The sequence below is a fragment of the Corvus moneduloides genome, unplaced genomic scaffold (assembly GCF_009650955.1).
Source record: "Corvus moneduloides isolate bCorMon1 unplaced genomic scaffold, bCorMon1.pri scaffold_9_arrow_ctg1, whole genome shotgun sequence".
Lineage (NCBI taxonomy): Eukaryota > Metazoa > Chordata > Aves > Passeriformes > Corvidae > Corvus > Corvus moneduloides.
In genome coordinates, this window is record NW_022436940.1 from 80,048 (window position 1) to 148,667 (window position 68,620).

A 68,620-nucleotide genomic window follows, 5' to 3' on the forward strand; every position below is an offset into this window, starting at 1 on the left:
GTCATCGGTTCCTCTGCACCCCTGGTGACACGGGCGGGGCAGAACGGGGTGACTGGGAGGTTTTGAGGGGGTTGGGGTGATCCTGGGCGGGCTGTGAGGGTGTTGGAGGGGGCTGTGGAGGGGGTTGAAATCTTTCTGTTATCTGAGTCTTGATGGGTCTGAGCAGGTCCACCCTCGCCGTGCCCCCAGACCCAGCAGCCCACGATCCACCCAGGACGCCCCGTACCCGCGGCTACAGCGCCCGACAGGCGTCAGCCGATCAGGGCGCGCGTCCCTGAAGCCCAGCAACCAGGCGGGCCTGAAATAACCCCCAAAAATCCTCAGTCAACCAGGGCACGCTGACTCATCAGTTGCCAGGAGAACCCTCAGCTCCCTCAGTGCCCACCTGGATCCCACCTTTCGCCCCCCTCGCCCCCGGCGGCCCCCGGGAGGGGAGCGTGGGCAGGGGGGAGGTGGGGGGCGCCCAGGCCGGGCTCTGCCGCGCTGTCCCGGCCGTGGCGGCTGCAGCGGGGGCCGAGTGCGGGCACGTCCCGGGCTTGTTCCAAACTCCGCCCCACCTGGCCCGGAGCAGCTCCAAGGATGGCGCAGCCACAACCTCTCCAGGCGACTTGTTCCCACCTGTCCTGTTGGGATCAGGGACAAGCCTCGAGATACTTCATGGTGTTGGTGTGTCAGAGACTGAAACATTGTGCTTAATGGCTTAAACTTTGCTCTGAAGGAGTTTTTGCCCATTATGGCAAAACTCTATGAAGATGCTGCGACCACCGAAGCCCACCCCTCCCTGAGGATGCCTCCTCAGGGGAACTTCGGACTGTGAGTTACACCGCCTAAGGGAACCTGAGATAACAGAAAGGTGACACTCTTGTTCAATTATCTCAGGCCTAGAGAGAAGTAAACAAGGCTGAGGGAGAAGAAAGCATCCCCCAGAAAGCCAAACCCAGCAACTGTCCTGAAAATCAGCTCTGGTTGCATTTGGGGTGGGGCAGCCATAGCTCACAGGCTTATCTACTGAGGCCAGGCTTGTACACACCCCCCCAGCCAAGAGGGGAGGTGGAGAATTTTGGGGGTGCGATGTAACCTCTGGTCAGAGGCAGTGAACACCCATCCTCTGTTACACAAAACGGCTCAGTTGTAAAACCCCTCACTCTGAGAAAGCCACACACACAGGACAGTTTTTAAGGCCTTGTACAAGAGCACTGCAATTTTCATAAAATCAGAAATCTCTTATACACTCTGAGTGTGTGTAGAGTTCTCCTCAACGCGGAGATGTCAGTATCGAGTTACTTCCCCTGGGGATTGAGAGGAAAGAGACTTCTGCACCCCACTATCATTTGTTGGTAAGTGATATTGGCTCCTAATCTATACTATTTCTTCACTAGCTGTAACATAGGTACCTTTATTATCATGCACTGTCTTATAAACCTACCAGTAGTGTTTCTTTTGTTTATCCTGTGTAGTAAGTAAGCCTGTCAAAGTCTCATGTCTGGTTTTTTCCTTTTGTCTATTCAATAAATAATTCAAGTTGTAATAGGCCTGATCGGTCATTTTTAAGAACTTGTGAGCGAGAGTGGGTTCTGTGGTGCTGGCTGCCTCAATAAAGCTGGTGCCTACTGCCAGAAGCCTGGGCAAAGGCAGAGACTTGTCTAAGCTCTCCTGTCTCATTTGTAACAGGCCCAATGGGATGCTGTTGGGATCCACAGAGTGGTGATATTTTTTTCTGTCACTCTCTTTCTTTCCACCCACCTCTTTTTCTATTTCTTTCTCTTTCTCCTTCTCTCTCATTTTCTGTTAAATAAAATCCATACTATTAGCTTTGTCACATGGTCTTCTTCAGAGAGAGGCATCTCTCTAAAACTTTTAATAATGGGATCACAACACAATGTCGAGATCCTTGCAGACCAACTCCAGCCAATGTTCATCTGCTGGAACACATGGCACCAACCCTTGGCATCTGCTCCACCCGCATCAGGGACCAGCCATGGGCTTGTATTGTGGTGCCTCAGCAGTGGAAATCAACAGAGATGTCAATCAGTTGACTGACATGAGATCTTGAGATTACTGTGACCAAGAGATGACCATGATATGTCCATAACTGTGACCATGAGGTGACCATGAGATGAGCACAACTGACACGATCGTGACCTGCGCTGTCGGTGGGAAGGAGGGAGGGGCTGGGGGGGAAAAGGTGTTTTTAAGGGCGTATTTTATTTCTCATTATCCTCCTCTGAAGGATATTTCTGTTAGCAATAAATTCACTTTGTAACTTTTAAGTTAAGACTGTTTTGCCCTTGAAGTGTTTTCTCCCGGTGCTTATCTCAACTCATGAAGCCTTTGTTCTCTTTTTTTCCGTCTCTCCTCTGCCCAGCTGTGGCAGGGGAGGGTGAGCGAGTGGCTCTTGTGGGTGCCTGGCGTCGGGCCAGTGTCAAACCCCAAGTGGACACCTAGAACTGGGGACACTAGGATGCAAGACCACCACAAGCAGGGGGACACCAGGAATGAGGGACATTGGTAACAGGGCTCACCAGGAATGGGGAACACCGAGAATGGGGAACTCTGGGAATGGAGAACGCTGGGAAAGAGAGACATCAGGAATGGGGAATAGCAGTATGGGAGACACTGAGAAAGGGGGCACTGGAAATGCAAGGCACAAGGACTGTGGTACACTGTAACTGGGGGTCATGGGAAGAGTCCCAGGAAGATCCAGGGGGGTCCCATGCATTCCCCAGGAGTTTCCCAGGGGGATCCAGGTAAATCCCCAGGGATTCCCCGTGGTGGTGCATTTGCCCCCTGCCTTTTCCAGGCTGCACCATGATCTGAGAAATGCTTGTTAGGCCTCAGCCTTGATGAACCTCACCCGGGCCAAGCTCCTCTTGAACTTCCAGGCAGTGCCGCTGTGTAGGGAGCTCCTGATTGCTTCATGAACACCCTTGGTAACTATTTTTCTTGCCTTAATTAGACAACATCCTTGTTCTCACACTTTGAATGAAAGCTGCGGATCGCAAGTGGGGCCAGGATGAAACCTTGTTGTGACTAAAGGCCACCCCAGGGTGCCAAAGGAGCCCCCTGGAGCTGTGCTGGGCTGCAGCAGCGGTGAGCAGCAAAGTCCCTGTGAGTGGGGCCCCTGTGAGCCAGGAACTCTCCCGTTGGCTGCACTCGGGGGATCCCTGAAGGACGACGGCTCCTGGGCTGCCGACGCCCCCACTCCTGGAGGCCTCAGCCTTTTCCCTTTGGTGAGAAGATGCCAAGGCATCTGCAGGGAGTATTTCAGTGCCTTGGAGGGGAATTTTTCACAGGTACCTTGCACTGACTCTTTGTATCTGTGTGCTTTCTTGTGTGCACATGCCATAGCAAATCTGGGAGAAATTATGCTGTCTTAGGTGTTAAAGTACCTTAGATATCTAACTAAGTTAGGCCTGTATGTAAGTTTATTTTAAGTTATATGTTAACAATTTAATAAAGGAATACAACTTGACATCAAATTGTTAAGGTATAAGTACTGTTCAATTTGAGAGCTGTCAAGCTTTTAGGCCATATTCCTTTTTATCCTTGCCCTTTCTATCCTTTGTCACACGCACCTAAACACACACACACACACACACACATACGGACAGTTAATTTCTGTTTTGATTGACTGGATTTTGTTGTTGTTGTTTTCTTTCTTTTCCCCTCGGTCTCCCTTAACTGTCTGTAGCAGTACAGCGAACCTTGCCAACGAGCCTTGTCATCTTGTCGCTTACATTAAATCTGCTTTTCAGCGATGCTCTGGCCGGTGATTTTTTGGCGACCCGCAGCCCTCGCCCCGCCGCGCTCCCGGTGCCGCTCACGCCCCGCCCGAGCCGCCGTGACGTCACTGCAGGCGCGGCCTTCCATTGGCCAGCAGGGCTGTCAATCGCGGCCCGAGGCCCCCTGGGGGCGGGGCCGGGGCGGCAGCGCTGGGTCTGGGGGCGCTCCTGGGGGGGGTGGCGGGGGGTGAGTGGGACCCCCGGTATAGGGACCCCCTGAGCTCGCTTTCCCGGTACCCGGACCCCTCTGGCCACTCCTCAACACCGGAAGACGCCTGCACCCCCTTATTTTGTACCAGTAACACCCTGCATCCCCTTTCCCGGCCACCCCGCCGCTCACAGACCCCATATTCCCCTTTTTCCTTCACCTTGGGAGCCCCTCGACCCCCATTCCTGCCTTTCTCATCCCCCATACCCCCTCTTTCCTCAATACCAGGGACCCTCTGGACCTACCTTCCAGTTATCCCTGCTCTCCCCATTTCCTTGACACTGGGAGCCCCTGCGCCCACCTTTCCTTGACCCTGGGATCCCCACATCCCCTTCCTGGCTTTCCCAGCTTTCCCTGATACTGAAATCTGCTGGAAAATAAACTTTCTAACACAATCTGAAGCATTAGAGAGCAGGCATTGTCTGTGCAGGACACATGGAGGGTATCTCCTTATTCAGTGTTTGAGGTGAGACTTTACAACCAGATATTTATGCATCATACGTATTCATTACAATGTATCTCCTAGCTAATACAGAAACATCACTTTCCTAGAACTCATTTGCATGCATCTGCCTCCTACTGGAAGTTGTTTTATGGTCCTGGAGGGTCATCTAAAGGAGTCTCTGGTGGTCATATTCACTAAATGCTTTGATATTAAAGGTGACCTTTCCTGGAACTTTTTCCTTGGGCATGCATTGTTGCTTCTTGTTATGTAACTTGCCAAAAACCCCACTGTAGTCTTTTATCTGTTTCTTCACTGGTTCCAGACACATTTATCATCCTGTGGTGCACACCTTTACATCCTTTTATCTTTTTTGCCAGTTAGTCTTGAAGTTCTATCCAGCAACTTCAGGGGAACTGAGAATTTCTATTCTCTGTTATTTATTACACCGTTTCCCTTTCCTTGATCCATGAGGCCCCCTGGGACCCCCCAACCTTTGTGTCCCCCCAGTTCTCCACACCCTGTGATTCCTGTCCAGTGTCAGAGCCCAGCCTGGGGTTTCCCCATACGTGGCCATGGGGTACATGGACAGGAACCCTTTTGAGTGAGCAGGGCATGGATGGAGCCAAAGGTGCCGTGGATGATGGAATATTGGGACACCCAGACCTGGATTGCCAAGGGGAACCAGTGTGTGGCTGCCGGCAACCTGGAGATGCTGTGGGCCTGAGATAACCACAGTGGGGGTGGGAGGGTGGAGCAAGGGTCTGGCGGAATCTGTGAGGCTGGGATGCGATCTGTGGGTCTCCATCAGACTCTGGAGCTCCATAGGGCTGGGATGGGGCTCCCTGGGGCTGGGATGCAACTCCGTGGGTCTCCATGGGTCTGATCCACCCCTCCAGGTCTCCACACAGTGCAGTGCAATTGCAGCAGGTTTGCAGCTGCAACCTCCTGTTCAATGGGAACATCCATGGAATCCGTGGGGAAGGCCATGATGGGTGAGTTTTCATCTTCAAGCTGGGATCCAGGAGTTTGGTGGTGGCTGACGGTGCTGCCTGGATCACCTGGGGGTGCTGGGAATCTGAAGGGGTTGTGGCTGACAACAGCATGAATTAGCTAGAGCACATCTATGTGGAATGACTTTAGAAATACATTGGATATTGGTACTGTACAGTACATTAGTACTGGGGTGCAAATGTGGGGGTGGAATTCCCAGGGGAATGTAGAATTTGGGAGGGCAGAATTCAGGAACACGGGAATTCCATGGGAATCCCATGGATGGATCTCACACTCATCCCATTCCTATGGGAATTCTGTGAATGGATTTCACCTCCATCCCATTCCCATTGAAATTCCATAGGTGGATCTCACCATTGTCCCATTCCCATCAGAATTTGATGGATGGATTTCTCCATTATCCCATTCCCAGAACCCCCGACATCCATGTGTACAGAAAAGTGGAACATGGGATCCTGGTGTTGTCCTGCCACATGTACGGATTCTGCCCCAGGACCATCAGGATCAGCTGGATGAAGAGGAAAGGAAATCCAGGAGCAGGAGAATGAGGGGGGTGGAATCATTCCCAACAGCAATGGCACCTTCCACACCTGGGCCAGGACGGAGGCACTGCCAAGGGAGCGGGAGCAGTACCAGTGCCAGGTGGAGCATCCCAGAATGCTGGAGCCTGGGATGTTCATCTGGGGTAAGGCCGGGAATGCAGAATCTGTTAATTGAGAATTTGGGAATGAGGAATTTGGGAATGCAAAGCAGCAGGGTGGGGGTTCCCCTTCCCCTTTTCACCATCTTGCGCTTCCCAGAGCTGGAATCATGCTGGAATCTCATCTTGGTGATGGTCGCTGTGTCCGTCATTGCTGTGTCATGATCCTCATTGGATTCAGCATCTGGAAGGTCCAATTTGGTAACATGTGGGATGTTGGTTGGGGATGAGCACCGATCCGCCCAACAGCATTCTGGGGATCCTGTGCTGTGCCTGCTGATCACGCTTTAATTCCATAGGGAAAAGGGAGAGGAATGGCTACAATGCAGTGGCCAGTGAGTACCAGTGGCAGATCCAACTCTGGATCCCCTCCATGCAGATGAATCCCAGTGTGTGATCCATGCTGGAATCTCATGGATCTTCTCATTCTGCAGAAACAGGCAGAGAAACCAATTGCTTGCTTGACTGCAGGTACACAGCAGCATCTGTGTGGGATTCCAGAAGGAATATAGGGTGGGATTCCAGACCAGGGCATGATTCCAGATTGGGATCAAGCAGAATTCTAGAGTGTATCTGGGCTGGATTCAAGAGGAGGATCAGTTGGGATGGATGGGGCGGCATCGAAGTGGGATTCCAGAACAGGATCGGGGGGATTCCAAAGCAGATTGGGTGGTATTGATGGAGCACAATTGGGGCGGAATGGATACAGTAGGATCTGGTGGGATTCCAGAGTAGTTCCTGCTCTCTATGGGCTCTTCCGCCAGATCCAGCCTGCAGGATGGGGACAGGGACAGGGTGACACCAACCCTCACTCTCATGCCGGCAGGAATCACCACTTGAATGATCCATGCTGCCAGATCCAACCCCTTTCGTCTCGCTGCAGAAAGCCACAAATTGCTGGCAGAGCTCATCCTGCTGCTCCCACCTGTTGGGGTCTCCTCTCCCTGCCGTGTAGCCCTGGGAGAGGGGCCCTGAGGGCACAGACACGGGGTTTCCCTGCCCCTGCTCAGCCTCGTTCCCATTGGTTGGTTTGTGTTCCCTGCGCGGGCAGAAGGACCCTTGGTCCCGTGACTGGAACAGTTCCTCGGCAGAGCTCCGGCCATGCGGCTGGAGAAATAAACATCTCTGAAACATCTAGCAAGAATCTGTCTGTCCGTGTATATTTCCTTTCCACAGGACTCCTGGTTTGGTATATGCATGTTGCAGTATCCCCACTGCAACAAATGGTGGAGATTTGTGAGCAGAACGATCCCCGATCCCTAAGCGACTGATTTGTGTGAATAAACCCTGGAAACTTTGGATTCCTCTTCTTGGTTTTGTTTTGCTATTCCATATCTAAACTATGGAGGAACCGTGGGAAGACTCTTGGCTCTCAGAGCCGCATATGGACATTTATCTTAAACTTAAAAAGATTCTTGAACAACAGTTTGTAAATTTTAGCTTGATTCAAGCTCAAAAAGAACTGAAACACTTCCTGGCATGGTTGTTTAAGAACTTTTTCTATGTTTCTTGGGATTTAATTCTTACCAAGGGCTTTTGGAAAACCGTTTGGACACAGTTAATATTGGAGTCAAAATATATGCCGATGGAAGAATATTTTCGTGAATATTATTTAGTTACCGAGACTGTTGAGCAGTGTCAGCTGTGTCCTGGCGAAGGGAAGCCTGGCGCAGGGACCGTGCGGCCCAGGCCACGTGCACCGAGCGCTCTGCGAGCAGCAGCGAGGCAGTTCCCGCGCGCGGGCGGAGCCACGCGAGCCGCAGCGTCCGCAGCAGAGCGAGGAGCGGCGGGACCCGGCGGTGCCCGCCCGGTCCTGTGCAGCGCGTGGTGGAGCGAGCCCCGTGAACGCCCGGCCGAGAGGGGCGGCACGCGGGCAGCGGCTGGCGGCGGTGGCGGTGGAACGGAGCCGTGCCCAGCCGAGACGCGCGCTGGAGCAGGGCACAGGGGGGTCGTCGCTCGGGGGCCCGGCCGAGACGTGGGTGCAGCGCCTGGCAGCGGCAGCGAAGCTGCGACCAGAGGAGGCGATGCACGGAGAACTGAGCGGCGCGGCCCGGCCCGGCCCACGCAGCCCCGAACGCGACCCCGGGAAGAGCGCGCAGGCACCAGCAGCCCTGACAATTCCAACACGGGAGCGACCGAAGGAGAGAGCAAAGACGCAGCGAGACAGAAAACAGCAGCCACTCGGAAAAAGGAAAAGATCATAGTAACTAAGACCTTAGGGATAGTAAAATGGTATAATGTTAAGCAAAATTATGGTTTTATAACAAGGTGTGACAACCAGCAAGACATATTCGTGCATAGAACTGCTATTAAAAAGAATAACCCTGAAAAATGCATCCCAAGCTTGGGAGATGGAGAGGTGGTGCAATTCAAAATTACACAAGGGAGAAAAGGGTTACAAGCATCGCAGGTCACTGGGCCTGATGGTGTTTCTGTAAAAGGCAGTATATATGCTAAAAACCGTAGTCATGTTAGACAATATCTCCATTGTAAGCCCCCCCTACAGTCTCCCTTTCCTAATCCCACCTTTCCCTTTTACCCTATGTCCTATTACCCCCAGTGTATTCCCAATCCATTTTTTCAACCATGGTTTCCCTCACAAAACCATGCTTTTGCCAATTGTTTCCCCAAAAATCCCTTTCCAATGCCGAGTGGGGGATGAAAAGGGGGAGGGAAGAAGTTAAACCCTCTCCTGCCTCAGTTTCCCCACAAAGCATGCTCAGAGAGTCCTGTCTCCCTTCTGTCAGCCCTAAGATGTTCCACAGAATCTGATTGGACATTTAAAGACTCAGGAGGGTGGCTTGTTTTGTTTTGAAACTGTTCTTGTTATGTTTATCCAGTTGTTTTCATTCTCCTTTTATTAAAATAAAACGGGTGAGGTGTTGGGGTCCCTCCCCCGCCGTGTAGCCCTGGGAGAGGGGCCCTGAGGGCACAGACACGGGGCTTCCCTGTCCCTGCTCAGCCTCGTTCCCCATTAGTTGGTTTGTGTTCCCTGCGCGGGCAGAAGGACCCTTGGTCCCGTGACTGGGACAGTTCCTCGGCAGAGCTCCGGCCATGCGGCTGGAGAAATAAACATCTCTGAAACATCTAGCAAGAATCTGTCTGTCCGTGTATATTTCCTTTCCACAGGACTCCTGGTTTGATATATGCATGTTGCAGTATCCCCACTGCAACACCCACCCACCACGCAGCAGCTCTTCCCAACAGCTTGACTTCCTGTTTTCCCATGTTTTAAACACAAGAATCACAATTATTCCAAATGTTTTAATTCTGGTGTGAAAACACCCTCGTTTGGGGCAATAAATCCCGGTTCCCTCCTGCAGTGCCCAGCAGTTCCTTTCTGAGAACCAGGAACAGAAAAGGGGACATGGGGGACTGGGATGAAGACGCTGGGGATAGGGAGGGGGACACTGGGAGAGGACTGGAGACACCAGGAACTCGGAGTGGGGACAGCAGGAGTGGGATGAAGATATGACACTGTCAGAAACTGAAATATAGTTTATGGCTTAAACATTTTAATGAAGACTTTCAAAACTGTATTACAAAAGCTGCAGAGAAGAGACTACCACACCCTGAATAAGGCTCTGAGAGGCCCTACACACTGCTCACTGATGAAGGTAAGATAAAATCGACTCAGGTCTGGGCTGGGGGAGAAGAATAAATGCAGAGGGATCAAGCTTAGCACCTTTGGGGTGGAGGCCACAGTCCCAGGGCTATCAACTGCCCGGCTCGCACAGACCCTTGCACCAAAGGGTGGCAGGGAGAGAGGCTCTGGATGTGTGTTGGAAAAGGCTCTGGTCAGAGGTGCAGTGACTGCCCATCCTCCACTGTGCAAAGGAACCCAGCTGAGGGGTCCTCACCCAGGGAGAAGCTGCATCCACATGAAGGACAGAGGGGGTGATATGGCCCATCAAAGACCCCCCCCAGACCCTGCACCAGAGATGATGCAACACACCCTCAGTGTTGCAAGGGACAGTGTGTCAAGCTAGCCCCTGCAAGGGAAGCACGTGGGCGTTCCCACCTGCCCAAAGTGTGTATTAGTCCACGGGATTCTGCACTCTTTGGTGTGCGGCGGCATGGCATGGACCCTCACCACCAGCAGACCAGATGGAGGGGAGCAACGAGACAAAGCTGGGACCCTTGGATGGGTGATATGCTTCTACCTAACCCCTGTCACTCTCTCCCTGTCCCCCTAGTGCCCATGCACACTTCTATTTCTTTCAATTTTTTTCTTTTTCTTTTTTCTTTCTTTTTGTCTTTCTTTCTTACTTTCAGTTTGCCTCTTTTACTACTAAATAAAACATACCAATTTTTTGGCACCAACATCTAATCCCGTTTGGTTTTAATCTCATTTTTGGGTATATTTTGAACCTTCAAAGTTTTTTCTGCTTTATACATGGAGACTTAATTTTCTTTGCTCTTCTGGGTTTAAACTGGATCATAACAGACACACACACCCAGACCCATCCTTTGGGATTTATTTCCCACTCGGTGTCCCGTGTCCAGGAGCAGACATGGGGGACATGGGGACCAAGGATCACGGGGACATGGTGGGGCTTGGATAGAGGTAATCTGCACGTGTGGGATACAGGGATGGATACAGGGGACATGAGGAATGGAGATCCAGGGAATGGGGGGACCTAGGGGACATGGTGGGGACACAGGGACCAAGGCGACACAGGGAGTTGGGATCCAGAGGACATGGGGATAAGGGATTCACAGGACATTGTGACTGGGGACACCAGGAGCTGGATGGGGACACAAACACCAGGAATAGGGACACTGGGGCCGATTCCCCTTTATTACCGGCCGGACGCAGCCCCCTTCTCACTGCCCATCCTGGGGGCCTCCGCCAAGGAGGAGGCGGCTGTAGGCCCCACAGCATTCCTGCAGCTCTGCTGGCGTTCCTGTCTCCACCACGGCTCCGCGCTCCAGCACCACGAGGCGATCGGCCGCATCCAGCACCCGTGGCCGGTGGGACACGACCAGCACGGTCTGGGCCAGCCCAGTGCGCAGCCAGTGCTGTGCCTGGGACTGAAGAACTCTCATCCCATCCCATCCAACTCAGTCCTACCCAGTCCCACCTGGTCCCACCCAATCCCAACCATCCAATCCCACCCCACTGTCCCATTCCTCTCAGTCCCACCCTATCCCCATCATCCTATCTCCCACCTCCCATGCCCATTGTGCCATCCTGTCCACACTATCCCCATCCTGACTGTTCCATCCCACCCCACTCCCACCACCCCAACCCTTCCCATTGCATTCCATGTCTCTGTCCTCATCCCAGCATTCCCATCCCCTCCATTCCTACTCCATCCCATCCCACCCTATCACATCTCTTTGTTTTCATCCCTTCATTCTACTTTCCTGCCCTCCTACACCCCTGGTCTCCATCCCATCCTCATCATTCCCATCCTACCATCCTGTCCCATTTCCCCACCTTGTTGACCCATGCCACCCAATCCAATACCTGTCTTCATCACATCATTCCCATTCCACCCCATTATCCCTTATTCGCACCACCCCGTCTCTCCAGTCCCCATCCCACCATCCCATTCCAGCCATCCCACCTCTCCACAGCCATACCATCACACCCCATTTTCACCAATTGCACCCCTATCCCGACCAACCCCCTCCATCCCACCCCACTCACCGCCCCCTCATCTCCATCATCCAGTGCCTCGTCGAGGATGAGGACGGCCGGACGCCGGAGCAGAGCCCGGGCCAGGGCTACGCGGCGCCGCTCCCCTGCCGCCAGCTGCCCCCCATGCTCCCCCACCTCTGTGGGAGCAATCCCTTGGGATCAGTGGGATCCAGCCCCGGGGTTCCCCCTCTTCTCCTCACCCCCTGTGCTCCTCCACCTCTGGGGGGGATCCTGGGATCAGTGGGATCCCAGCCTGAGAGGGGTCCCCCCATTTTCATGTACCCCCCACACTCCCTCACCACTGTGGGAGCAATCCCATGGCATCAGTGGGATCTGACCTCAGGGATCCCCCCACACCCCACCATCTGCCACCCACCATGCTCTCCCATCTTTGCCAGAGGATCCTGGGATCCCCCAGGCTCTCACCGGTGTCCCAGCCCCGCTCCAGCCCCTGGATGAAGTCCATGGCTCCGGCAGCAGTGGCAGCCTCCCGCAGCTCTGACTCTTCACAGTGCTCCAGCCCCAGCACGACGTTCTCACGGATCGTTCCGGAAAACAGGACGGGATCCTGCTCCACCAGCACCACCTGCCCCAGCCCTGAGCTCTGTGATGCCGTCTTGGCTCCTGGTGTCCCTATCCCTTCCACAGCCCCATCCTACCTTGGTGTCCCCATAGTCTCCATCCCTGATCCCATTGTCCCCATCTGTGTCCCCAGTGTCCCCATCCCTGACTTCCCATTTTCCCCATCCCCATCTCTGTCATCCCCACCCCGCTTCCCAGTGTTCCCATCCCATTTCCTGTTGTGCCCATCCTACTTCAGTGTCCCCCTCCCTCTTCCCAGTGTCCCCATTCCTGCTCCTGATGGCCCCACCCATGCTTCCCAGGTCCCAATTCCATTTCAGTGTCCCCATCCCTGTCCCCATTCCATTCCCAGTGTTCTCAGTGTCTCTGCTGTCCCTACCTTCCGGTGCAGGTACTGGTGTTCATATTCTGGCAGCGGGATCCCATCCAGCAGCACCCTCCCACTCCCAGGATCCCACAGCCGCTCCAGCAGTGCCACAGCCGTGCTCTTCCCGCTTCCATTGGGCCCCGCCAGCGCTGTCACCTCCCCGGAACGCACCTCAAAGGTTACATCCTGTGGGATAGGGACAGGTGATGCCAGAATTTCCACCCCCTGGAATCCCACCCTCCCTGGGATGTGCTCAAAGTACACATCCTGTGGCATGGACAGGATGATGCTGGAATTCCCACTCTTGGGAATGCCCAATCTTCCACTGGATCTGCCTCAAAGAATGTGTCCTGTGGAATGACATCAGAATTCCCACCCCTGGGAAACCTCACCTCCCCCCCAGACCCACCTTCAGCACAGGGTGCTCTGGATTCCCAGGATATGCAAAGGAAACCTTCTGAAAACTGACGTGGCCCTGAAGCTCAGGGGGCTCCCTCGTCCCCCCGACATCCCCTGTGGGTTTCCGATCCAGGTATTCCCAGATCTTCTGTCCGGCAGCTGCTTTGTTCAGGAGTTCACTGAAGCCGTAGAGCAGCACCTAGGGACAACGAAGGGGGTGGCACCAGAATGGACAAAAGCATGGATGGATGGACAGATGTGGATTCCATGGGATCACCTTGATATGGCTGCCAACTGTGTCCTGGTACAGCAGGAAGGTGACGAGGACCCCAGGAGTGATGTATCCGTCACGGAGCTGCTGGTGGCTCCGCAAGAGCACCAGGACCCGGATGGCCAGCTGGAGCATCTGTGGGTGGGAACAGGGATACTGGTGCCCCCATCCCACTCCTGGTGTCCCCATTCCGCTCCTGGTGTCTTTATTTCTCTTCCTGGTGTCCCCGTCCCAATCTTGATGTCCCCATTCCTGATTCCAATGTTCCCAACCTTTGTCCCAGTGTCCCCATCCTGCTTCTAATGTCACCATTCCCATTCCTGGCATGCCCATTCCTGATCCCAGTGTCCCTGTTCTGGTGTCCCCATGCCTGGTGTCCCCATTCTGCTCTCAGTGCCCCCATCTCAGCTGCTGGTTTCCCATTCCTGGTCCCAGTGTCGCCATTCCTAGTATCCCCATTCCCAGTGTCCTCATCCCTGATCCTGGTGTCCCCATTCCCTGGTGTCCTCATTCCCATTCCCGGTCCCCCCATACCCTCTTGACAAGGGTGAAGAGTGCCAGCTCCAGCTCCATCTGCTCCTTCAGCCTCAGCTCCTTGGCCAGGTTCCATCTGTGCTGCTCCTCCTCTTCCTCTTCCGCCGAAAACATACGGATTGTCTCGATGGCGGCAACAGATTCCTGCACCCCCGAGGCTGTCCGGGCGGATGCTTCCAGCATGGATCGCTGAAGTGCCTGTGGCAGCATTGGGGCATCTCCAACTTTCCCAGGTCACCTTCTTGGCCCACCATCCACATCCCGTCCCGAGCATTCCCATCCCACCACACCCACTGAATCCCCACTATTGCATTCCCACCATCCTACGCCCCTCTCTCCCATCCCCACCATTCCCATCCATCCTTTCAGTCCTAATCCCACCATTCCCATCCCCACTCATTCCCATCCCCACCATTCTCATTCTCAGTATTCCATTCCTCTGGTCCTCATCCCCACTCCCATCTCCCTGGTCCCCATCCAACCACCCCATCCCAACCCCTGTCCTTGTTTTATCACACCATCCCATCCCATCCCATCCCATCCTGTCTCTTCCCCACCATCTCGCCTTATCCCATCCTTCTCTTCCCATCCACACCATTCCAATCTCCACCATTCCATTCTATCCCCATGCCAGCATTCCCACCATCCCATTCCCCTGGCCTCCATCCCAACTCCAGCATTCCCACCCACTTATCCCATCTCTGTGTCTCCTTCCCACTGTTTCCCTCCTGTATTCCTGACCTGTTCCCGGGCACTCTGGATGCGGTGGGTGGCGATTTCAAGGGGCAGCTGCAGCAGCGCCAGCAGCGCCAGCCCCGGTGCCAGCCCCACCATGAACGACCCCACCACCAGCGCCATTCCCAGGCTTCGGAACAGCAGGTTGGCTCCACTCGGTGCTGCCATGCACACCCGTGGCACTTCCATGGAAAACTGAGCCACGAGCTCAGCTGCAGGGCAGGAAAAGAGACTGGGACCATGGTGGATGGGGACAGGATGGGAATGATGTGATGGGGACCAGGGGGATGGGATGATGGCAATGGGTATGGGGATGGTCAGGATAAAGTGGGATGGGACAGTGGAGATGGGATGGTGGGAATGGAGATGGTGGGATGGGATGACGGCGATGGTGAGATGCAGGTGGGAAGATGCAATGGGAGAGAGCCATCGGAATGAAAATAATGGGGATGGGACAGTGGATAGAATGGGAAAGTGGGATTGGGACAGGATGGGACATTGGGGTAGAACGAAGCCAGGAAGATGGGATGGGATGGGATGGGATTGGGATGAGGATGGGGATGGGGATGGCATAACAAACAGATGGGATAAGATGGGATGGGGGTAGGATGGTCGGGACAGGATGGAATGCTGGGATGGGGACTGGGGTGGCGGGATAGTTGGGATGGGATGGGACAGGTGGGCTGGGGCTGGGCCATGCCCCACTACCTGCCGGGGTTCCCTGGAAGAAGTCCAGGTCTTGGCGCACCAAGTGAGAGAAGAGCCGGAGGCTCAGGCTCTGATGGAGACGCGCTTCCAACAGCGTGAAGAGCCCCCCACGGCACCCGGAAAACAGCACACTGGGGGGACATGGAGACATGGTGACATCAGGGATGCTGGGGACATGGAGACAGGCCCCGGGAATGCTGTGACCCACCTGGCAGCTCTGGCAGCCACCACCATCCCGACAGCTCCAGCGGTGAGTCCATCCCCACTCCCGATGGCATCCAGCACCTTCCCAGTGACGTATGGTCCCAACGTCTCCCCTGGGTGTCACCAAGGCCATGTCACCATAGGTGTGACCACTGACACAGAGGGACCCTGATTTGGGAGGGGCAGGACCCAATCTGAGGAATCAGAATCTAATTTTGGGGAGGCAAGACACAATTTGGGCAGGAGAAAATTTAGAGAGATCAGGACCCAATTTTGGGGTTTTAGTGCCAAATTTAGGGGTTTGAGACCCAGTTTAGGCGGTCAGTACCAATTTTTGGGGGTTCAGCACACAATTTTAGGGGTCAGAACCTAAGAATGGGAAATCAGGGCCCGATGCCTTGGGGGTCAACATCCATTTTTGGGCATCAGATCCTATGTTTGAGGGTGAGCACCCAATTTTGGGGGATCAACAGTCGAGTTTGCAAGGTCAGAACCCAATTTGCAGGGTCAGCACCCAACTGAAGGGGTCAACTCCCAATTTAGGGGGGTCACCACTCAATTTTAGGGTGGTCATCACCTATTTAGGGGCTCAGCACAAAATTTTTAGGGGCCAGCACCCAATTTGGGGGGATTCTCAATTTGGGGCTGCAGAACCTAAATTTGGGGTGTTAGCACCTCTCACCACATGTCACCCACCAATGGCTGCCAGCACGAGGCAGAGGAAGGCAGCTCCAAGGACGTTCTGCTCCTCCCAGGTCAACTGCAGAACGCGCCAGACGGTGCCACGAGCCTTGGGAACGTCGCCGAGGGTCTCAGGGACACCGCCGGGGGCCGGGGGCGTGGCCCAGGCCAGCAGGGCCACTGCGGCGGCCGCGTGGGTGACCCCGAGCCAGGCGGGCGCGGCGGCCGCCAACAGCCCCGGGCCAGCCCCGGGCGGCCCCAGGAGGTGCCGGAATGTTCCGAAGGCCGCGGGGGTGGCGGCGACGGTGACGGCGGCCGCGGTGGCTCCGCAGGGACGGCGCGGGGGCAGCAGCCGCGTGGCCGCGGCCAGGACGGGCAGGCGCAGGGCGGCCTCGAGCCACGCGCCCGCCACGCCCAGCGGCGCCAGCAGCGGCACCAGCGGCACCAGCAGCACCAGCGCCACGGCGTCGGCCACCAGCAGAAGGCCGGGCAGGAGAGCTGCGGACGGCAGCGCCATGGCGGGACCAGTGCAGACCAGTGCTCCCTGGGTGGCCCTCGGGGAAGGATCACCAGCCTGTGAACTCACCAGTTAAAACCAGTTAGGACTGGGGTGCTCCCCTGTCCACGCCAGTGGTCCCAGCCTAGACTACGGTGCTACCAGTCTAGCCCCCTGAGCTCAGCAGTCCACACCAGTGCTCCCAGTCCAGACGGGGCGCTCCCCAGTCCAGACGGGGCGCTCGCCAGTCCACCCCAGTGCTCCCAGTGGAGACTGGGTTGCTCCCCAGTCCACACCAGTGCTCCCAGTCCATCCCTCTCAGCTCCCCAGCCCACATCAGTGTTTCCAGTCCAGCTTGGGCACTCACCAGACCACACCAGTGCTCCCAGCTCAGCCCCCCAGTAGCTCCCAGAAAGGTCCGTTGAGGTTTCGCTTTCGAGCCCCGCCCGTTCCGCTCTGGCCCCGCCTCCTCCACCCTCTCCCCGCCCAGACCCCGCCCCTTCCCGCCCCCTCCCCGCCCAGACCCCGCCCCTTCCCCGCCCCCTCCCGGCACCGCCTCCTCCTGCTCACAACCTGCTCCTGCTCCCTCTGCCCGGCAACCGATGATGTCACCTCCACGCTGACCAATCAGAGACGCCGATCCAAGCGTGGGCGTGTCAAGGCTGGGATTCCAGGGGATTCCCGCCGGCCCCGCCCCGCCCCCTTTTGGCTTTCCGGGAAATCGCGGCGGCAGCCGGGAAGAGACCGGGCCGGAGCGGGGCGGTGTCAGTCATAGCAGCACCCTCCGGGACCCAAAAGGACCAGACTGGGACACGCTGGAAGCAGGACCGGGACCTACACGGACCGTCTGGGACCCACTGGAACCAACCGGGATCCCACCAGAACCCAGTGGGAGCAGAACCAGGACCCAGTAGGACCCACCGGTCCCCTACACCCGATGTTGTCTCCCCCCACACGCCGGCTCGTGGCCCTGCTGGGCCCCGAGCGCGGGCGCTGGATGCTGGTGGGGGGGCTGATGTCGGCCTCGGCGCTCGGTACGGGGGGACCCCGACCTGGTGGGGGGCAGGACCCCTTTGAGGGGCTTCGGGATCCGATTGGGTGAAGGGTGGGGACATGACTGGCGGGAGGGGGGGGCAGGACCCGATGGGGGGTTGTAAGGCCAATATGAGGGGTCAGGACCCAATCTGGGGGAGACAGGACCCGATTTGAGGAAGGTCAGAAACTAATATGTGGGTCAGGACCAAATTTGGGGAATCAGGATCCAATTTTGGGACTCCACACACAGTTCTGGGAGTGGTCAGGATCCAATTTTCGGGCCTTAGCCCCCAGTTCTGGGGTCACCACGCAGTTTTGGGGCGTTTCGAGACCCCTACCCTGATGCCGTGTCCCCACAGGTGAGGTGGCTGCCCCGTACTTCACGGGCCGTGTCACCGACCGGGTGACACAGGAGGACGCAATGGCAGTCGTGTGGCCCCTGGTGCTGGTGGGGCTCGGCAGGTGGGTGACACCGGAGTCACGGGGACACCCCGAGGTGCCAGTGACCCCGTGCCCCCGTGACCCTGCTGTCCCCGCAGTGCCATCACCGAGCTGGTCTGTGACAGCATGGCAGCTGTGGCGCTGACGCGGGCGCGGGACCGGCTCCAGCGCGGTGCAGTGGCCGCGGTGCTGCGTGGGGACTTGCCCGGTCCGGGGGGCAGCCTGGGGGACACGCCAGGCGCGGTGGCCGAGCGGGTGACAGGGGACGCCAAGGCGGCGCACTCGGCGCTGGGTGACGCGCTGGTGCCGGGGCTGTGGTCGCTGACACGGGCTGTGTCACTGCTGGCCACAGTGGCCTGGCTGTCCCCGGTGCTGGGCCTGCTCACCCTCCTGGCACTGCCCCTCTTCCTGCTGCTGCCACGCATCGTTGGGCGCATCGAACAGGTACTGAGGGGACATGGGGTGTGAGGGGCCCTTGTCACCTCCCCATGTGCCTTGTCACCTCCCTGTCCCCACTGTCACCTCCCTGTCCCCTTGTCATCTTCCTGGGCCCCTTATCACTTACCTGCACCCTGAGTTCTCTCCAAGTCCTTTCTGTCCCCTCCCTGTGCCTGTTGTCACTTCCCCATGCCCACTGTCACCTCCTCCTGTCCCCTGTCCCCTCCCTGTCCCCCCACCCCCCATCCCCATGGTGACCATGAGGTGATTTCCCTGTCCTCTCATGGCCCCATGGTGACCCTGTGCTGACCCCCTGTCCCCTCTGTGACCCCACGGTGACCCTGTGGTGACCCCCTGTCCCCATCCATCCTTGTGGTGGCCCCTCTGTGTCCCCATGGTGACCTCCTTGTTTCCGCTGTGACCCCGAGGTGACCCCCTGTCCCCTGTGTCCCCAGGACCTGGCACGGCAGGTGCGGGCAGCACAAGCCAGCACCACTGCAGTGGCCCTGGAGTCACTGAGGGCCATGAAGACTGTCCGGGCCTTTGGGCACGAGGCCGGTGTCACCGCGCGCGTCCGGCAGCGCCTCGCCCAGGAACACCAGTTGGAGCAGATGGAGGCGCTGGCCTATGCAGCTGGGCGCTGGGCCAGTGGAGTATGGGGACATGGGGACCTTGGGGGCACAGGGGGATAAGGAACGGTGGTGTGGGAATGGGGGATATGTTGGCACATGGCTGGGGGCAAGGGCACATGGTGGCAGAGGGCTGGGAGACATGGGAATGTGGTGGCATTGGAATAGGGGACATGGGGACATGGCAGCAGGAGGCCACATTGGATGTGGTGGCAAGGGGATGAAGACATGGGAACAGGGGACATGGGGATACAGAGATGGTGGCACAGGGATGGGAGACGTGGTGACAGGGGCTGGGGGACACAGGGACACAGTGGAAACGGGCCAGGGGACACAGGGAGACAGTGGCATCGGGGTGGCAGGACATGGGGACCAGCAGTGTGGGAACAGGGGACATGAAAACATGGTGGCCTGGGGCTGAGGGGCGTGAGATGGGTGGCCTGGGAAGGGGACATGGTGGCATGGGGCTGGGGGACACAGTGATATAGGACTGGGCTGACACCCTGTGTCCCTGTGTCCCCAGTTCCCTGCACTGGCCCTGAAGCTGGCGCTGCTCCTCTTGGGGGGATACTTGGTGGCCGCAGGGACTGTCACCCGTGGGGAGCTGGTTACTGTCCTCATGTGCCAGCTGTACTTCACGACGGCTGTGGAGGTGATGAGTGTGTCTCCTACATGTCCCCAGTGTGTCCTCTCCTGCCCCCAGCCCCATTTCCCGAGTCACTGTGTCCTATGTCCTCCCACCATGTCCCTATGGCCCCACATCCTCCCAGTGATATCCCCATGTCCTCTTGGCCATGTTCCCATCCCTGTGTCCTGTGTCCCCAGCCCCTCCTTGTTGTGTGCCTTCCATGTCCCCAAGTTCCCTCACTTATGTCCCAGTGTGCACCTGCCATGTGCCCACCAGGTCCCTACATCCCCATCCATGTCCCCAGCCTGTCCCAGCCATGTTTCCCCCCAGTCTCCAACATCATGTTGCTGTGTCCCCTCCATGTCCCTAAGTCCCATCCGCACCTGGCTGTGCCTCTCCCTGTCCCCATGTTCCCCCATGCTCCCCTTTGTCCCCAGGCTCTGCCATGTCCCCAATGTCCCCCCATGTCCCGCCATGTCCCACTGTCTTCTTTTTCCCCAATGTCTCTTGCATCCCCCAAGTCCTCCCATGTCTCCAGGCCATGCCATAGCTGCTACGTGTCACCTCATGTCTCCATGTGTCCTCCCCATGTCCCTGTGTCTCTCATGTCCGCAATGTCCCCCATGTTCCCAGGGCGTGCTCCTGTATCTTCCGACTCTGGCCAAGGCCGTTGGCTCCTCTGAGACACTCCTGGAGCTGCTGGAGCAGGCCAGGATGGTGGCACCCACAGGGCCACCATCACTTGTCACCCCCCGGGCCCAGGAGACCACACAGACTCAAGGCCTGTGCCTCAAGGATGTCTGGATGACGTACCCCAGGCAGTCCAAGCCAGTCCTCAAGGTGATGGGTGACATAGGGGCATGGGGGGACATAGGGGTGTTGTGAACATGGAGGAACATGGGACATGGTGGGACGGGGGGTGTTGGGGCTGTGGGGGGCACACGGGGGGATTTGGGCCGGGGTGGGCCGGGGTGGTCCGGGGGTGTTGGGGCCGCGGGGGGCACACGGGGGGATTTGGGCCGGGGTGGGCCGGGGGTGTTGGGGCCGCGGGGGGCACACGGGGGGATTTGGGCCGGGGTGGTCCGGGGGTGTTGGGGCCGCGGGGGGCACACGGGGGGGATTTGGGCCGGGGTGGTCCGGGGGTGTTGGGGCCGCGGGGGGCACACGGGGGGATTTGGGCCGGGGTGGGCCGGGGTGGTCCGGGGGTGTTGGGGCCGCGGGGGGCACACGGGGGGATTTGGGCCGGGGTGGTCCGGGGGTGTTGGGGCCGCGGGGGGCACACGGGGGGATTTGGGCCGGGGTGGGCCGGGGGTGTCGGTGCCATCCCTGTTCCCGCCGCCAGGGGGTGTCGCTGTCGCTGCGCCCCGGGGAGGTCGTGGCCGTGCTGGCGCCCCCTGGCGGCGGGAAGAGCTCCCTGGCGGCGGCGGCGCTGGGGCTGCGCCCCCTGGCCGGCGGGACGGTGCTGCTGGACGGGACCCCCCTGACCCCCCGCGCAGACCCCGCTCTGCGGCAACAGGTGACACACACGGGCCACCCCTGGGTCACCATCCATCCCCTGCTGCCATCCCCCTGTCACCAAACCTCTCCAATGTGTTCCCATGGCCACCCCGGGCAACTTGTTGTCCCCAACGTGTCCCCAGAGCCACCCCTGGGTCTACACCTGGTCCTCAACAAGTCCCCACTGCTACCCCCAGGTCAATCCTGTGCCTCAAATGGGTCCCTACTGCCACCCCAAGGTCACCAGTGGGTGCATCAGTGCCACCCCCTGGGTCCCCAATTCCACCCCTGTGTCCCCAGTGGGTTACCATGGCCACCCCCAGGTCACCCATTGTCCCAACAGCCATGACTACCATGTCACCCTGTGTCCTCAACATATCCCCACTGCCACCCCTGGGTCACTCCTGTGTCCCCAACAGTTCTCCACAGCGATCCCCATGTCATCAGCCAGCCTCACCATGACCCTGCCACCACCTCATGTCCCCAGATGTCCCCTCCTTGTTCCTTCCAAATCCCTTTGTGGTCCCATGTCCTCCCATGTTCCCTGTCCCTGCAGGTGGCTGGTGTCCTGCAGTGCCCGTCCCTCCTGTCTCGCTCCCTCAGCGCCAACATCACGCTGGGCTGGGGACACAAGGAGTGGACACAGGTGACGGCAGCAGCACAGCGGGTGGGAGTGCACACTTGGGCCACACAGCTGCCTCATGGCTACGACACAGGTACAGCAAGTGCCCCCATGGTCCCCCTGTAGCATCCCCAATGTGTCCCAAAGATGTCCTAAAGGTGTCCCAATAATGTGTCCAAGGTGTCCTCTTGGTCTCCCCAGTTTCTCCAGTGTGTCCCCATCGTGACCCCACGATGTTCCCATAGTGTCCCCACAGTGTCCCCTGCTGTTCCCATGATGTTGCCTCACCATCCCCAAGGTGTCTGTAATGTCCCCACAGTCTCCCCACCATGTTCTTTCTGTCCCCTCACTATTCTCTGACTGTCCCCACAGTGTCCCCATGGTCTCCCCGTGCTGTCCCGTCCATGTCCTCTCTGTTTTCTCACTGTCCCTTCGGTGTCCTGTCTTTGTTCTCCCTGTGCACCCCAGAGCTAAGGGTGCAGGGGGTGTAGCTTCCTAACATATCCCTAGTGTCTCCCCTTTGTGTCCCAAATGTGCCTCCATGGTGTCCCCTCAGTGTCCCCATGCTGTCACCACTGTGTCCCGTTGTTGTCCTCTCACTGTCTGCTCTCTGCCTGCTCCCAATTCCCCTTGGTGTCACCTCGGTATCCCCTCTCTGCATCCTCCCTGTCCCCCAAAACGTGGGTGCACAGTGGGTGCGGCTCCCCAATGTGTCCACACAATGTCCCCGTGGTGTCCCCACCGTGTCCTTGTGGCGTTCTCATGGTGTTCCCTTTGTCCCCAGAGGTGGGCCCGCGGGGGATGCAGCTTTCAGGGGGGCAGGCGCAAGGGGTGGCGCTGGCCCGGGCCCTGCTCAGGACCCCCCGAGTGCTGGTGCTGGATGAGCCCACGCGGGCACTCGACCCTGTGACCCGGCACCAGGTGGGTCACAGCCCTGTCCGTGTTACATGGCCCCATCCCCCATGTCCTCTGGGTCCCCACTCCTTCTGTCCCCTGGGTCCCCAATCCTTATGTCCTCCATATGCCCCGTGTCCCCTGGGTCCCCATGTGCCCTGGGTCCCCACTCCCCATGTCCCCTTGGTTGCTGTCCCCCATGTCCCCTGGGGTCTCCTAGGTCACCAAATTCCCTGGATCCCTCCCCCTGTGTCCCTTTGGTCCCTGTGTATCCCCTGGGTCCCTTCCTTGCCCCCATGTCCTCTGGGTTCCTGCTCCCCATGTCCTTTGGGTCCTCAATCCTTTTGTCTCCCCTGTGCCCCATGTCCCCTCTGTTCTCACTCCCTGTGTCCCCTTGATTGCTGTCCCCCATGTCTCCTGGAGTCCCCTGGGTCACCAAATTCCCTGGACCCTGCCCCTGTGTCCCCTTGGTCCCAATGTCACCAAATACATCCTCGTATCGCTTGGGTCCCACATGACCCCAAAGCCAGAGTCCCCTCGGACCCGATGTCCTCTGGGTCCACATGTCCCCACTCCCCAGGTCCCTCACTTGTGCTCCCCACCCTGGGGTCCCCTGACACCCCCATGTGCCCCATCTCCACCACATCCCCCCGTGTCCCCATGTGCCCTGACCCTGCCGTGTCCCCGCAGGTGGAGCAGGAGCTGCTGTGTCCCGGCCGTCCCGGGACAGGGGAGGGGCCGGCAGTGCTGCTGGTGACAGGGCGGGTGGCCCTGGCCCAACGGGCGCCGAGGGTGGCCCTGCTGGAGGGGGGCCGGCTGCGGGAGCTGGGGACCCCCGGGGAGCTAAGGACCCTCCCGTGGGGGACAGCGGGGGACACCGGGGATGGGGAGGGGGACGACCAGGGCTAGGAGGGGGACACTGGGGATGGAGACAATGGGAACAGGGATGGGGGCGCTGGAGGAGGAGGGGCAGTGGAGACATGGGGAACAAGGATGGGGACACCGTGGGGGAGAGGGTGACTTCGGGGCCAGGGCTGTGGCAGCGACCGAGTGTGAAATCAATCAATAAATCTACAAACCTGTACATCAACAAATCGATAAATCAAATAATAAGCGTGGCGGGAGTGGGGCTGGGGCCGGCACCCCCCCGGCGGGGCCCCGCCGCCCCTCCCCCCCCATGAGCTCATCGTGTTTTTGGAGAAAATTCCTTGGCGGGGGCGGGGGGGACACACGGTGGGGGGGGGGGGGGGAACGCGGAGGGGAGAAAAGGGGGAGGACTCGGGGGGACATCGGGTGGACACGGGGTGCTCCCCCCACTCTGCTCCCACCCACGTCCGTCCCCCAGCCCGGCCTTTTGGGGGGTCCCAGGAGCCCCCCCCGCTGTTGTTGTTGCTGCCGGGGCAGTGAGTCACGGCCACGCCCGGACTGGGAGCACTGGGAGGGGTTGTGCTGGGGCACTGGGAGCACTGGGACGAGCCATTCTGGTGTTACTGGGAGCCATGGGTTGTTGGGCTGTGCCACATTACTGGTGTTACTGAGAGCGTTTGGACAGACTATACTGGTGTAACTGGGAGGACTAGGGTGGACTGTGCCGTGTTACTGGTGTCACTGGGAGCATCAGGATGGGCCATATTGGTGTTACTGGGAGTCGTGGGTTAGGCTTACTGGGGGTTTTGGGGTTACTGATGTCACTGGAATGGGCCATACTGGTGTTACTGGGAGGACTGGGGTGGGCTGTGCCATGTTACTGGTGTCACTGGGAGCACTAGGACAGGCCATACTGGTGTCACTGGGAACACTGGGAGACGCGAGGCAAGTGGCACTTGGGTTGCTGGTGTTACTGAAACTGGGAGGGGCTGTGCTGCATTACTGGTGTTACTGGGAGCTGTGAGAAAAACGATCCTGATGTTGGTACGAGAAAACGATACTGATACCGGGAGCACGAGGATAGGTTGTAATGATGTTACTGGGTGCACTGGGACCGACTATACTGGGGTTCCTGGGATGGGCTCTCCCATGTTACTGGTGTCACTGGGATGGGCCTTACTGGTGGTGCTGGGAGCCATGGGTCATGCTATGCCATATTACTGGGAGCACTGGGGCTGGACGGCAGGTGGCACCGGGGTTATTGCTGCTGTTGGGAGCACTGGGCTGAACTGTGCTGTGTTACTGGTGTTAGTGGGAGCACTGGGATGAGGTGTCCCGTGTTACTGGCAGGACTGGGATGAGCTGTGCTACGCTAGTGGGAGCACTGGGATGTGCTGTCCTGTGTTAGTGGTGTCACTGGGAACACGGGGATGGACTATATTGGGGTTCCTGTGAGCTGGGGGTCAGTCTGAGGCACGTTACTGGTGTCACTGGGAGCACTGGGAGTCCTTCCCGCTCGGTTGTTTGGTTGCCACGGCGACGCCCCAAACACGGGCGGGGGCGGCTCCCCTGGGGGTGGCGGGGAGGGAGGGGCCCAGGCCCCGCCCCGGCCCCGCCCCCGATGTCCACCCCGCCCGACCCAGAGCGAGAACGCAGCGGGACCGGCCGGAGGTACTGGGGCAACTGGGGGGACTGGGAGGGTCACTGGGGGGCACAGGAGGGACTGGGGGAACGAGGGGGTGACTGGGCGGGGCTTGGGAGAACTGGGCAGGACTGGGGGGCACTGAGAGAACTGGAAGAAACTGGGGAGAATTGAGAGCACTGGGAGGGACTGGGGAGTATTGGGAGAACTGAGAGGGACTGGGAGGGACGGAGGGGGAACTGGAGGCACTGTGGGAACATGAGGGGCTGGGGGATGTGGGGCGGAGTGGGAAGGTACTGGAGGGACCTAGGGGGCACTGTGGGAGACTGGAGGAATTGGAGTGCACTGGGGGGAACGGGGGGCACTAGCACTTCTGGGGGAACGGGGGAGATTGGGGGACTGAGGGGGACTGGGGGCCACTGGGAGTCACTGGTGGTTACTGAAGAGTCGCTGGGGGTTACTGGGAGGTGCTGTGGTTTGGAGTGTCTGTGTGTCTCCAGGAATGTCCCCCATGTGTCCCCCATGTCCCCACAACTGTCCCTGTGTCTGCCTGTGCCGTGGGTCTCTCTGTGCCTCCCCCCCCCCCCCCCGTGTGTGTCCCTCATGTCCCCAGAGATGTTCCTGTGTGCCCTACTGGTGCACATGTATCCTTGGAGATGCCCCCAGTGGTGTCCCATGAGTCTGTGTGTTCCCTGTGTCCCCTGGGTGTCCCCTATGGGTGTTCCTCTTCCTCCTCTGTGTCACTGTGGGTGTCCCCCACGATGTCACTGTCTCCCTGCGTCCCTTCCATGGGTGTTCCCTGTGCTTCATGTGTGTCCCTTGTGTGACCCCAGGGTGTCTCCACATCCCCCCCGTGGGTTGTTTCCCTTGAACGTCCCCACATGTCCCTATGTCCTTTATTGGTGCCTGTGTGTCCCCATGGGTGTCCCCATGGATGTCCCTGCATCCCCATGCCATGTGCCTGTGTGCCCTAGCTGTCCCCATAGGTGTCCCTGTGTCCCCGCCACATGTGCTGGTGTCCCCACAGTTGTGCCTGTGCCTCTCCACGATGTCCCTGTTCCCCCGTGGGTGCCTCTGGGTATCCCCATGTCCCCCTGTCTTCCCCCAGGACGATGCCGGTGACCCTGGAACTGCGGCTTCTGCTGCTGGCACTGGCGCTGCGGGGGGAGGCAGCGTCCCCCTCAGTGTCCCCCTCAGTGTCCCCTGCCATGTCCCCCCCTGAGTCCCCCTCCGATACGTGTGGGGCAGCGCTGGCGGATGTGCTGAGGCGGCTGCAGGAGCTCGAGGGACACGTGCAGGCACTGAGGGGACACTGTGGGGACACGGGGGGACCCCAGGCCGGGACAGGTAACAGGGGACAAGGAGGGGGAACACAGAGAGCCCCAGGCTGGGACAGGAGAACACAGGGAGGGCAGGGGGACATAGAGGACATGGGGGAGCATGGGGCTCACAGGCACAGTGAGGGAACATGGGGGAACCCTAGACTGGGACAGGTAACAGAGATTGGTGACATGGAGGGATCACAGGGGACAGGGGAGAATGGAGACGGGGAGACATAGAGGGGCACTGAGGGGTCACTGGGGAGTCATTGAAGGGTCATTGGGGGGGTCACTGAGGTGGGTATTTGTGGCGACATTGGGGTCATGATGGTCCTTGTGGTCATTGGGGGGGGGGGGTCACTGGGGGCTCAGTGGGGAGATAGCCGGGGGGTCACTGGGGGGTCAGTGGGGGTCAGTGGGGAGATAGCCGGGGGGGTCACTGGGGGGTCAGTGGGGGTCAGTGGGGAGATAGCCGGGGGGTCACTGGGGGGTCACTGGGGGTCAGTAGGGAGATAGCCGGGGGGTCACTGGGGGGTCAGTGGGGAGATAGCCGGGGGGTCACTGGGGTCACGCCGGTGTCCGTGTCCCCCCAGGCCGGTCGGTGCAGCTCTGTGCGCCCCCTGCCGGCGGCGGCTGCGCCTGCCCCGCCCCCTCGGGCGCGGCCCCGCCCCCGGCCCCGCCCCCCGCGTGCCCGCGCGGCTGCAGTGACCAGGGCCGCTGCGAGCGCGGCCGCTGCCGCTGCTTCCCGGGCTGGGGCGGCCCCGACTGCGCCACGCCCGCCTGCGCCCCGGGCTGGGGCGGGGCCCGCTGCGACATCGGTACGTCCCAATGCCCCCGGTGACCTGCCGGCTTCCCCCCCTCGGTGCCCCTCGGCGCTCCCGCTGCGGCACCCCCGCGTGTACCCCTGGATGGGAGGGAAATCTGCTGCGACGTCGGTGGTTCCCCAGTGCTCCCGGTGGCCCCCAGTGTTTCCCCGGTGACTTCCCAGTGTCCCCACCTCAGCGCTCCCTATACCCCCCTTCCTTCCCTCCCATCCTGGGGGGGCCCTACTGTGACACCAGTGCATACCCAGCTGTTCCCCAGTGCCCCTCAGTTCCTCCAGTGCTCCCATCCCAGTGCTCCCGGTACACCCCCACTTCTCTCCCCATCTATGGGGGTTCTCACGCCACCTCAGTGGGTCCCCAAGGGTCCCCATCTGCCACTCCCAGTGCCCCTCAGTGCCTCCCATTCCTGAGTGTCCCCATCCCATTGTGTTCCCAGTGTGTCCCCAGCATGTCTTAGAGTGCTCTCATGGTGTCCCCATCCCCTTGATGCCCCATCCCAGAGTATCCCTGTGGTGTCCCCAGGGTTTCCCCATCCCAGGGCATCCCCATCCCATGGGTGTCCCCTGATGTCCCCATGGTGGCCCTGCACTCTCCCCTCAGAGGTGCCCTGGGTAACACCACGGTTGGCCTCCCGCACCCCAACGTCCCTGCGCATCACCTGGCCCCAGCCCCTCGTTCCCCCTGATGGCTACCGGGTGACACTCGTCCCCCTGGTGAGTGGGGAGACAGGGGACATGGGAGGTGGGGGCATGGGGAGGGGACAGGGACAGGAGGGGACACAGAGGGGAACAGGGACATGGAAGGGGCAAGACTCCAGTGCCACCCAGGTGGCCACAATGGGATGGCCCCAATATGTCCCCAGATCATCCCCATGTATCCCCATAATGTCCTCAATGGTATCCCCTATATGTCCTAAATATGTCTCCCATGAGCCCCCCCAATGTGTCCCAAAACAAGTGCCCCCAATGCATCCCCCCAGCATGTCCCCATGGTGTCCTCAACCTGTGTCCAGTGTGTCCCCAGTGTTCCCTATTGTGTCCTCACCATGTTCCCAATGTGTCCCCATGGTGTCCCCAATGTATCCCCCAGCACATCCCCAGTGAGTCGCCACACTGTGTTCTCAATATGCCCCTGAAGTTCCCGACATGTTCCTAAGGTGTCCCCAGTATGTCCTCAATGTGTCCCCAGTGTCTCCCTATGGTTTCCCCCACACCCCCTCACACTGCCCCCATCCCCAGGATGACCCTGTGTCTATGACAACGCATGAACTGCCCAGCTCTGCTGTCGCCTTCTCAGTGACAGGGCTATCCCCAGGCCGCCCCTTTGAGCTGCTGGTCCAAGCCCGGCGGGGGCCGCATCTGGGGGCACCCGGGGTCCTGCGTCTGCGCACAGGTGAGGACACTTGGGGACACCACAGGGACACCTGGGAACAGCGTGGGAACAGGGAAGGGGGTGGAGCAACAGGGACAGGGGTGAAGGTGGGAATGGCATGAGGATGAGGATGGAGAGGGCTTGGGGTCCTGCACCTGTGCACAGGTGGGGACACCTGAGGACAAGGCAGGGGGGCACAGAGGTGGAGTTGGGGACACAGCAGGGACAGGACTGAGGGTGGGGATGGAGGGAGAGGAGTGGGGACAGAGGGTGGCATAGGGACAGGGTAGTATTGGGACAGGGATGGGAATGGGGATGGCACAGGGATGGGTACAGGGTGATATCAGCAGAGGGATGGGGACAAGGATGGGAGATGGCCCAGGCATGGGGACAACACAGGCAGGGCAGCAGGGTTGACACAGGGATGGGGACAGTGATGACATGGGGTCACCATGGGGACAGGGATAGCAAGGGGACAAGGATGGGGTTGGGGCTGGCATAAGCATGGGGATAGGGACGAGAGGGATGGGAACAGTGATGGTACAGTGTCACAGTTAAGGGGCAGCCCAGACACATGGTCAGGAATGGCACAGGGATGGGGACAGCATGGTGACAGTGTGGCACTGAATAGAGATGGGATGGCACGAGGATGGGGTTTGGGACAGCGACAGCATGGCCAAAGGGGTGGGGACAAGGGATGCCAGGGGAACAGGAGTAGGAGTAGCATGGGCATGGGTACAGGGGTGGGGATGGCCCAGGGATGGGGACAGGGCTGGGACAGGGATGTCCCCCACAGACTCTCTGGGACAGACTGGTGACATGGGTCCCCTTTGCTCTGCAGCGCTCATCCCGGCTGTGCCCCACCATGAAGTGTCCCCGGAATCGCCTCAAGGCTCCCTGGGGTCCCCAGCAGTGGCACCATCAGCCCGAGGGTCCCCAGAGTCCACAGGATCCTCAGGGTCACTGGGGTCCCCAGGGTCACTGGTGTCACCCATATCACCAGACGTGTTCTTGGGGTCACCCGGATCTTTGGGGTCACCAGCATCCCCCAAGGTTCCAGCATCCCCTGTGGCTCGAGGGTCCCTGGGATCCCCAGCACCCCCAAGGTCATCAGTGTCACCAGAATCCCCAGAGTCACCAGCATCACCAGAATTCCCAGGGTCATCAGTGCCACCAGATTTCTCAGTGTCACCAGTGTCCCCAGAGTCCCCAGTGTCTCCAGAGTTCCCAGAATTGCCAGGATCCCCAGAGTCCCCAGTGTTCCCAGGGTCCCCTCCACCCCCGTGGTCCCCACTGTCCCCGTGGGCCCCACTGTCCCCAGGCATCCCCTCCCTGCAGGACCTGGTGGCCCGGCTGTCCCCGTACAGTGGATCCCTGCTCCAGCGTCTTGAGAGCCACCTTCGGGCTACCAACTTCCCTCTCCGTGGCAATCAGACAGTGCCAGGGGTGGCCCGTGCCATCCTGGCCTACATCCTGCGCCGGCACCCAGCCCTGGGGAGAGGACAGGGACCCACAGGTGGATGTCACGGCGGGGCCGTTGGGGAGGGGGGATGGGGGAAAAGGGTGCATCAGGGATGGGGTGTACAAGAGGAGGGACATCCTGGAGAGCCGAACAGGGGGGATGGTGGGAAAGGAATATCACAGTGGGGGGAATGCAGGGAGGGGGTGGGGGAATGGCAGGAGTGGGGAGTGGGACAGGACAGGGAAGGGACATTCCAGAGAGTGTGGGACGGAGGGGATGAGGGAAGGGGAACAGGGAGGATGGGGAGGATGGGTGGAAGGGACATCCTGAGAAGGAGTAAGGTGACTGGGAGCAAGGGGAGGAACATCCTGGGTAGGGGAATGAGGGAGATGGTGTGGAAGGGATGTCCTGTAACACATGCTCTGGGGGCAGGGGAGGGTGGAAACCAGGAGCCGGTGCTGGAATGGGGGGACATGGATGGGATGGAGCCGATGGAGCCATGGAAGAACATGGGGAAAACAGGTACTGATGGGGGGGTGAGGGATGGGATTAGCTCAGGTGTTGGACTTGATGACCTTTCTGGGTCCCTTCCAATTCAGAAGATTCTGTGATTCTGTGATACCTAGGATGGAGAGAGCAGGGATAGATGGATGCTGTGATGGATGGCACATGGGTAGAGGGATGGAGAGATTTATGAATGGAGACATGAATGGAGGAGGGGATGGATGGAGAGATGGAGGGAGGGCTGGAGACGTGGATGGCCATTTGAATGGACACATAAATGCCTGTGCCCACACTGTTGCCACTCCACTGCAGTCCAAGCCGAGCCAGAGGAGCTGCGTCCATCCCGGCCAGTCCTGGGTGACCTCAGTGTCACCAGTGTCACCCCCAGCTCCATGCGGCTGCAGTGGAGTGTCCCCAAGGACTCCTTTGACTCCTTCATGCTGCAGTACCGGGATGCCCAGGGCCAGCCCCAGGCCCTGCCCATTGATGGTGGGTCTCGCTCAGTGACGGTGCTGGGGCTGTCCCCATCTCGCCGGTACCGCTTCCACCTCTATGGGTTGCGGGGTGGGAAGAGGATCGACCGCGTCTCCATTGATGTCATCACAGGTGAGGGTGGATGGAAGGATCAACATATCCCATCCCCACTCACTATCAAGCACTCGCTCACCCTAGCATCATCTGGTCAACCAACACTTCCACTGACCTGTTGATCTGCCTGCTGTCATCCACCATCATCATCACCTATCATCATTGTTACCATCATCATCCATCACCCTTTCCCCATCCCCTATCCTTCCACCCAAGCTGTCCCTAGTTTACCCCAGTCCCAAGTTCCCCAGCTCAGGGGTGGAAGATGGGTAAGAGCATGGGATGGTGGGTGGATGGATGGATGGATGGATGGGTGAATGGATAGATGGATGGATGGATGATGCATGACTATTGTTGGGGACATTTTGTTGGTGGTTTGACAAATCAGATCAGTGGTTGGGTGGTTGGATGACCCAGTGCAAGGTGAGATTAAAGAAGGAGTTGAAGGAAGAGGGGCATGGTATACCCCATGAATGAATGGATGGGTTGGTTGGTAGGTGGTGGGATGGATGTTTGGATGGACACAGGCATTTCCACGCCCATCACCATCCCCTCTTCACCACAGCTGCAACACAGCCAGAGGAGCTCCTCCTGCCCTCAGAGGAACCTCAAGATGAGAAACGCCAAACTGAGTCCCCCACATCCGAGGCACCCCTGGTGTGGGCAGTGCTGGAGGAGCTGAGGGTCTCCGGTGTCACACCCAACTCTGTGCAGCTGCAGTGGAGTGTCCCTGAGGGCTCCTTTGAGTCCTTCATGCTGCAGTACTGGGATGCCCAGGGCCAGCCCCAGGCCCTGCCCATCGATGGCGGGTCCCACTCAGTGACGGTGCCAGGGCTGTCCCCATCCCACCGGTACCGCTTCCACCTCTATGGGCTGCAGGGCAGGAAGAAGATTGACCATGTCTCCACTGAGGCTGTGACAGGTGAGGGGGAAGGTTAGGGGGGTGAGGGTGCGTGGATAGAGGGAGAGAGGGAGGGATTAAGGGATGAGGGAATGGTGGGTGAAGGAAGGGATACAGAGGTGCAGGAGCAGAAAGATGGATGGATGGATGGGTGGATGGATGGATGGATGGATGATGATGACTGGAGGGTTGCATGAATAGATGGAAACATGTACGGTTAAGGTGAGAGATGGATGCATTGATGGATAGATCAATGGATGGACAGAGGAAGAGATGAGGAATGGATGAATGATTGAAAATGGATGACGGCTCCTGGGTGGGTTAGTTGGTTGGGTAGATTGAAGGATGGGGGGATGGAGGAGAATGCATGAATGGTGATGGATGATGTATCAATGGAGGGGGGCCTCCTGTGTGGGTTGGATGGATGAATGCTGGATGGACACGTGTCTGCACAGCTAACATGTGTGGCTGAGCCTGTGGCTGGATTTTGCTCTGAGTGAGGGGGTGAGTGTAGGGGAATAGGGGTAGGAGAGTGGATGGAGGATTGTATTCAAGGACTGACTGAAGGAAACTGGATGGATGGATGGATGGATGGATGGATGGAAGAAGATGGATGAATGGATGAAGATGGATAATGGGTGATTGCTGTTGGGGCAGTTTGTCAGTGGTTTGATATGTCAGATCAATGACTCAATGCAGGGTGAGATTAAAGAAGGAGCTGAAAGAAAAGGTGCATAGTATGATCTGTAGTTAGATGGATGGGTAGATGATGGGTGCTGGAATGAACAGTCATGCAGATGAAAGTGTAAATGGAAGGATGTATGCATTGATTGGTGGGTGGTGGGATGAATGATTGGATGGACACAGGCATTCCCATGCCATCATCCATTGCAGGCACAGAAGAGCAAGAGGAGCTGCCCCTGCCCTCAGAGGAGCAAAAACATGAGAAACTCCAAACTGAGGCCCCTCCATCTGATGCTCCCCCAGTGCGGGCAATGCTGGGAGAGCTGAGGGTCTCCAGTGTCACACCCAACTCTGTGCAGCTACAGTGGAGTGTCCTTGAGGGCTCCTTTGACTCCTTCAAGCTGCAGTACCGGGATGCCCAAGACCAGCCCCAGGCCCTGCCCATTGATGGAAGGTCCCACTCGGTGACAGTGCCGGGGCTGTCCCCATCCCATCGTTACCACTTCCACCTCTATGGGTTGCAGGGCAGGAAGAAGACTGACCATGTCTCTATTGGTATTAGCACAGGTGAGATGGAAGGTCAGAGGTATGGAGGGATGGATGGATGGATGGATGCATGGATGGATGGATGGATGGAGAGGTGGATGGATCAAGAGATCCCACCCCCGTTCCATCCCCATCCACCAGTCAGCACCCACTGACTTGAGCACCACCCAATCAACCATTGACCTTTCCACTGACCTGGTCACCAGCATCTGCCATCCAGAATCATCATCATAATCCATCTATTATCCATCATTATCATCCATCATATACATCTACCATGTATCACCATCATCATCATCATCATTCATCAATCACCTTCCATCCATTCTTCCATACACCCATTCATCACCCTTCATCCATCAAGGATGGATGGATGAATTGAAGATTGTCTATGGGAAATGGGGTTGGGAGGCATAGAGGCCTGGAGGGATGTGGGAAGAAAGAACCAGAGATGGATATGGAATTGGGTGGGGGTTGTCTTGGATGGATGGATGGACGGATGTACATGTGTGGATGGATGATTAGAGACATGGATGGATGGAAAGATGACAGATGGATGATGCATGATTGTTGTTGGGGGTTTTTTGTTGGTGGTTTGACATGTCAGATCAGTGGTTGGGTAGTTGGATGACCCAATGCAAGGTGAGATTAAAGGAGTTGAATGGTAAGGCGCGTGGTATGACCCATGGTTAGATAGATGAGTAGATAATGGGTGCTGGAATGAATGGTCCATGAGATGATGGAGGGATGGATGGAGGGATGGGTGGATGGATGGATGGATGGATGGATGGATGGATTGGTTGCTAAGTGGTGGGATGAATGATTGGATGGAAACAGGCATTTCCAAACCCGTCACCATCCCCTCTCCATCACACCTGCAGCACAGCAAGAGGAGCTGCCCCTGCCAACAGAGGAGCACCAACAGGAGAAGCCTGAAACGAAATCCCACCCATCTGAGGGACCCCTGGTGAGGGCGGTGCTGGAGGAGCTGAGGGTCTCCACCATCACCCCCAGCTCCGTGGGGCTGCAGTGGACTGTCCCCAAGGGCTCCTTCGACTCCTTTATGCTGCAATATCGGGATGCCCAAGGCCAGCCCCAGGCCCTGCCCATCGATGGCGGGTCTCGCTCGGTGACAGTGCCGGGGCTGTCCCCATCCCATCGGTACCGCTTCCACCTCTATGGGCTGCGGGGCAGTAAAAGGATTGACCGTGTCTCCACCGACGTCGTCACAGGTAAGGCAGAAGGTGGAAGGGAGAGAGGGATCAAGAAATGAAGGCATCAGCGGGTTCCATGCCCATCCCATATGCACCCACCAATGAGCAGCCATTGACTTGGCACCATCTGATGAACCATCCGCCCTTCCACGGACCTACTGACTAACACCTTCCATCATCTATCATCTACCATCAGCAGCAGCAGCAACCATCAATTATCCATCGTCATCCATTGTCTTCATCTGCCGTGTATCACCATCATCGTCATCATCATCCATCAATCTTCATGCATCCATTTATCCTTCCATGCTTCCCTCATCCTCTATCCATCAAGGATGGATTAAGTGATGGATGAATGGAAGATTTTCCACGGGAAATGGTGGTGGGAGGGGTTAAGGCCTGAAGAGATGTTTAAGAGAGAGCCAGTGTGATGGATGTGGAATTGCCTAGGGGGTTGTGTTGGATGTTGGGTGTGTGATGGGAAGGATGGATGGAAGGATGGATGGATGGATGGATGGATGGATGGATGGATGGATGGATGGATGGAGACATGGATGGATGGATAGATGGGTTGGTGGGTGGTGGGATGGACATTTGGAGGGACAGGTAGAAGCCCATGGCCATCACCATTTTCCCCTCCAATGCAGCCAGCAAAGAACCCTTACCCACTGAGGAGCCCCAACAGGAGAAGCTGGTAACTGAGTTCCCAACATCTGAGGCACTCCCAGCACGAGCGGTGCTGGGAGAACTGAGGGTCTCCAGTGTCACACCCAACTCTGTGCAGCTGCAGTGGAGTGTCCCTGAGGGCTCCTTTGAGTCCTTCATGCTGCAGTACCGGGATGCCCAGGGCCACCCCCAGGCCCTGCCCATCGATGGCGGGTCCCACTCGGTGACGGTGCCGGGGCTGTCCCCGTCTCGCCGGTACCGCTTCCACCTCTATGGGTTGCGGGGCAGGAAGAAGATTGACCACGTCTCCACCGAGGTCCTGACAGGTAAGGGGGAAGGTCAGGGGGAGGAAGGGTGGGTGGATGTCTGGATAAAGAATGATGGATATATGGAGAGGTGGAGGCATCAAGGGATGGAGGAAATGGGGAGTGGAGGAAGGGATGGAGGAAATGGAGAGTGGAGGAAGGGATGGAGGAAATGGAGAGTGGAGGAAGGGATGGAGTGGTGGAGGAATGTATGAATGCATGGATGGATGAATGCATGGATGGATGACTTGAAATATAAATGAATGGATGAATGGATGGGTGGGTAGAAAATGGGTGCAAAAATGAATTGTCTAGGAGATGAAAAGATGGATGGATGGATGGATGGACGGATGGGTGGAGTTGGTGGTGGGTTGGATGTTTGGATGGACACAGGCGTTCCCATGCCAATCACCATCCCCTCTCCATCGCAGCTGCAGAAGAGCCAGAGGAGGTGCCCCTGCCCTCAGAGGAACCGCAGCATGAGAAACCCCAAACTGAGGCCCCTGCAACTGAGGCCACTCCAGCACGGGCAGTGCTGGAGGAGCTGAGGGTCTCCACCATCACCCCCAGCTCTGTGGGGCTGCAGTGGACTGTCCCCAAGGGCTCCTTCGACTCCTTTATGCTGCAATATCGGGATGCCCAAGGCCAGCCCCAGGCCCTGCCCATCGATGGCGGGTCTCGCTCGGTGACAGTGCCGGGGCTGTCCCCATCCCATCGGTACCGCTTCCACCTCTATGGGCTGCGGGGCAGTAAAAGGATTGACCGTGTCTCCACCGACGTCGTCACAGGTAAGGCAGAAGGTGGAAGGGAGAGAGAGATCAAGAAATGGAGGCATCAGCGGGTCCCATGCCCATCCCATATGCACCCACCAATGAGCAGCCATTGACTTGGCACCATCTGATGAACCATCAGCCCTTCCACGGACCTATTGACTAACACCTTCCATCATCCATCGTCCACCATCAGCAGCAGCAACCATCAATTATCCATCATCATCCATTGTCTTCATCTACCGTGTATCACCATCATCGTCATCATCATCCATCAATCTTCATGCATCCATCTATCCTTCCATGCTTCCCTCATCCTCTATCCATCAAGGATGGATTAAGTGATGGATGAATGGAAGATTTTCCATGGGAAATGGAGGTGGGAGGGATAAGGCCTGAAGGGATGTTTAAGAGAGAGCCAGTGTGATGGATGTGGAATTGCCTAGGGGGTTGTGTTGGATGTTGGGTGTGTGATGGGAAGGATGGATGGATGGATGGATTGGTTGGTGGGTGGTAGGATGGACATTTGAAATGAGAGTTGGATGCCATTGGCCATCACCATTTTCCCCTCCAATGCAGCCAGCAAAGAACCCTTGCCCTCAGAAGAGCCCCAACAGGAGAAGCCGGAAATTGAGGTCCCAACATCTGAGGCACTCCCAGCACGAGCGGTGCTGGGAGAACTGAGGGTCTCCAGTGTCACACCCAACTCTGTGCAGCTGCAGTGGAGTGTCCCTGAGGGCTCCTTTGAGTCCTTCATGCTGCAGTACCGGGATGCCCAGGGCCAGCCCCAGGCCCTGCCCATCGATGGCGGGTCCCACTCGGTGACGGTGCCGGGGCTGTCCCCGTCTCGCCGGTACCGCTTCCACCTCTATGGGTTGCGGGGCAGGAAGAAGATTGACCACGTCTCCACCGAGGTCCTGACAGGTAAGGGGGAAGGTCAGGGGGAGGAAGGGTGGGTGGACGTATGGATAAAAAATGATGGATATATGGAGAAATAGGGGGATCAAGGGATGGAGTGATGGAGGAATGGATGAATGCATGGATGGATGGATGATGGTTGCCAGAATGAATGATGCAGAATATGGAAGTGTGGATGGATGGGTTGGTTGGTAGGTGGTGGATGGATGCTTGGATGGACGGACCCATCACCATCCCCTCTCCATCGCAGCTGCAGAAGAGCCAGAGGAGGTGCCCCTGCCCTCAGAGGAACCGCAGCATGAGAAACCCCAAACTGAGGCCCCTGCAACTGAGGCCACTCCAGCACGGGCAGTGCTGGAGGAGCTGAGGGTCTCCACCATCACCCCCAGCTCCGTGGGGCTGCAGTGGACTGTCCCCAAGGGCTCCTTCGACTCCTTTATGCTGCAATATCGGGATGCCCAAGGCCAGCCCCAGGCCCTGCCCATCGATGGCGGGTCTCGCTCGGTGACAGTGCCGGGGCTGTCCCCATCCCATCGGTACCGCTTCCACCTCTATGGGCTGCGGGGCAGTAAAAGGATTGACCGTGTCTCCACCGACGTCGTCACAGGTAAGGCAGAAGGTGGAAGGGATGGAAAGATCAAGAAATGGAGGCATCAGCGGGTCCCATGCTCATCCCATATGCACCCACCAATGAGCAGCCATTGACTTGGCACCATCTGATGAACCATCAGCCCTTCCACGGACCTATTGACTAACACCTTCCATCATCCATCGTCCACCATCAGCAGCAGCAACCATCAATTGTCCATCGTCATCCATTGTCTTCATCTACCGTGTATCACCATCATCGTCATCATCATCCATCAATCCTCATGCATCCATCTATCCTTCCATGCTTCCCTCATCCTCTATCCATCAAGGATGGATTAAGTGATGGATGAATGGAAGATTTTCCATGGGAAATGGCGGTGGGAGGGATAAGGCCTGAAGAGATGTGTAAGAGAGAGCCAGTGTGATGGATGTGGAATTGCCTAGGGGGTTGTGTCAGATTTTGGGTGTGTGATGGGAAGAATGGATGGATGGATGGATGGATAGATGGGTTGGTGGGTGGTGGGATGGACATTTGGAGGGACAGGTAGAAGCCCACAGCCATCACCATTCCCCCTCCAATGCAGCCAGCAAAGAACCCTTGTCCTCTGAAGAGTCCCAACAGGTGAAGCCGGAAATTGAGGTCCCAACATCTGAGGCACTCCCAGCACGAGCGGTGCTGGGAGAACTGAGGGTCTCCAGTGTCACACCCAACTCTGTGCAGCTGCAGTGGAGTGTCCCTGAGGGCTCCTTTGAGTCCTTCATGCTGCAGTACCGGGATGCCCAGGGCCACCCCCAGGCCCTGCCCATCGATGGCGGGTCCCACTCGGTGACGGTGCCGGGGCTGTCCCCGTCTCGCCGGTACCGCTTCCACCTCTATGGGTTGCGGGGCAGGAAGAAGATTGACCATGTCTCCACCGAGGTCCTGACAGGTAAGGGGGAAGGTCAGGGGGAGGAAGGGTGGGTGGATGTCTGGATAAAGAATGATGGATATATGGAGAGGTGGAGGCATCAAGGGATGGAGGAATGGGGGAGTGGAGGAAGGGATGGAGTGGAGGAGGAATGGATGAATGCATGGATGGATGAATGCATGGATGGATGACTTGAACTATAAATGAATGGATAAATGGATGGGTGGGTAGAAAATGGGTGCAAAAATGAATTGTCTAGGAGATGAAAAGATGGATGGATGGACGGATGGATGGATGGATGGATGGACGGATGGGTGGAGTTGGTGGTGGGTTGGATGTTTGGATGGACACAGGCGTTCCCATGCCCATCACCATCCCCTCTCCATCGCAGCTGCAGAAGAGCCAGAGGAGGTGCCCCTGCCCTCAGAGGAACCGCAGCATGAGAAACCCCAAACTGAGGCCCCTGCAACTGAGGCCACTCCAGCACGGGCAGTGCTGGAGGAGCTGAGGGTCTCCACCATCACCCCCAGCTCCGTGGGGCTGCAGTGGACTGTCCCCAAGGGCTCCTTCGACTCCTTTATGCTGCAATATCGGGATGCCCAAGGCCAGCCCCAGGCCCTGCCCATCGATGGCGGGTCTCGCTCGGTGACAGTGCCGGGGCTGTCCCCATCCCATCGGTACCGCTTCCACCTCTATGGGCTGCGGGGCAGTAAAAGGATTGACCGTGTCTCCACCGACGTCGTCACAGGTAAGGCAGAAGGTGGAATGGAGAGAGAGATCAAGAAATGGAGGCATCAGCAGGTCCCATGCCCATCCCATATGCACCCACCAATGAGCAGCCATTGACTTGGCACCATCTGATGAACCATCCGCCCTTCCACGGACCTATTGATTAACACCTTCCATCATCCATCGTCCACCATCAGCAGCAGCAACCATCAATTATCCATCGTCATCCATTGTCTTCATCTACCGTGTATCACCATCATCGTCATCATCATCCATCAATCCTCATGCATCCATCTATCCTTCCATGCTTCCCTCATCCTCTATCCATCAAGGATGGATTAAGTGATGGATGAATGGAAGATTTTCCATGGGAAATGGAGGTGGGAGGGATAAGGCCTGAAGGGATGTTTAAGAGAGAGCCAGTGTGATGGATGTGGAATTGCCTAGGGGGTTGTGTTGGATATTGGGTGTGTGACGGGAAGAATGGATGGATGGATTGGTTGGTGGGTGGTAGGATGGACATTTGAAATGAGAGTTGGATGCCATTGGCCATCACCATTCCCCCTCCAATGCAGCCAGCAAAGAACCCTTGCCCTCAGAAGATCCCCAACAGGAGAAGCCGGAAATTGAGTTCCCAACATCTGAGGCACTCCCAGCACGAGCGGTGCTGGGAGAACTGAGGGTCTCCAGTGTCACACCCAACTCTGTGCAGCTGCAGTGGAGTGTCCCTAAGGGCTCCTTTGAGTCCTTCATGCTGCAGTACCGGGATGCCCAGGGCCAGCCCCAGGCCCTGCCCATCGATGGCGGGTCCCACTCGGTGACGGTGCCGGGGCTGTCTCCGTCTCGCTGGTACCGCTTCCACCTCTGTGGGTTGCGGGGCAGGAAGAAGATTGACCACGTCTCCACCGAGGTCCTGACAGGTAAGGAGGAAGGTCAGGGGGAGGAAGGGTGGGTGGATGTCTGGATAAAGAATGATGGATATATGGAGAAATAGGGGGATCAAGGGATGGAGTGATGGAGGAATGGATGAATGCATGGATGGATGGATGATGGTTGCCAGAATGAATGATGCAGAATATGGAAGTGTGGATGGATGGGTTGGTTGGTAGGTGGTGGATGGATGCTTGGATGGACGGACCCATCACCATCCCCTCTCCATCGCAGCTGCAGAAGAGCCAGAGGAGGTGCCCCTGCCCTCAGAGGAACCGCAGCATGAGAAACCCCAAACTGAGGCCCCTGCAACTGAGGCCACTCCAGCACGGGCAGTGCTGGAGGAGCTGAGGGTCTCCACCATCACCCCCAGCTCCGTGGGGCTGCAGTGGACTGTCCCCAAGGGCTCCTTCGACTCCTTTATGCTGCAATATCGGGATGCCCAAGGCCAGCCCCAGGCCCTGCCCATCGATGGCGGGTCTCGCTCGGTGACAGTGCCGGGGCTGTCCCCATCCCATCGGTACCGCTTCCACCTCTATGGGCTGCGGGGCAGTAAAAGGATTGACCGTGTCTCCACCGACGTCGTCACAGGTAAGGCAGAAGGTGGAAGGGATGGAAAGATCAAGAAATGGAGGCATCAGCGGGTCCCATGCCCATCCCATATGCACCCACCAATGAGCAGCCATTGACTTGGCACCATCTGATGAACCATCAGCCCTTCCACGGACCTATTGATTAACACCTTCCATCATCCATCGTCCACCATCAGCAGCAGCAACCATCAATTATCCATCGTCATCCATTGTCTTCATCTACCGTGTATCACCATCATCGTCATCATCATCCATCAATCTTCATGCATCCATCTATCCTTCCATGCTTCCCTCATCCTCTATCCATCAAGGATGGATTAAGTGATGGATGAATGGAAGATTTTCCATGGGAAATGGCGGTGGGAGGGGTTAAGGCCTGAAGAGATGTGTAAGAGAGAGCCAGTGTGATGGATGTGGAATTGCCTAGGGGGTTGTGTTGGATGTTGGGTGTGTGATGGGAAGAATGGATGGATGGATGGATGGATGGATTGGTTGGTGGGTGGTGGGATGGGCATTTGGAGGGACAGGTAGAAGCCCACAGCCATCACCATTCCCCCTCCAATGCAGCCAACAAAGAACCCTTGCCCTCAGAAGATCCCCAACAGGAGAAGCTGGTAACTGAGTTCCCAACATCTGAGGCACTCCCAGCACGAGCGGTGCTGGGAGAACTGAGGGTCTCCAGTGTCACACCCAACTCTGTGCAGCTGCAGTGGAGTGTCCCTGAGGGCTCCTTTGAGTCCTTCATGCTGCAGTACCGGGATGCCCAGGGCCAGCCCCAGGCCCTGCCCATCGATGGCGGGTCCCACTCGGTGACGGTGCCGGGGCTGTCCCCATCTCGCCGGTACCGCTTCCACCTCTATGGGTTGCGGGGCAGGAAGAAGGTTGACCACGTCTCCACTGAGGTCCTGACAGGTAAGGGGGAAGGTCAGGGGGAGGAAGGGTGGGTGGATGTCTGGATAAAGAATGATGGATATATGGAGAGGTGGAGGCATCAAGGGATGGAGGAATGGGGGAGTGGAGGAAGGGATGGAGTGGAGGAGGAATGGATGAATGCATGGATGGATGAATGCATGGATGGATGACTTGAAATATAAATGAATGGATGAATGGATGGGTGGGTAGAAAATGGGTGCAAAAATGAATTGTCTAGGAGATGAAAAGATGGATGGATGGACGGATGGATGGATGGATGGATGGACGGATGGGTGGAGTTGGTGGTGGGTTGGATGTTTGGATGGACACAGGCGTTCCCATGCCAATCACCATCCCCTCTCCATCGCAGCTGCAGAAGAGCCAGAGGAGGTGCCCCTGCCCTCAGAGGAACCGCAGCATGAGAAACCCCAAACTGAGGCCCCTGCAACTGAGGCCACTCCAGCACGGGCAGTGCTGGAGGAGCTGAGGGTCTCCACCATCACCCCCAGCTCCGTGGGGCTGCAGTGGACTGTCCCCAAGGGCTCCTTCGACTCCTTTATGCTGCAATATCGGGATGCCCAAGGCCAGCCCCAGGCCCTGCCCATCGATGGCGGGTCTCGCTCGGTGACAGTGCCGGGGCTGTCCCCATCCCATCGGTACCGCTTCCACCTCTATGGGCTGCGGGGCAGTAAAAGGATTGACCGTGTCTCCACCGACGTCGTCACAGGTAAGGCAGAAGGTGGAAGGGATGGAAAGATCAAGAAATGGAGGCATCAGCGGGTCCCATGCCCATCCCATATGCACCCACCAATGAGCAGCCATTGACTTGGCACCATCTGATGAGCCATCAGCCCTTCCACGGACCTATTGATTAACACCTTCCATCATCCATCATCCACCATCAGCAGCAGCAACCATCAATTATCCATCGTCATCCATTGTCTTCATCTACCGTGTATCACCATCATCGTCATCATCATCCATCAATCTTCATGCATCCATCTATCCTTCCATGCTTCCCTCATCCTCTATCCATCAAGGATGGATTAAGTGATGGATGAATGGAAGATTTTCCATGGGAAATGGGGGTGGAGGGCAATAAGGCCTGAAGGGATGTGTAAGAGAGAGCCAGTGAGATGGATGTGGAATTGCCTAGGGGGTTGTGTTGGATGTTGGGTGTGTGATGGGAAGAATGGATGGATGGATTGGTTGGTGGGTGGTAGGATGGACATTTGAAATGAGAGTTGGATGCCATTGGCCATCACCATTTTCCCCTCCAATGCAGCCAGCAAAGAACGCTTGCCCTCAGAAGAGCCCCAACAGGAGAAGCTGGTAACTGAGTTCCCAACATCTGAGGCACTCCCAGCACAGGCAGTGCTGGGAGAACTGAGGGTCTCCAGTGTCACACCCAACTCTGTGCAGCTGCAGTGGAGTGTCCCTGAGGGCTCCTTTGAGTCCTTCATGCTGCAGTACCGGGATGCCCAGGGCCAGCCCCAGGCCCTGCCCATCGATGGCGGGTCCCACTCGGTGACGGTGCCGGGGCTGTCCCCGTCTCGCCGGTACCGCTTCCACCTCTATGGGTTGCGGGGCAGGAAGAAGATTGACCACGTCTCCACCGAGGTCCTGACAGGTAAGGGGGAAGGTCAGGGGGAGGAAGGGTGGGTGGATGTCTGGATAAAGAATGATGGATATATGGAGAAATAGGGGGATCAAGGGATGGAGTGATGGAGGAATGGATGAATGCATGGATGGATGGATGATGGTTGCCAGAATGAATGATGCAGAATATGGAAGTGTGGATGGATGGGTTGGTTGGTAGGTGGTGGATGGATGCTTGGATGGACGGACCCATCACCATCCCCTCTCCATCGCAGCTGCAGAAGAGCCAGAGGAGGTGCCCCTGCCCTCAGAGGAACCGCAGCATGAGAAGCCCCAAACTGAGGCCCCTGCAACTGAGGCCACTCCAGCACGGGCAGTGCTGGAGGAGCTGAGGGTCTCCACCATCACCCCCAGCTCCGTGGGGCTGCAGTGGACTGTCCCCAAGGGCTCCTTCGACTCCTTTATGCTGCAATATCGGGATGCCCAAGGCCAGCCCCAGGCCCTGCCCATCGATGGCGGGTCTCGCTCGGTGACGGTGCCGGGGCTGTCCCCATCCCATCGGTACCGCTTCCACCTCTATGGGCTGCGGGGCAGTAAAAGGATTGACCGTGTCTCCACCGACGTCGTCACAGGTAAGGAGAAATCTTAGAGGGGAGAAGGGTTGGAGACATGGTTGTAGAAGGGGAGAGATTGACATGGGGCTGGATGGAGAGATGGATGATGGATGCATTCACGTAGGGTTTTGTGGCGTCATGGGTAGAAGGACGAACAAATCAACATGAAGATTATTGGAAGCCTGAAGAACTGGGTCATGGTGTGATGAATGGAGGGTTGGGTGCATGGCTGGCTGGCTGGCTGGATGGATGGCAACTGAACAAACACACTGATGAATGGGTGGGTGGTTGAAGAAATCTGGATGGATGGACTGTGAGATTCCACTATGAACTCTGGGTTTGAGAGCGATGGATGCATGGATGGATACATGGCTGATGGGGGTTGTTGGTCAATAGGCAGGCAGGAAGTATCAATCATTGAGTGGATGTTTTCTGGGATTTGTGACTGCTCACAATGGTGGATGGTGATGTGAAGGGGAAGGAGAGATGGGTGGAATTGGGCAGGGAAACTGGAGACAGCTTGGAGGTGGAGACATGGCTGGGACCATGGAAGGGTAGAGTGATGGATGGATGGATGGATGGATGGATGGATGGATGGATGGAGGGTTCCTGCTGTCCAGATGCCTGTCTTAATAGACAGAAGATTGTCCATGGGAAATGGGGGCTGGGAGGTGTGGAGGTAATGGGGGAATGTGGAGGGAAAGAGACAGATGAATATGGTGTTGGGTGGGGGGTTGGGTTGGTTTTTGGGTGGGTGGTGGGATGGATGGGTGATGGATGGATGGCAGTGATGGACAGTGGGTAGGGGGATGGTTGGGTAGGTGATGGATGGGTGTATGGATGAACACATGGACAGCCACACCCATTACTGTCCCCTGTGCATTGCAGCCACAGACAAGCCAGAGGAGCCACCCTTGCCCTCAGAGGATCCCAAAACTGAAACCCTGCCAACTGAGGACAATCAACCTGAGCACCCCCAAACTGAGGTCCCCCCAGCACGGGCAGTGCTAGGAGAGCTGAGGGTCTCCAGTGTCACACCCAACTCTGTGCAGCTACAGTGGAGTGTCCCTGAGAGCCCCTTTGACTCCTTCATGCTGCAGTACCGGGATGCCCAAGGCCAGCCCCAGGCCCTGCCCATCGATGGCAGGTCCCGCTCAGTGACAGTGCTGGGGCTGTCCCCATCCCATCGGTACCGCTTCCACCTCTACGGGTTGCAGGGTGGAAAAAGGATTGACCACATGTCCACCAATGTTGCCACAGGTGAAGGGGGGCTCAGACCCAATCCGCACCTGTGGTGCTTCTGAGCCCTTAGATGGCCCTTCAAGCCTGGGGAGTCTGGGAAGTGTTTCTGGGGCTTGAGATGGGGGTGGGACTGTGGAGGCCAGAGGGATGGAGAGTAGAGGGATGTGTGAACCCATGGATGGATGATGGTTGATGATGGATGATGGATGATGGATGATGGATGATAGATGATGGTGCGTTGTTGGTGGATAGGTTGGTGGAAGGATCAATGGCTGAACAGATGCTCCATCCATCCATCCATCCATCCATCCATCCATCCATCCATCCATTTATTTTTTCTCCCCAGACATTCCTCTGTCCATCCATTTATCACCCTTTCAGGTGTTCAACCATCACCCAAAGCAACCATCTCCTTCCGGTCCCTATTTGGACATCCCTCCCTCCCTTTCCCTCCCTTTCCCTCCCTTTCCCTCCCTCCCTCCTTTCCTCCTTTCCTCCTTTCCTCCTTTCCTCCTTTCCTCCTTTCCTCCTTTCCTCCTTTCCTCCTTTCCTCCTTTCCTCCCTTCCTCCCTCCCTCCCTCCCTCCCTCCCTTCCTTCCTCCCTTCCTCCCTTCCCCCATCCCTGTCCTTCTCATTCCCTGCATCCACACACACTATCTACATCCCACCTTTGGTCCTCCCTCCATCTCAGCTCCATCCATACATCCCCACATTTCCCTGCATGATTGCACCAATTGCTCCTTCCCACCATCCCATTCCAACCTGCTATTGAGTAAACACTGACACTGGCATCATCAAAGCAACCACTGACCTTTGTAATGACATAGTGACTCTGTCATCCTCCATCATCATCATCATCCATCATGGCTCCGCCATCCATCTGACATCCATCATCCATCTGACATCCATCATCCATCTCTCCTCCCTCCGACACTCCCACCCATCCTCCACCCCAGAGGTGGGGAATTGGAAGCAGCTCAGGGTTGGAGTGATGGAAATGGGTGATGGATGATGAGGATGGAGGGGTGATGGATCAGTGGATGGGAGCTCCTGGGTGGCTTGGACGGATTGATGATGAATGCACAGGTGGCCAGATGGACACGTGTGGTTAAGCCTGTGGCTGGTTTGTGCCCTGGGTAAGGGTGGGGGTTTTGGGGTTGGGGTTGGGAGGTAAGGGCAGTTAAGGGGGATGGAGGAACATATTTAAGGACTGACTGAAGGAAAAAGGATGGGTGAAGGATGGAAGAATAATGGATGGAGGATGGATGGATGAGATTACGATGATGACAGGTGATGGGGCAGGTGGTTTGACAGATCCAATCAATGGTCTGATTACTGAATGATGCAATGGAGGGAGAAGCTAAAGAATCAGTTGTGGGAAAAGCCACATCGAAAGCCATGTGGTTGGATTGGATGGGTGGATGATGGATGCTGGAATGAATGGTCCAGGAGATGAAAGTGTGGATGGATGGAGTGATGGATGGATGGTGTAATGGATGGTGTGATGGATGGTTCAATGGACACGTGGATTCTCACACCCATCATCATCCCCTCTCCATCACAGATGCAGCAGTGCCAGAGGAGCTGCCCTTACCGTCAGAGGAGCCCCAACCTGAAGACCACAAACCTGAGCAGCCGCAAACTGAGCATCCTCAAACCGGGGCCGACCTGGAACAGGTGGCGCTGGGGGAGCTGAGAATCTCCAGTGTCACACCCAACTCTGTGCAGCTGCAGTGGAGTGTCCCTAAGGGCTCCTTCGACTCCTTCACGCTGCAGTACCGGGATGCCCAAGGCCAGTCCCAGGCCCTGGCTGTTGACGGTGGGTCTCGCTCAGTGACGGTGCCAGGGCTGGCCCCATCACGCCGGTACCGCTTCCACCTCTACGGGCTGCAGGGCAGGAAGAGGACTGATCGCGTCTCCATCGATGTTGTCACAGGTGAGGAGGAAGTTCAGTGGGTGTAAGGGTTGGGGAGATGGAAGTAGGGATAGAGAGACTGATGGAAAGATGGAGTAAAAGGTGGATTATGTATGGATGCCTGGAGGGTTGGATGGACTCACGAGCAGAAGGATGGACATGAACATCCTTGGATGCCTGAAGAAATGGATAGTGAAAGGATGGACGGAGGGCTGGGTACATGGGTGATAAATGATGGGGGTTATTTGTCAATAGGCAGGCAGGAAGTATCAATCATTGAGCGGATGTTTTCTGGGATTTGTGACTGCTCAATGGTGGATGGTGATATGGAGGGGAAGGAGAGATGGGTGGAATTGGGCAGGGAAACTGGAGACAGCTTGGAGGTGGAGACATGGCTGGGACCATCGGAGGGTAGAGTGATGAAGGGATGGATGGATGGATGGATGGATGGATGGATGATGGTAGATATTGGATAAATCAAGATGATGGATGACGTTGATTGTGACGATGATGAAGATGGTGGATGATGGCAGATGCTGGTCAGTAAGTCCATGGAAGAGTCAATGGTTGATTGGATGGGGCTGGGGTCAATGGGTGCTCAGTGACAGGTGAGGAGGGAATAGTGATAAGGGACTGGGAGGAAATGGTGCATGACGGATAATGGATAGTTGGGTGGATAATGGATGGACATATGGATGGACAAACCGATGCCCATACCCGTCATTGTCCCTTCTCTGTCGTTGCTGCAGCTGACCCAGAGGATTTGCCCTCACCCTCAATGGACTCCACAACTGAGGCCTCCACAACTGAGGATCACCAAATTGCACATCCCCAAGCCAAGGGCCCCCCATCTGAGGCCCCCTCAGCACAGGCAGTGCTGGGAGAGCTGAAGGTCTCCAGTGTCACACCCAACTCTGTGCAGCTGCAGTGGAGTGTCCCTGAGGGCTCCTTTGAGTCCTTCATGCTGCAGTACCGGGATGCCCAGGGCCAGCCCCAGGCCCTGCCCATCGATGGAGAGTCCCACTCGGTGATGGTGCCAGGGCTGTCCCCGTCTCGCCGGTACCGCTTCCACCTCTATGGGTTGCGGGGCAGGAAGAAGATTGACCGTGTCTCCACTGACATTGTCACAGCTGACAGGGAAGGTCAGAGGGTTGAGGGTGGATGGATGGATGGGTAGATGAAAATGGATGGATGGATGGATGGATGGATGGATGGATGGATGGATGTTTGGATGCCCATGCCCATCACCATCCGCTCTCCACTGCAGCTACAGCAGTGCCAGAGGAGCTGCCTCTGCCATCAGAGGAACCCCAAGATGAGAAACACCAAACTGAGGCCCCCCCCATCTGCAACCCCCCCGGTGTGGGCAGTGCTGAAGGAGCTGAGAGTCTCCAGCATCACCCCTGACTCTGTGGGACTGCAGTGGAGCGTCCCTGAGGGCCCTTTTGACTCCTTCATGCTGCAGTACCGGGATGCCCAGGGCCAGCCCCAGGCCCTGCCCATCGATGGTGGGTCCCGCTCAGTGACAGTGCCAGGGCTGTCCCCGTCCCACCGGTACCGCTTCCACCTCTATGGGCTGCGGGGCAGGAAGAGGGTCTACCATACCTCCACTGAAGCTGTTACAGGTGAGGGGGATGGTCAGAGGAACAGATGAACATTCATGGTATGAATAGATTGAGGGATCATGACCATCTCATCTCTACCTGCCATCGATTACCCACAGACCCCAGCACCATTCAATCAATCATCAATGCTTCTACCAACCTATTGACCAGCAGCACCTGCCATCCTCCACTATCATTGTCATCATCCTCTTTATCTGTCATCCATCATCATCACCATCATTATTATCATCTTCCATCATGAAGAACTGAATGGTTGAATGGATTCTGGATTGCACTGTGAGTGGATTTCTTCCCAGGTTGATGGAAGAAGGTGGAGAGGTGAATGAGTGGTTGGATGGAATTTGGGGAAATAGAAATGGATGGTGCATTCCTTGTAGCAGGTTGGATGTCCTGAAGGATGGAAGATTGTCCATGGAAAATGGGGGGTGGGAGAGGTGAAGGCTTAAGTGGATGTAGAGAGAAAGAGTCGGAGAGATGACTGTGGGATTGGTTGGGGCATTGGGTTGCATGTTGGGTGGGTGGTGAGATGGATGGAGACATAGATAGATGAGTGGATGGATGGATGGATGGATGGATGGATGGATGGATGGATGGATGGATGATGAATGATTGCTCATTTTGTGGATGATGAATGCACATTTGGATGGACATGTGGATGCCCATCACTCTTCATTGCAGCTGCAGCCAACTTGGATGAGCCAGCCATACCTTCAGAGGAGCTCCAACCTGAGGACCCCCAACCTAAAGATCCCCCAGTTGAGTCCCCCTCAACTGACACTCCCTTGGCACGGGCAGTGTTGCGGGAGCTGAGAATCTCCAGTGTCACGCCCAGCTCTGTAGGGCTGCAGTGGACTGTCCCCAAGGGCTCCTTCGACTCCTTCATGCTGCAGTATCGGGATGCCCAAGGCCAGCCCCAGGTCCTACCTGTCGATGGCAGGTCCCGCTCAGTGACGGTGCCGGGGCTGTCCCCATCCCATCGGTACCGCTTCCACCTCTATGGGCTGCGTGGAGGCAAAAGGATTGACCACGTCTCCACTGACATCATCACAGGTGTGGGGGAAGGTCAGAGGGGTGAGGGTAGGTGAATGAAGGGATGAAGGATGATGGATGGAGGGATCAAGTGGTGGAGGAACATGTGGGTGAAGGAAGGTATAGAGAGGTACAGGAGTGAGTGGATGGAGGATGGATCAATTGACGAATGGATGATGCATGGAGGGCTCTTGAACTGTTTGGTTGGTTGGTCAGTGGATGGTGGAGGGCTAGATGGATGGATGGATGGATGGAGGCTCTGGAGTGGTAGGGAGGGAGGGATGATGCATGGATGGTGACGTATGATGGATTGATGGATGAGGAGCTCCTGGGTGGGACGGAAGGTTGGATGATGGATGGACATGTGGCTGGACAGGTACATGTGTGGCTGAGCCCATGGCTGGTTTGTTCCTTGGGTGAGGGAGGAGCTGAGTGTAGGGATGTGGGAGTGAGGGGGTAGATGGAGGTTTGTTTTCAAGGACTTTAGTGAAAGGAAGAAGGATGGATGAATGGATGGATGATGAATGGATGATGGATAATGAGTAGATGATGAATGGATGAAGATGGATGATGGATGAATAATGGATGGATGAAGATGGATGATGCAAGATGTTTGTTGGGGCAGTTGGTGGTTTGGTGGATCAGGTTAGTGGTTGGGTGGTTGGATGATCCAATGGAAGGAGAGTTTAAAGAACCCATTGAAGGAAAAGTTGCATGGGAGAAATGTGATTGGATGGATGGATGGATGGACATTTGGATAGACACATGGATTCTCACACCTGTCATCATTCCCTCTCCATTGCAGCCACAGCCAAGCCAGAGGAGCTGCCCCTGCCCTCAGAGGAGCCCCAACCTGACGACCCCAAAGCAAAAGACCCCCAAACTGAGGTCCCCGCATCTGAGGCACGGGCAGTGCTGAGAGAGCTGAGGGTCTCCAGTGTCACACCCAACTCTGTGCAGCTGCAGTGGAGTGTCCCTGAGGGCTCCTTTGAGTCCTTCATGCTGCAGTACTGGGATGCCCAGGGCCAGCCCCAGGCCCTGCCCATCGATGGCGGGTCCCACTCGGTGACGGTGCCGGGGCTGTCCCCATCCCACCGGTACCGCTTCCACCTCTACGGGCTGCAGGGTGGGAAGAGGATTGACCGTGTCTCCACTGAAGCCATCACTGGTGAGGGGCTGCAGGGACTCCCCCAGGGCCTCTCAGGGAACAGAGCTGGAGTGGGGACAGGGCTGGGAGTGGGGCCCAGGGGGAGCTGGGAAGAACTGGGGAACTGGGCTGTACTGGGGGAGCCAGAGAAATGGGGGGGAACTAGGAAGCTCAGGGGGCCGGGGGCACTGAAGACTGGGGAATTCAGGGGAAAGTGGGAGCTGGAGGCAACCATGGATTGGAGGGGACTGGAGATTAGGAAGAGTGCAACACCTGGAGTGACGGATCAGCTGAGGACTGGGAGGAACTGGGAACAAGTAGGGGGACTGGCTAGAACTGGGGTAATGGGGGTCTAGGGTAATCTGGGGCCTGGGCGAAACAGGGCAGAACTGGGGAATGGGGGGAACTGGGGCGAACTGGGGCTGGGGTGGAGCTGAGGACTAGCAAAGACTGGGGGAAACTGGGCACTGGAGAGAATTTGGGGGGTACTCGGGATAGCTGTGGGGATCTGTGAACGGGGAAGGACTGGGGACTTGGGGGAACTGGAGGAACATGGGGATTAGTGATTGGGATGACTGGGGGCAATTTGGGAGCTGGGGGGATTGGGACAGCTCAGTGGGGGCTAGGGAGAACAGTGGGGAACTGGGACTAGAGGGGGAGTGGGAGCAACTGGGGGCTGAGGGTAATGGGGAGAAATGGGGGAAACTGGGAGCTGGGGGTAGCCAGAGGACTGTGGGGGACTGGAGATAAGGGGCAATGTAGCACTGAGAGCAACTGTCAGGAGAACTGGGGACTCAGGGAACTGGTGGAACTGGGGGAACTGGGGACAACTTGGGACAACTAAGGGGTGTGGGGAACTGGGGGAAACAGAAGACTGGGGTGAACTGAGGGCAACTGGGGACTCAGAGGCCTGGGGGCAACTGGGAGGGGACTGTGAGGCACTGGGGGAACTGGGTCTGGGAGGAGCTGGAGGGAACTGGGGACTGAAGGGACAGGGGGAAACAGATCTGGGGGAGATTGAGAACTGGGAATGGGGGTGATGGGGGGAAATTGGAGAATGGGGGGAAACTGGGTCCGGGGGGTGGGATTGGGGACTAGGGTGGAGCTAGGGACTGGCGAGAACTGGGGGAAACTGGGGGGATCTGGGGATTGGGAGGGACTGTAGGAAGCAGGTCTGGCAGGCATTGGGGGAAACGGGGGACTGAGGGGGACTGGGGGGACGGAGTCTTAGGAATCTGGGGAAAACGGGGGAGCTGGGACATCTCCATTGGGCACAACGTGTGGGCGGGGCCGAAGGGCCCGCGGGAGGGTTTGGGGTGGCAGTGGGCAGGGGGTTGGGGTGGCAGCAGTGGCTTTTGGGGTATCAGTGGGGGATTTTGGGGTGTCAGCTGGGCCGCTTGGGGTGTCAGCAGTGTGTCCTTTCCCAGGCGCCCCAGGGACCCTCTGGGTGGGCTCTGTGTGGCCCCGCAGTGCCTGGCTGTACTGGGACCCCCCCCACGCCCCCCCTGATGGCTATGAGCTGGAGTACGGCCCCCCCGGGGGGCCCCAGCAGGTAACAGCCTCCCAAAGGAGCCTAAAAACCCGGGGAACACCCGGGGTGTCCCCCCAGTATCTCCTTGGGGGATCCCAGTACCTCCCTGGGAACCCCAATACTCCCTCAGGTATCCCAGTAACACCCCTGGGGACCCCAATAACACCTCAGGGTATCCCATTACCCTCCTTTGGGCACCCCAGTACATTTCCGGGGGACCCCAGTAATGCCTTTGGGCACATCAATACCTCCCCGGGGACTCCACTATCCCTCTGGGGTACCCCAATATCCCTCGTGTCCCCAGACCCTGTGGCTGCCTCCCGAGGCTACATCACAGCAGCTGTGGGGGCTAGAGCCAGCGGGACGCTATGGGGTGCGCCTGTGGGGCCGAGGGGGAGACCCCCAAACCGCCCCCCTCGAGGCCACGTTCGACACTCGTGAGTGGGGGGAGCTGGGGGGGCTGGGGAGGGATCATTGGGGGGGTGCACTTGGAACCCCGGGTCCTTGTGTGGGGGGTGGGGTTATTGGCAGGGGAAGCTGAGTCCCTTGGAGGGAGGGCTGGAGCTTTGAGGGGCACCTGGACCCCCGGGTGCTTTTGGGGGGAACGGGTGGTTCCGTGAGAGGGGCACACCCGGGGGCAGGGTTGGGTTATGTGGGAGGAGCACCCAAGCGCCTGAGTCCTTTTGGAGGAGGGGGGGTTATTTGGGGGGGTACACAACCGGACACTTGGGTCTTTTGGATATTGGTGTCCTGGAGTGAGGGGGCACCTGGATATCTGGGTCCTTTGAGGGGGTTACCTGGGGGGGTGCCCGGGTCCTTTGGGTGGGGGGTTGGGTTGATGGGGCAGGGGTGGGTCCTTGAGAGAGGCACGCGGTTACCTGGGTCCGTTTGCGGGGGCTGGGTCCTTGGGGAAGGGGATGTCATTTGGGGGGGGGCTGGGACACGGACATCTGGGTCACTGAGGAGGGGGAAACTCATTGTGGGGACTCAGGGACTCACCTGTACTCCTGGGTTCTTTTTTGGGGGGAACTGTGTCCTTTGGGGGGACAGCTGGACCCCTGGATCATCTGGGGGCAGCTGAGATCCTGGGGGGGTGGCACCAAGACACCTGAGTTTCGAAGGGAGACATTGGAGGGTGCCTGTGTCCTTTTGTGAGGGTTGGGTCCTTTGTGGGGGGTGAACACTGGGGGTGCGGGCTGGGTCCTGGCGGGGCGGTTACTGGGTGGGGAACACCCGACCCCTGGGTGCTTTTGGGGGGAGGCTGGGTCTTTGGGTGGGGCACCCGGCCCCCTGGGTCCCTGGATAGGGGTGGAGCTGTTACTGAGTCGGGGGTTCTGGGTCCTTTCGGGGAGGGGGCACCGGCACCCCGAATCCCCAGAAGCCTCTGGAGTGTCTGAGGGGTCCCCCCGTGCCCCCCCAGCCCCTCTCCCGCACCCGCACCCCCGGGACTGCACCGAGGAGCAGCTGAACGGGCCGGGCCCCTCGCGGGAGACCCTCATCTTCCTCCGCGGGGACCCGGCCCGGCCCCTCAGGGTCTTCTGTGACATGGAGACGGACGGCGGCGGCTGGCTGGTGGGACTGGGAGCACCGGGGGCTCTAGGGGGAGGAGCTTCTACAGGGAGTTATAGGAGGCTATAGGGAGTTCTGGGGGGGAAATGAGGGGCTTTGGGGGCAATAGGGGGTCCTGCAGGAGAACCAGGGGGTGTTGGGGGGCATTGGGAAGGTTGAGGGGTGATGGGGAGGCACTGGGAGGGGCTGGGGGCCTTCTATAGGGTTTATGGGAGGGAAATGGGGGTATGGGGGCGTCAGGGGCGTTTTGGGGTGCCCCTGACTTCCCCTCAGGTGTTCCAGCGCCGCCAGGACGGAGGAACCGACTTTTGGCGGGGGTGGGAGTCGTATGCCCGCGGCTTCGGCAACGTCAGCGGCGAGTTCTGGCTCGGTGAGGGAGGGCCTGGGGAACCCTGGGTGATTGGGGGGACACTGGGGCTCAAGGGACATCCATAAAAATTCGAGGGGACGTGGGGCCAGCGGAGGCACTCCGAGGGTTTTGGGGGATGGAGAAAACTTTGAGAAAAGCCAGCTCCTGGGGGGAGCACCAGGGGGGACTCGGTGGGCCCCCAGAACATGGGGGCTCCCCAGGAATCCGAGGGGGGGACTCGTAGGACCCCGGGGAGGTCCAGGCAGTTGGGAAGCAGGTTTTGGAGTGCAGGGAACGAGGCACTGACTCAGGAATCCGGGGGGGTTCGCCCAGGGGTCTGGAAGGACTCGGGGGGAGGTCATTCAGGGGGGTCCCAGGAGGTTCTGGAGCCCAAAGGGTCCTGGAAGGACTTGGAGAGTCTCCAGGAATTTCGGGAGGGGAGGGGCGTCCAGGAGCTCCGGGGGGGGGGCTCGAGGGGTCCGGGGGGCACTTGAGGGGTCCCCAGGCGTTCTCGGGGTGCCGGACGATTTTGGGGCGCAGGGAACGAGGCGCTGCACGAGCTGACGGCCGCGGGCCCCACGGAGCTGCGCGTTGACCTGCGCACCGCCCGCGACTCCGCCTTCGCGCTCTATCGCGACTTCGCTGTCGGCGGCGCCGAGGAGCGATATCGGCTCAGAGTGGGGGCGTTCAGCGGCACCGCCGGTGCGTGGGGCGGGGCTCGGGGGTCCCTGGGACGTTGGAGGGGTCTGTGGGTCCTGGTGGGATTTTGGATCCCTGGGGGTTTTGGGGCCCACTGGTTGGCAGGGGTCTGTGGAGTCCCTGGCGGATTTGGGGGTCCCTGGTGGGGGTCTCTGGGGTGTTTTGGAGTCCCTGGGGGTCTCGGGGCTTCTGGTGGGTTTTGGTGGTTCCTGGTGGGTTTGGGGGTCCCTGAGGGCGCTGACAGCGCCCCCCCGCAGGGGACGCCCTCTCCTACCACTCGGGCAGCCCCTTCTCGACAAGGGACCGGGACTCTCGGGACCCTCGGGACCGCCGCGACCCCTTGGGGCGCCCCCGGCCACCCCCCTGCGCCGTGGCCTACGGGGGCGCCTGGTGGTACCGCAACTGCCACTACGCCAACCTGAACGGGCGCTACGGGACCCCCCGAGACCACCAGGTACCGGGGGAGGGGGTGCCATGGAGTAGGGGATTGGGGGTATGGAGGGTCTGGGGGGCCTTTGCAAGGTGCTATTGGGCGTTTTCAGGGGGCTGTAGGAGTCTTGGGGGGCTATGGGAGTGGATAGGAAGGTCTAGGGGGCCTTTGTGGGGGGCAGGGGGTATATGAGGGCACCTGTGGGGGGGTCTGTGGGGGTTCTATGGAGGTCTCTAAGGGTCCATAGGTGCCTGTGGGGATCTATGGGAGTCTAGGGTTTCATAAGGCTCTGTGGGATACAGGGTCCATGGGGATCTATATGGTCTCTGGGGGTCTGTGGAGATCTGTGAGGGTTCATGAGTGCCCATAGGAGTCTATGAAGGTCTGTGGGGTTCTATAGTGTCTGTAGGGTCTATAGGGATGCATTGGGTTTGTAGAGGTCTGTGGGGCCTTACCGGAGTCTCTGGAAGTCTTACAAGGGTCCTGACCCCCCTCCCCACAGGGCATCCACTGGTTCCCTTGGAAAGGCTTCGACATCTCCATCCCCTTCACCGAGATGAAGCTGCGGCCACAACGTGGTTGAGGGGGTCCCCTGAGTACTAGGGGGTCCCAGGGTCTAGGGGGGACCCCTGGGTGCTGGGGGGTCCCAGGGTCTGGGGGGCTCTCTGGGTGCAGGGGGGTCCCAGATGGGACTTGGGGAGGCTCAAAGGTGAAACTTTTATTGGGGGGTAATAAAAGCTGATGTGACTCCCCTGTCCTGTGGTGAACTGGGGTGGGAGAGAGAAGGGAGTCAGGCCAAGGTCATTCCAGGGTCAAGGTCATTCCCAGGGCGACTAGGGGCAAGGCAGCTCCAAACGGTCCTTGTGGTTCTGGTCCCAGTGTCCACTGAAGTGCTGGACCTGATCTCCCCAGTGGCCCTGGAGATGGCGAGATGTCCCAGCCTGGGCAACATGAAGTTGTGGGCAAGGATGGGGTGGGGGGGCTCATGCAGGGAAGCCAAAAATAGAGGTCATTGAGTCAGGCAAAGCAAGTCCCTGGAACTGGAGCACCCTGGGTGTCCTCCCAAGACTCAGAGATGGATTCGGATCGTGGTCATGCCATGCTCGTCTCCTGGTCATGGTCATGTTGTGGTCATCTCATTGTCACAGGCATCTCATGGTTGTGTCGTAGTCATCTCATGTCACGATCCCATGGTCATCTTCTTATCACTATCATGTCACACTCATTTAATGGTCATGGTCTTCTCATAGTCATCTCAAGGTCATTCAGCTCCTGACCTAGTGAGGGAATTCAATCCCTGACCTAGGTGTGGGGGTTCTGTCCATGCACAGCCACTTTCTGTCCCAGGGTCATGGATCCCTTCCAGCACCTCAGGATTTCTGGGATCTTTTATCCCAGATGAAGAGACATGCCCTCAACTCTTGTGACATCAGGAAAGGCTCCAGCAGTTGGGGCTCCATAAGCAGCCAAATCTCACTGGAGTGCATGGCCTGGGGTCCCACCAGCACTGTTCCAGAGGCAGGGATGGGATTTGCTTGGAAAGGTGCTGGCACAGGACCCAGGCAGCCACAGCTGCATCTGTGCCCAACCCTTATAGGGACCCCATGTCCTGACGGGTTCCTGCTCCAGGAGGGATCTTGAACTGGGCTCCAGCCTGGCCCCAGCCTGAGGGTCACACCCTGCTCAGGGCCGGTGCTGGGCCGAGGGCAGGACAGGGCCATCCCTGGTGCCAGGGTGCTGCGGGAGCTGTGTCCCAGTGCCAGCCCAGTCTGGAGCCAGAGCCCTGCTGGGGACAGAGCCCCTGGGACCCCGTGTGGGACAGCTCAGCAGAGCGGGATGGGGGGGATCCAGCAGGACACGGTGGCCCTGGGTGGGACAGGGGGGGGCCAGGCAGGGGATCTTCCCCTGGGGGCCTGGAGCAGTTTGGGGCTGCAGTGCCGGGAACGGGCTGGAGCCGGGCACTGCGGCCACCCCAGCACTGCCCCAAGCTCAGCCCTGGTGTCCCAGTGCCACCATTCCCCAGCGCTCCCCGGAGCCTCTAGAGACTGCAGATCCCAGCCACCGGGCTGTTCCCATTGCCTGTGACCCCGCTGTCCTCCCACCTCCCCATTTGCCCTGATCCCGGGCTCCTGGTGCCCCAGGCAGAGGGGTCAGTCCAGCCCCCCGTTCAGCCAAAGGATCTGACAGGAGTCAAGAGCGACACCTGGAGATGTTGGGTTTGAGGCTGGGGTCAGCTCCAGGGGAATTCTGGAGTGGAAGGCTGTACTGGGAGCTGAGGGGGCTTGGAGATGGGGGGATCTGCCTCTGGGAGCTGTTGGAGCTGTGGGCTCACCAGCGCAGCTTGGCCTGTGCTCAGGGCTGGTCTCCTCAACCCAAGACACCCCCAGAGCCTCATCCCTTCCAGGAAAAGCTGCTCCATGCAGAAGGTGGTTGAATTTGGGAAGGGTCCATGGGGGTCCTGCCTGGTGGTGTCAGCACTTCTGAAAGGATTCACATGCACCCGGGAATAGAGGGAACACATGGTACCTCTGTTAGCAGGGACACGCCCATATTTAGATGGGAATATTTTGGATCTAGAGGCTCAGGAGCCCCTATTTTGCCTTGCCTGCCTCATTATCACAAGAGATACAAAACCACAAAGCCACACAGTGTGTCAGGGTCCCTCTTGTGATCTGTCACTGGCTGGATGCCAGGTACCCAGCAAAACTGCTTTAGTACTGCTCTTCTCAACATGGAGAGAAAATATAACGAAAGGCTCATGCCTTTTGGGGATGGGGAGAAATCCCTCACTGATACCTGGGAAAACAGACTCGACTTGGGAAAGTTAACTGAAGTTATTGCCAACAAAGTCAGAGGATATTGAGAAGTAAAACAAATCTTACAAGCACCTTCTCCCTCCACCTCCATCCTTCTCGAGCTCTCCCTCCTCCCCACATGATGATCGTTCTGCCGTCCCGGAAGAGAGAAATGAAACAAAAAAGAGTTTTAATAAAAATAAAGGAACGCTCAATTTCCGGCAGAAAATACAGCAACAAAACAAAAACCTGGATTTTTGAGACACGAAAGGTCACAAACTAACAACAGCCCCACGCATCAATGCCTCTGCAGCTGACAGGAGCCCAGGACAGCCACAGGGAGCCTGAGCACACACCCAGCAACACCTTCCCAGGGGCTGCAGATCTGACTGCACATCCAAAGCCCTGGGAACAGGGACCTCGCCAGCACCTGGCTCACCCCAAACCTCACCTGTCACACCCCACGGGGACCTGCAGCCCTGGGGACACTCCAAAATGCTGGATCACACCTCTGGGCTGGCCGGAACGTCCCGGGCTCAAGCGGAGACCTGCGAGAAGCACAAAACATTCCAGGTTTAGGGCCAGCCTGGCCAGAGGTGCCAGTTCCCTCCTGCGCACTCCCACCCGGAGCTGCAGCAGCCCAGCTGCGCAGGCGGAACGTGCACAGCTCAGCCGGCACACGGGGCTCAGGGACGCCCCCGGTCAACGCTCCCACGCGCACCTGGCCACCACCTGCCAAACCACGGCTTTCGGGCGAGGTGAGAGCCCCTCGTGGGCACAAAACGCACGACTCGGCCCACAACTGCACCTGCCCCACGCGGCGATGGGGCAGATCCCAACCCGGGCCCCCCTCTCCTCAAGCTGGGTCCAGGTCTGGCACGGGGACTCGATCCCACAATGGGAAAAAGCTCCACTGCCGGAGGGATCGGGAGCTTCCCGGGCCTCAGAGTAATTCTAGAGCTAAAGCGGTGAGAGACATCAGCTCCGCTCAGATAATACATGCCAGCGCTCATCCCGGGCCCGGGAAGTGCCTCCTCCGGCCCCGCCCGGCCCGGCCCGGCCCGGCCCTCCCAGCCGAGCGCCGCTGTTCGCAGCGCGGGCCGCTCCCTCCGGCCGCAGCCGTGCCCCGGCAGCGCAGCCCTTGGCACGGCGCTGGAGCCAGCGCCGCCGGCCGCAGCCAAAACGCCCCCGCCGCCGCCCCGGCACGGCCCTTCCCGCGGCCCCGGCTCGGCGGCGCCGGCAGCGGCCTCACGATCCTCCCGCCGCCGCCTCCCCGGCCCGGCCGCTCCGCTCTGGGCCGCGCCGTTCCGGCGGCGCCGCGCTCGGGGCAGCGGCTGCGGCACCGCGCCCTTGGAGCGGCCCCTTCCACAGCCCCGGCACCGGCACCCGCGGGGGCTCTGCCCGGGGGGCTCCGTGCCCGGGGGGCTCCGTGCCCGCGGGCCCCGCCGCTCCCCGCCCACGGCCCCAGCCAGCAACGAGACGCCCCGCGACCCCTCCCGGCCTCCCCACCTGCCCCCGGGCCCGTCCCGCACCACGCGGCCGCTCCCGCCGCCGCTTCCGCTGCAAGGGACACCCGCCCGCGGCGGGCCGGGAGGAGCTGCCGCCGCGATCCGCCCACATCCGCCGCCAACGCCTTGCACCCCCACCGCCCTCCGTTCCCACCCGTGAGAGACTGAAACATTGTGCTTAATGGCTTAAACTTTGCTCTGAAGGAGTTTTTGCCCATTACGGCAAAACTCTATGAAGATGCTGCGACCACCGAAGCCCACCCCTCCCTGAGGATGCCTCCTCAGGGGAACTTCGGACTGTGAGTTACACCAGCTAAGGGAACCTGAGATAACAGAAAGGTGACACTCTTGTTCAATTATCTCAGGCCTAGCGAGAAGTAAACAAGGCTGAGGGAGAAGAAAGCATCCCCCAGAAAGCCAAACCCAGCAACTGTCCTGAAAATCACCTCTGGTTGCGTTTGGGGTGGCAGAGGCCACGACCCACAGACCCACTTTGCTGAGGTTTGCACACGCTCCCCCCCAGCCAAAGGGTTGGAGGAGAGGTTTTCGGTGTCTGCCACAACTTCTGGTCAGAGGCAGTGAACACCCATCCTCCCTTACACAAAACGGCTCACTTGTAAAAACCCCCACCTCAGGAAGGCCACACACATGGGACATTCACGTGAGGAGCAGCTGAAGAGGGGTCAGAAACCATCAAAGACCCCCAGAGCTCCTCAGACTCATTTCCTGAGGCCTTCCACCAGAGCACTGCATGTGATGCAACAGATCCAGAGCCTGTTGCGAGAGACGGCGTCAAACTTGCTGCCCCCGCCCTCACTCCCCCGGGAGGTACCTGGGCATTCCCACATGGCCAAAACGTATATTAATCCACTGAACTCATGGGGGCACCCTCACCACCCAGATGACCAGATGGAAAGGAGCAACGGGATGCCCTTGGGATCTATGGAGTGGTGAGATTTTTTACTTAATCTGCCTCTTGTCACTCACTTTTCCTCCTCCACCTCACTTTCTATTCCTCCCCTGCTGTCTCTCTCTCTCTCTCTCTCATTTACTGTTAAATAAAATCCATACTACTGACTTTGGCTTATGGTCTCAATTGTACCTCAGTTCAGGCATCTCTCCAAAAATTTTAATAAGCGGATCGTAGCACCATCCTCTCCTGCTGCTGCCAGGGAGAGCAGTCGGGAAGTCCTTGCCCTGCCCCAGCCTGGGATCCCTCCCACAGCAGACAGTTCTCCACCAACTTCTCCAGAGTGGGTCCCTTTCCTCAGGCTGCTCCGAGTGCAGAGGGACCTCCTCAGCACCTCTGATAGGAAACAGCTTTGCCAGCTTCCCAAAGAGCAGAGACTTCCAGACCTTTACAGGGTGGGAAGAAGGAAGGCTGTCTCCTCTGGATTAGGAATATCCATAGGTTGGCTTTGGTTTCCTCCCAATGCCCCCCCAGCTGCTCAGGTCTCTCTGCCTGTTTGTTCACTCACTGCAAGGAAGGAGGGGGGTGGGAAACAGGGACGGGGCCTCAAAGAACACCAGCATGGGACCAGCACCCCCTGTGGGACAGGGGACACCCATCAGCAGGGGCTGGGACCAACACCTCCTGTGTGACACAGGACCCGTGCCACGAGGGAAGGAACAGGGAACACCATCACTACGGATACAACCCTGTGACACCCATGTGAAACCCTGGTGAAGCCCCTGAGACCCTCCCCCTCGGCACCACCTCCTCCCTGCAGTGACCCGAGGCTCAGGGACTTTTCCCGGTCTAAGTCGGGATGAGGATCACTGTGTCTCCCAGGAAGTAGAAACAAAACAAAGAATAGCTATAGAACAGGAAAAGAAAGGCCGCATTCCCTTGCAAAACACAGCAACAAATGCCCAACCCACGTTTTGCAGACACAAAAGGACCCGAACTAACAAGAGGCGCCGGTCCCTATCCTTTCCCTCCCCACGCATCAATGCCTCTGCAGCTGACAGGAGCCCAGGACAGCCACAGGGAGCCTGAGCACACACCCAGCAACACCTTCCCAGGGGCTGCAGATCTGACTGCACATCCAAAGCCCTGGGAACAGGGACCTCGCCAGCACCTGGCTCACCCCAAACCTCACCTGTCACACCCCACGGGGACCTGCAGCCCTGGGGACACTCCAAAATGCTGGATCACACCTCTGGGCTGGCCGGAACGTCCCGGGCTCAAGCGGAGACCTGCGAGAAGCACAAAACATTCCAGGTTTAGGGCCAGCCTGGCCAGAGGTGCCAGTTCCCTCCTGCGCACTCCCACCCGGAGCTGCAGCAGCCCAGCTGCGCAGGCGGAACGTGCACAGCTCAGCCGGCACACGGGGGCTCAGGGACGCCCCCGGTCAACGCTCCCACGCGCACCTGGCCACCACCTGCCAAACCACGGCTTTCGGGCGAGGTGAGAGCCCCTCGTGGGCACAAAACGCACGACTCGGCCCACAACTGCACCTGCCCCACGCGGCGATGGGGCAGATCCCAACCCGGGCCCCCCTCTCCTCAAGCTGGGTCCAGGTCTGGCACGGGGACTCCGATCCCACAATGGGAAAAAGCTCCACTGCCGGAGGGATCGGGAGCTTCCCGGGCCTCAGAGTAATTCTAGAGCTAAAGCGGTGAGAGACATCAGCTCTGCTCAGATAATACATGCCAGCGCTCATCCCGGGCCCGGGAAGTGCCTCCTCCGGCCCCGCCCGGCCCGGCCCGGCCCGGCCCTCCCAGCCGAGCGCCGCTGTTCGCAGCGCGGGCCGCTCCCTCCGGCCGCAGCCGTGCCCCGGCAGCGCAGCCCTTGGCACGGCGCTGGAGCCAGCGCCGCCGGCCGCAGCCAAAACGCCCCCGCCGCCGCCCCGGCACGGCCCTTCCCGCGGCCCCGGCTCGGCGGCGCCGGCAGCGGCCTCACGATCCTCCCGCCGCCGCCTCCCCGGCCCGGCCGCTCCGCTCTGGGCCGCGCCGTTCCGGCGGCGCCGCGCTCGGGGCAGCGGCTGCGGCACCGCGCCCTTGGAGCGGCCCCTTCCACAGCCCCGGCACCGGCACCCGCGGGGGCTCTGCCCGGGGGGCTCCGTGCCCGGGGGGCTCCGTGCCCGCGGGCCCCGCCGCTCCCCGCCCACGGCCCCTGCCAGCAACGAGACGCCCCGCGACCCCTCCCGGCCTCCCCACCTGCCCCCGGGCCCGTCCCGCACCACGCGGCCGCTCCCGCCGCCGCTTCCGCTGCAAGGGACACCCGCCCGCGGCGGGCCGGGAGGAGCTGCCGCCGGGATCCGCCCACATCCGCCGCCATCTCCTCATCCCCGTCCCATCCCATCCCCCCCCACCCCACCTCCCTTCCCCTCCGTCGATGGAGGGCGGCACCTTCGACAGTCGCGGCATGGGCCGTGCCCGGTGGGTCCATGTCCAAGCACTCCGTGAGATGTTTAATTTTCATCCCTTTCTTCCACCTGCAGCTCTCCAGGCCCGTGCTGAAGATCCCCTTTTAGCACCAAGCCTCTTCCATGTGCCTTACTCACCTGGCCGTGGTCTCCCTGTTCCTCAGCACTCCTGTCACCAAACCATCGGGGAAAACTTTCTAACACTATAATTTCTATATTAAAAGCATGTGTAGCTTTATTTTGGCGCTGGGATCACCCACCCCCAGCTATCTCACACAACCAGTTGGTATCTATGTCACTAACACGTATTCATCCCACTTCCCGAACTCAACATGTATTTGCTAAACATTCCCACAAATTCATGTACATATTTAATCACTTCTGAAAATTCACTTACATCAGAGTAGGGGGTCTCTCAGTGGTGTCTGGTGGTTGTTTGGGGAACATCCCATTCCTCAAATTATCCTTTTATGGTCAAGAGCCCCCTAAACCCAGTTTGTTCCCTTTGAATACATCCCAGCTCTGTGGTGTGGCCCAGACACACCTTTATCCCAGCATTGCTCAGATCCACAGTCTGTATTCTTATGGCTCAGGTACAATGGTGTTGGCCAGACACACTCCAGCTGCTCCTTCCCTCACCCTTCTCAAAGGGATGGGGGCACAGGAGAAGGAACTGTTGCTTCTTATTACATAACTTTGCCAAAAACCCCACTGTGTTCCTCATTATCTATTTCTCCACTGGTTCCATCCACATTTATTATCCTGTGTGCACACCTTTACCTCCTTTTATCTTTTTTGCTAGTTAGTCTTTAAGCTCTATCCAGCAACTTCAGGAGAACTGAAAATTTCTATTCTGTGTTATATAACACCCCCTCTCTCAGGACCTGAGAGGCTGTCCCTTCCCGCAGCACCATGGACGTGCCCCTACCCTGGGATGGGGCCGTGCTCTGGGCAGTGCCAGGGGAGATGTGCTGGTCAGTCCAAAATGGGATTGTGCTCCTGGCAGTGTGGGGGTGGGGATGTGCTGGCCCATGGTCTGGGTCTGTTCCAGCTGAGCACCTGGTGGGAAGAGAGCCACAGCTGGATGCCATGGATCTCCTGGAGCACAGCTTAAGAGGATGGACACTCAGCCCTGCTGTCCTGCACACGTGGGATCCAACACCATCCTCTGCAGCCACTCCCCACCCTCTGCTTCAAAAGCCATGGAGAAGGAGTCAGTGGGAGCAGTGGGGATCTTGCATTCCCTGCCCCTGCAGATGGGCATCTCCAAGCCCGTTCTCATGGCTGGGGAGACAATGACCACACTGGGATGGATGTGCCCGGCACCAGCTCAGTCACAGCCAAAGTCACTTCCAGTGGCCTCCCCAGGGTCTATTGGAGGCTGGGGTGTGTGTCTGGGACTTTGGCCAGTCTGAGCACATGCCTTGGCCTGAGGAATCTCTGGGGAGGGAGAGAGGGATGCCCTGGGCCACTGCTGTGGTTGAGCTCCTGGTGGGAGAGCCACGGTCACATGCAGGAGGATCCAGAGGAGGACCCTGCTCATATGCATGGGAACAGGACTGTGGATACAAATATGCTGCTAGCAAGAATTTTTCTTGCTTCTTTTAAGTCCCGTGAGAGACTTTTCTCTCTCACGGAAGATACTTGTAGAGTTCTATAAACTATGAACACCTGCGACCTTGCAAAGCTTTGTTTATGGTACAGTAGAAAAATATTTTGACAATGGATGTTTTAGGATTTTAGCCAATCACCCCCAAGGGGTGGCTGATCCTTTGACCAATTAGACTGAAGAAAAAAGTCTATAAGAGAGTTGTAAAATAATTAAAGAAATCAATGTTGCTGCACAATTCCTGCCTGCTGGATCTTCTCTCCTCCTCCTCCCTACAGCTGTGGGACATGGTGATATTTGGTGAGCCCCAACGTGTCCTGCACGCTGTGAGCCAAGCCACATTTCTCTAGAGGTACGGTGTTGTTCCCCCACCCCGGACCGGGATGTCTGATGGGACTGAGAGAATGGCGAACAGCAGCTTAAAAACCAACACTGTGGTAAGGGTCTGGAGAGGTGTTTTCAGTTTAATGGACACTTCCATTTCTGAGAACTCACTCTGTGAGTTATTAGACTGGGCTGCCCTACATGGCATCTCCCCAAACAGAGACACGGCCCTGGATTTCGGGCTGTGGCAGGAACTCGGCTCTGCACTCTGGCGCGAGTTCCCATCTGGGGACCCACTGGTGCTAGAATTACTACGCACGTGGCGGGGTTTGTTTAATCTGCTGATAGACTTTAACTGTGGCAGCAGAGCTGGCTCGCCTGTTTCGGTGGCAAGTGACGGAGAGATATCTGAAGGAGACCCCACACACCTGGCTCTACGGGCGTGTGGTGGCAGATCCAAAAACCCCCCCCCCCGGTTTCACGGGTAGAGAATGTCCCGGAGCCTGCGCCGGGTCACCCTGCGCTGCCGCAGGACCCCACGCCCCCGAGGACCCAGTGCCAGCAGAGCAACTGGAGGGGGTGTGTGGGCAGCGGGGGGCGTGCAGCCCGCCCTTCCTTTCGGCTCAGCGGCGGTCGCTGCTTTCTCAGTGCTGCGCTTCAGTGGGCTTGCGTCCTGGGCCCCCATGGCGGCTCCTAGCCTGTCTGCACAGGCGTTTCTGCGCTGAGAATGCCCGGATGCGGCTCGTCTCCCTCCGTAGCAACAGACTGTTCCGCGCAAAAGCAGAACCAAGCAGTCAACCTTTTAATATGGCATCTGCCTTTGTTGACAGAGCTGCCGAACATATCACGGCAGCTGGCGGAGCTGCTCAGCTTGCAAAAGCAGCTGTTGCAGCTGCCAGCGGCGCCCCGCCGCGCAGGGCCTGCGCCGCCTGCGCTGCCCGCGAGAGACGCTCCCAACCCGGAACCAGCGGCGGCGGTCGTGGTGCCAGCGACCGGCACTGCACCAGCGTCCCAGCCGCCAGCGGAGCCGAGACCGGCGAAAGAAGTGGCGGTCACGGCGGCTGTGCCCCGGCCGGCAGCGGCTCTGGGCACTACCGTAGCACAGGAGAGAGCAGCGGCTCCGGGCGTGGCCGCAGCCTTGCAGACGGCTGCAGCAGCCCCACCGCTGGATCGGTTGAAACCGCCCGAGATCGCATCCCCGACAGTGGCTGCGGTTCGAACCCCTGCACAGCCGACTGCAGCCTCTGCTGTCAGTTCCTCTTCTGGTCAGGCGATTTCTCCCCGCCTGCCTCTGTTCGTTCACAGCTCCTCAAAGCTGCTCATACCCAACGATTCATCGTCGGGCAGTGAGGCAGAGGAGGCTTTGGCCCCAGGTCGTGAAGCGGTTGTAGCCCAAGCAGCAAAAGAAAAGGCTGCTCCAGTCTCGTCCCTGGACCTTCCCGGACTGCACTGTGACAGTGCATCCGAGACACTACAACCATTTCTGGGAGTCGCTTAAGATGCAGGCTCTGGAGGAGGGTGATTGGGATTTATTGGAAACACTTGCAATGCCAAGCAGATTTGAGGATTCTGAGAGTAATCGGGAAACTGTTACACTGCATCCAAAGGCTGTGCCAGAAGTTCAGGATGATAGTGACACCCCGAAAGGGGAGATCCAAGCTTTCCCAGTGGATAAGGCTCTCCCAAATTCAGGCCAGCATGATATGCATGAGATAATTGCCTGGAAGATTGCACAGGATCTGCAATCCAAGGTGGAACAACATGGACTCAGTTCTGCTGAGGTGATGCAGATAATAAGGGTGATAAATACAGTGCTTGCTCCATTTGGTATCAGACACTTAGGTCAAATTCTATTTCAGCCTGTACAATTTACAGTTTTTGAGACTACCTGGAGAAAGCTGGCTGACAAGGCTGCATTAGGGAATATGCAGCTCCCTGCTGCTGATCCTAGATGGACAGCAGGAATGGATGCTTTGATGGGGACTGGCCCCTTCTCTGATCCCAGCCTAACAGGGTACCTTGTCTTCTAGCATCCTGCAGCAAGCTCAACAGGTCGGCATGGCTGCCCTGTTGAAAACCATAGAGTTGTCAGCACCCAGAAAGCGATATACTGAAATAGTTCAAGGGAAATCAGAGTCATTCCTCTCCTTTGTAGAGAAAGTCGCTGCTTCTCTCGAGAAGCAGGTTGAAGATGACGGGTTAAGACAGATGTTGTTAAGGCAGTTAGTGAGAGATAACGCAAACGAGGAGTGCAGAAAAATCATAGATGCCTTACCAGGGGATCCTGAGGTAACAGACATGGTCGAAGCCTGCGCTAAGGTGGGATCTGGGAACCAGAAAAGGTCTGCTTTGGCTGCGTTCCTGCAGCCTGTTCGCGCATCTTCTGATAGTGAACCAAAGCAACCCAAACAGGCGAAAAAACTGAAGTGGCCTAAGCCGAGCCAAAAAGAGAACACACCGATCCCCCAATGCAAGAGGTGTGGCAGGCCAGGGCATTGCACGGGCTACTGTAGATCCCAGACTCATGCCGATGGTCGGCCGTTGTTGGGAAACTTCCGCCGGGGTGCAAGGAGGGGGAATTGCTCTCCGATGCAGTCGCTCCCCCAGAGAGTGGCACAGGTACAGGCACAGGCCTACCCAGCCACCCTAGAGACGGCACCCAGGGATCAGACGGCACCCAGGGATCAGACGGCACCCACGGATCAGACGGGTTTGACGTCCACACCGCAGCCGCAGTCGTCTTAGACTCTAGCGGTATTTATAAGGTTCCCTTGGATGCATATGGACCCTTAGCCCAGGGATCCAGTGCGATGCTGGTGGGAAAACCTGATGTTGCCCATCAGGGAATCTTAGTGCACTCAGGAGTTATTGACGCTGACTTTAAAGGTCAGATTTGCGCTTTGGTCTCCACGCAAAAACCCCCTGTAACTATTCCTGAAAAGACCTGCCTTGCTAAATTAGTGCCTTTTAAGTACTGTGTCCCCAGGATAGAACAACCAACTCACGAAGATAACGGCAGTGGATCTACGGGACTTCCGCAGGCCTTCTGGACTGCAGACATCTCTG

General features: G+C 58.1%; 5 protein-coding genes and 2 non-coding genes across 8 annotated transcripts; 4 read left to right on the forward strand and 3 right to left on the reverse strand.

The window, feature by feature from the left end:
• Window positions 1–733: 733 nt before the first annotated feature.
• Window positions 734–6,543, forward strand: LOC116439102 (class I histocompatibility antigen, F10 alpha chain-like). Its single transcript, XM_032098209.1, is given in 7 exon segments — window positions 734–813; window positions 5,332–5,427; window positions 5,859–5,964; window positions 5,966–6,131; window positions 6,247–6,300; window positions 6,303–6,347; window positions 6,446–6,543. Coding segments are annotated over 7 exon segments (645 nt in total).
• A 4,063-nt stretch (window positions 6,544–10,606) lies between these two features.
• Window positions 10,607–17,229, reverse strand: LOC116439119 (antigen peptide transporter 2-like). 2 transcript variants are annotated; one of them, XM_032098233.1, is made up of 12 exons: window positions 17,138–17,229; window positions 16,290–16,848; window positions 15,598–15,706; window positions 15,390–15,520; window positions 14,688–14,893; window positions 13,947–14,144; window positions 13,419–13,547; window positions 13,152–13,340; window positions 12,755–12,928; window positions 12,220–12,379; window positions 11,803–11,930; window positions 10,607–11,174 (listed from the first exon to the last, which is right to left on the reverse strand). In XM_032098233.1, the coding sequence occupies exons 2-12, from the start codon at window positions 16,789–16,791 to the stop codon at window positions 10,974–10,976; spliced, it is 2,127 nt and encodes a 708-aa protein (XP_031954124.1). In that variant the 5' UTR covers window positions 16,792–16,848; window positions 17,138–17,229; the 3' UTR covers window positions 10,607–10,973. The 2 variants fall into 2 exon arrangements, with proteins under 2 accessions (XP_031954124.1, XP_031954123.1); XM_032098232.1 differs by having other exon boundaries at window positions 10,607–11,180.
• Window positions 17,230–17,461: 232 nt separating this feature from the next.
• On the forward strand, window positions 17,462–23,863 carry LOC116439103 (antigen peptide transporter 1-like). Its single transcript, XM_032098210.1, has 10 exons — window positions 17,462–17,804; window positions 18,165–18,267; window positions 18,345–18,690; window positions 19,140–19,337; window positions 19,837–19,965; window positions 20,575–20,781; window positions 21,284–21,457; window positions 21,995–22,154; window positions 22,845–22,981; window positions 23,645–23,863. The coding sequence occupies exons 1-10, from the start codon at window positions 17,708–17,710 to the stop codon at window positions 23,861–23,863; spliced, it is 1,770 nt and encodes a 589-aa protein (XP_031954101.1). The 5' UTR covers window positions 17,462–17,707.
• A 1,557-nt stretch (window positions 23,864–25,420) lies between these two features.
• On the forward strand, window positions 25,421–28,849 carry LOC116439104 (tenascin-X-like). Its single transcript, XM_032098211.1, has 5 exons — window positions 25,421–25,492; window positions 26,572–26,810; window positions 27,376–27,600; window positions 28,207–28,347; window positions 28,845–28,849. Exons 1-5 carry the CDS (start codon window positions 25,443–25,445, stop codon window positions 28,847–28,849), a joined length of 660 nt encoding a protein of 219 aa, XP_031954102.1. The 5' UTR covers window positions 25,421–25,442.
• Window positions 27,504–56,695, forward strand: LOC116439107 (tenascin-X-like). Its single transcript, XM_032098213.1, is given in 35 exon segments — window positions 27,504–27,600; window positions 28,207–28,319; window positions 28,845–28,998; window positions 29,819–30,493; window positions 30,872–30,961; window positions 31,256–31,549; window positions 32,097–32,453; window positions 33,327–33,683; window positions 34,544–34,894; window positions 35,524–35,868; window positions 36,279–36,635; window positions 37,197–37,541; window positions 37,786–38,142; window positions 38,711–39,055; window positions 39,426–39,782; window positions 40,339–40,683; window positions 40,928–41,284; window positions 41,854–42,198; window positions 42,569–42,925; window positions 43,484–43,828; window positions 44,073–44,429; window positions 45,300–45,671; window positions 47,218–47,589; window positions 48,318–48,710; window positions 48,836–48,906; window positions 48,908–49,193; window positions 49,872–50,243; window positions 51,028–51,390; window positions 52,797–52,921; window positions 53,205–53,337; window positions 54,321–54,472; window positions 54,743–54,839; window positions 55,359–55,520; window positions 55,775–55,971; window positions 56,450–56,695. Coding segments are annotated over 33 exon segments (9,651 nt in total). The 5' UTR covers window positions 27,504–27,600; window positions 28,207–28,319; window positions 28,845–28,859; the 3' UTR covers window positions 56,531–56,695.
• A 2,984-nt stretch (window positions 56,696–59,679) lies between these two features.
• LOC116439124 lies at window positions 59,680–59,763 on the reverse strand. Its single transcript, XR_004238058.1, has one exon. It is a non-coding gene; the product is annotated as a small nucleolar RNA SNORD45 (small nucleolar RNA).
• Window positions 59,764–62,840: 3,077 nt separating this feature from the next.
• On the reverse strand, window positions 62,841–62,924 carry LOC116439123. Its single transcript, XR_004238057.1, has one exon. It is a non-coding gene; the product is annotated as a small nucleolar RNA SNORD45 (small nucleolar RNA).
• Between the last annotated feature and the right edge of the window lie 5,696 nt (window positions 62,925–68,620).

Coding starts and splice junctions, on each gene's coding strand:
- LOC116439119 (XM_032098232.1), bottom strand. CDS start 16,791: ATGGCGCTGCCGTCCGCAGCTCTCCTGCCCGGCCTTCTGCTGGTGGCC. Junction 15,707..16,289: donor CCTCGTGCTGGCAGCCATTG/GTGGGTGACATG, acceptor GGTGACACCCAG/GGGAGACGTTGGGACCATAC. Junction 14,894..15,389: donor CTTCCAGGGAACCCCGGCAG/GTAGTGGGGCAT, acceptor CCTGCCCTGCAG/CTGAGCTCGTGGCTCAGTTT.
- LOC116439103 (XM_032098210.1), top strand. CDS start 17,708: ATGTTGTCTCCCCCCACACGCCGGCTCGTGGCCCTGCTGGGCCCCGAG. Junction 17,805..18,164: donor GATGTCGGCCTCGGCGCTCG/GTACGGGGGGAC, acceptor GTGTCCCCACAG/GTGAGGTGGCTGCCCCGTAC. Junction 19,338..19,836: donor CTGGGCGCTGGGCCAGTGGA/GTATGGGGACAT, acceptor CTGTGTCCCCAG/TTCCCTGCACTGGCCCTGAA.
- LOC116439104 (XM_032098211.1), top strand. CDS start 25,443: ATGTCCACCCCGCCCGACCCAGAGCGAGAACGCAGCGGGACCGGCCGG. Junction 25,493..26,571: donor CGCAGCGGGACCGGCCGGAG/GTACTGGGGCAA, acceptor GTCTTCCCCCAG/GACGATGCCGGTGACCCTGG. Junction 27,601..28,206: donor CGGGGCCCGCTGCGACATCG/GTACGTCCCAAT, acceptor CTCTCCCCTCAG/AGGTGCCCTGGGTAACACCA.